The sequence below is a fragment of the Amblyraja radiata genome, chromosome 12, assembly GCF_010909765.2.
Source record: "Amblyraja radiata isolate CabotCenter1 chromosome 12, sAmbRad1.1.pri, whole genome shotgun sequence".
NCBI classification, from domain to species: Eukaryota; Metazoa; Chordata; class Chondrichthyes; order Rajiformes; family Rajidae; genus Amblyraja; species Amblyraja radiata.
This window is the reverse complement of record NC_045967.1, coordinates 10,535,717-10,603,890: the sequence shown is the minus strand read 5'-3', so window position 1 is coordinate 10,603,890 and position 68,174 is coordinate 10,535,717. Positions and strand designations below refer to the sequence as shown.

At 44.6% G+C, this 68,174-nt stretch overlaps 1 protein-coding gene across 2 annotated transcripts; it reads left to right on the top strand.

Moving 5' to 3' along the window:
- Positions 1-17,664: 17,664 nt before the first annotated feature.
- atp1b4 (ATPase Na+/K+ transporting family member beta 4) lies at positions 17,665-64,242 on the top strand. 2 transcript variants are annotated; one of them, XM_033030212.1, is made up of 9 exons: positions 17,665-17,987; positions 18,173-18,239; positions 36,134-36,302; positions 44,893-45,021; positions 45,321-45,425; positions 49,049-49,245; positions 52,974-53,030; positions 62,699-62,788; positions 63,783-64,242. In XM_033030212.1, exons 2-9 carry the CDS (start codon positions 18,177-18,179, stop codon positions 63,942-63,944), a joined length of 972 nt encoding a protein of 323 aa, XP_032886103.1. In that variant the 5' UTR covers positions 17,665-17,987; positions 18,173-18,176; the 3' UTR covers positions 63,945-64,242. The 2 variants fall into 2 exon arrangements, with proteins under 2 accessions (XP_032886103.1, XP_032886102.1); XM_033030211.1 differs by having other exon boundaries at positions 17,684-17,987; positions 18,173-18,245.
- Positions 64,243-68,174: the final 3,932 nt, after the last annotated feature.

Below are 68,174 nucleotides of genomic sequence, written 5' to 3'. Positions count from 1 at the left end.
TCCAACACTCTCCTTCTCTCCATAGATGCTGCCTGTCCCGCTGAGTTACTCCAGCATTGTGTGTCTATCTTCGGTTTAAACCAGCATCTGCAGTTCCTTCCGACACCCTCGCATTCTTCCAATGCTCCCTACACAAGCCACACTCTCCCGTCATCTACAAATACTTTGCACAATTAAAGTTCCTATTGGCAAGAGTGTTTTATTGTCATGAATGAAATTCTTACTTGCAGCAACACAACAGAATATGTAAACATGGTACTCTGTAAATAATATAATAAACTAGAAAAACATATACACACATAGACATACATATGTTTATATATTTATACACATACACACACACACATAAAAAACAAAGAAACAACAATAGTGCAAAAAGGCAGAATAAATGTCCCCGTCTATGTAGTTTAGAGGTTACTTGGAGTATTATGCCGTATTGTGTGTACAAACTGTCTTGGTTGCACCAGGGTCTTTTGTTTCTTTATTATATTATCTATTGAGCACTGTGTTTTCAAACTGCAAACAAGAAATACTTTGTTCCGCTTCAGTATATATGACTATAAAACACTCTTGATTGACCAATCTAACTTCTAGGTTGTAATGTGTTAATTTTAGCACGCATAACTCATTATTAGCAGACGCACACAATTCAATGGGAAACAAGTTTGCAATGGGTTGTTAAACGCGCGACACATAACATCGGAACTGCAGTCGTTCCTTGTTGTATAAAGGTTCCCTAACAACATGAGTAATTCAGAATGCATTTGCTTTGCTCAAAGTATCTTGAATGTTGGAATTGAATCCAGCGACCCTGAGATTTGTAAATCATTGACATTTTAGTCATGTTCAGGACTTCTGTGCGTTGTTTTCCTAGCTCACCGCGTGAGTAGGCAGTGGCCAGTTCTCCTCTCGCCCCTATGGTGCTCCCATCACGTACTAGTTGGGGAAGTCCTGGCTATTGACCGAGTTGAGATGAAGGTCTGCCTTTAAATCTGCGTCCAAGAGGGGAAGCCGGAGGTTGCAGAGTTTCCCCAGCAATGCTGCTCCGGACCTTGCCTGCGAACGCAGGGCGATGTGGTTTGATTGTAACCTTGGTGAGCTGCTGCTTCTGCTGCATCAGTGTTTCCCAGCAATGCAGTACAGCGCCTTCACTGGAACAGCGCCCCGTGCACCGACTATTATTGTTCGCAGTCCATTAGCGACTGATACTGTCTGAAGAAAGGCCTCGACCCAAAACGTTACCCATTCCTACTCTCCAGAGATGCTGCCTTTCCCGCTGAGTTACTCCATAGACATTTAATGTCTATCTATCTTCCATGAATTCTGGCCCGTCCTGCAATAAACGGGCTAACACTTCGCTGATCTGAACACCAAGTGTTTGAATACATGGATGGATCGGACAAGTTCCCTCTCTCCGTCCTTCCCCAACCCTAGCCATCCTGCTAGTTTCACTGTTCGTATCCCATATCACACCTTCCACAGCCAACATTGGACCATTGTGGGCTTCTTGGTCATCGGTGCCTACTCTGATTGCTTCTGTACCTTTTCATACCTCTAGTTTCCCTTCTCCCCTGACTCTCCATCCGAAACATCACATATTCCTTCTCTCCAGAGATGCTGCCTGACCCGCTGAGTTACTCCAGCATTTTGTGTCTATCTTTGGTACATGGAAGGGACAGGTTTGGAAGGATATGGACCAAACGCAGGCAGATGGAATTAGAGTAGATGGGACACGTTGGTTGTTGTGGTTTTCAATGCTCAAATTAATTCAGATCACGTGGAGAACTCTTCAAGAAGTTCAAACTTTATTTGCAAATAAAAGCTGGAGTCCTCCACATCATCAAACCGCATGGAGCTCTCTCCCGCGCTCTCTCCCAAGACAAAGGATCATCGCTTTTTATACCATTTTCAAATCAGCATGCTTACATTCCCTGTTACATTTCCATATCCAATCATTTGCTAACATTCCCTTATTACCAGCCAATCACTTGCTCCCACTTCCCAGCACATTTCCACATTTGCAACTGATGTAGGTGTCACACGACTCCTTGTGGCCCCTTCCCTTGCCATGTGCGTTTAACTCCTTTGTTCAGATTTCATTCCAACAAAGTGAAATTCACAAAAAAATAGACACTTCCCAGAACCCACTTCTCAAAATACCAAAGATAAAGTGATCACACAATTTATATATACAAGACATTGTTCCCATTAAACCTATACATCTTGGGAAATAATGTAACTTCTTAAACTACAGATCCAAAGACAAAGATCTAATGTAAAATGAAAATACCATATATATTTCCCTAATTAAAAGACCATATATATATATCCCAGATGATCTTCTTTATAAATCATATTTAAACTAACATTATCTTACGTTACACACTTTAAAATAGAAATTTACTCTGTCTTTACAAACTCACATCTCCTATTTCGCCAGTATAGCAAGGGTCATAAAAATGTCTAACTTGACTAATGATAATTGTCTCTTGGCTATCTTACACTCCCTCCCCCTTTCTTGTTATCTGTAGGGGATGGCATTCCAACTTCATCCTTGGGCCTCTTTATGACTTTGCCATCACACTGACAACATTATTCAAAGGATTTATAAACATAAGAAATCCAACATACAAAGGTCACATACCCCTCACCCAACCACACTTTTACAATACAATACCAATACAATACCTTTTATTTGTCATTTGAACCTCACACGAGGTTCAAACAAAATTTGGTTTCTGCAGCCATACAAAAAAAGAACCAAGACACACACCAACACAATTGAATTCACATAAACATCCATCACAGTGAGTCCTCCTCACTGTGATGGAAGGCAAAACTTAAACATATCTCTCCACTGCACTCCCCTCTCCCCCCCATGTCAGAGTCAAAGACAGAGTCAAAGCCCCCGGCGGGCGATGTTAAATGTCCCGCAGCCATTAAAGCCACGCCGGGTGATGCAAGGCCACGCACCGGGTCTTGGTGTTGGAGTCCCGGCGGGCTCTTGGTGTTGGAGCCCCGGCGGGCGCTCACAAAGTCCCGCGGCCATTCCAAGCCGCGCGGGGCGATGCTGTAAGGCCCCGCTCCAGGTAATCTTCAACCCCGCAACTCGGGCGGGAGAAGTCGCCGTTGCGGAAGCCCCGAAAAGCGGTCTCCCACCAGGGATCCGCGGGCTCCCGGTATTACTGTCCACAGACCTGCGGTAGGAGCTTCCGAATCTCCGGGTGTCGGGTCACAGTAGCGCTCCACCACAGCTCCACCCGCTCCGGACTCGGCCAGCTCCGTGATGGTGAGTAAATCCGCAGCTCCGCGACTGGAGCCCCAGGTCATTCCTGTTGGAGGCCGCTCCACGTTGCAGTCCCAACGAAAAGGTCGGGTCTCCCGTGCAGGGGAAAGACCTTAAAGTTCCCCCACCCCACCCCACCCCCCCACACATACCCCGACAAAAAAAACAATAAAAACTACATAGAACAAGACAGAAAACAATAAAAAGACAGACGGACTGCAGAGGCCACTGCTGACAAGAGTCGCGCCGCCCACTTAAGGCCCATCTCATCTAGACTTTTACCCATCTCTCAGACTAACTCACAGATCCTGAGACGCCTGCTATCTAAGACTAATATAAACAGTTGACAGTCGTAAACGCTGAGCCCTTTGTGTTACAGAAGAGCTGAGGAATGTGTCCTCATGAAAAAGCATGTGGTCTGTGACCAAATGGCCTGTAACCTGAGAATGGCCACACTACCAAACTACTTTTAAATACAGATTATATAAAATACATTTAATACAGAAAATAATATCTACTATATGGTCAGCGTGGGGAAGTTGGGCCGGTCAGGCAACATTTCAGGTCAGGACCCTTCTTCAGACTGTGAAACGTTGCCTGGCCATTCCCTTCACAGATGCTGCCTGACCCACTCAGTTCCTCCAGTACTTTGTGCTTTGCTCAAGATTCCACCGTCTGCAGTCTCTTCTGCCTAAGCGTGAATATTGAATCCATTGTCAAAGATATTAATCAATGGAATTCTGCCCTCATTTTATCGAGTGTTATTTGAATTCTTCAATTTCAAGTAATACCCTCCCTTCCCCACCCCAGTGCACCACCTTTACGCGCACCCATTTCTCCCACGATCTCGCCCCTGCCACCATCCCCTATCCCCTTCCACCTATATCCCTCCCTCTGGCATTTCATTTCACTCCACTTCTGATCATGTCATAGGGACAGAATTAGGCCATTCGGCAAATCGAATCTGTCCATCATTTGACTTAGGCTGATCTATTCTTCCCCCTCAACCCTATTCTCCTGCCTTCTCCCCATAACCTTTGATGCCTTTACTAATCCTGTCAGTCTCCACCTTAAAAATACCCATTGACAACCTCCACAGCCGTCCGTGGCAATGAATTCCACAGATTCACCATCCTCCGCCTAAAGAAATTCCTCCCCATCTCCATTCTAAAGATACATTCTTTTATTGTGAGGCTGTGCCCTCTGGTCCTAGATTCTCCTGCTGCTGGAAACAGCCTCTCTACATCCACTCCCTCTCGGCCTTTTATTATTTAGTAGGTTTCAATGGAGTCCCCCATCATTCTTCTAAATTCCAGAGAGTACAGAGCCCAGAGCCATCAAATGCTCTTCATACATTAACCCATGTGGTAATACTGTTATCTGACACCTTTTCAATCCTTTTCACCTCCAGCCTTTGACACTGACTGTTCCCATCTGCCAATCACCCCTCTCACCTATCATTTGTCAGGAAAAAAAGACACAAAGTGCTGGAGTAACTCAGTGGGTCAGGCAGCATCTCTGGAAAACATGGATAGGCAACGTTTTGGCTCAGGGCCCTTCTTCAGACTGCTAGGCTTTGTCATGCCCCACCTCTCTTTACCAGCTTTCCATCAGAATGAAGAAGGGTCCTGACCCAAAACATTGCCTTTCCATTCCCTCTACAGGTGCTGCCTGACCCACTGAGTTACTCCAGCACTTTCTGTTTTGCTCAATATTCCAGCATCCGCAGGCGCTGTCCTGTGCACGGCTGCCCAGCCAGCAGCTGTCTGTCTTTTCATCTTTTTATTTTAATTTTAAGTTAGTTAAGTGTTTTGTTTGGAGGTCTAGACTTTTTTATGTGGGAGGTGGGAGGTGGGAGGTGGGGGGGGGAGGGGGAAACTACCTTTCAGGGTCCCTATCTGGTCGGAGAGGCAGCTTTTCTCCGGGCTGCAGCTTCGACCCGTCCTCGCGGCCTACCAGCGGGCCTGGAGCGGCGTTTCCTGTCGGGGACCGCCCAGAACCTCGGCTTCGGCGGCGGCACAGCGCTGGAGCGCTATCGCAGAGCGGGCGATGCCTTGCCCGGGTCGCCGCGCTGGAGCTCCGGTGAGCTGAGGATCGCTGGGGAAAACATCGCGGAGCTGCGGGACTGTGGAGCGACCAGCTGCGGGCGGTGGCGCTGACTTTACACCGGGAGCCTGGGATCTCTAGATGAGATCGCCAGTTGTGGAGCTCCAACCGGCGCGGCTTTGTTGGCTTCGGAAGCCGCGGTCTCCAGTACGGAAGCGGCCGTTCCAGGGTTCCCAAGCCGCTGAGAGGACTCTCCCGACGCCGGAGCAACATCACCCGGCGAGAACGGCCTGGAACATCGGGCCTCCGTAGAGGCAACTGTGGAGGCCTCAATGGGCCCGACTATGGGTGAACTGGGGTTGGGGACTGGACTTTGTGCCTTCCCTCATAATGGGAACCATTGTGGGGGGATGTTCTGTATGTTTAAAACTCTTATTAATGTTATGTCTGTATTCCTTCTTTATGTGCTGCAAAATGGCAAGAAGCATTTCACTTCACTACACCTAGGTGTATGTGAATGTGACCAATAAAATACCTTTGATACCTTTGATAATTTAGTTGAATTTATTGTCACGTGTACCGAGGTACAGTCAAAAGCTATTTTGTTGCGTGCTGTCCAGTCAGCGAAAAGACTGCAGGTAGACACAAAGTGTCTGAGTAACTCAGCAGGTCAGGCTTCATCTCTGGAAAAAAAGAATTGGTGACATTTCTGACGAAGAGCCCCGATCCGAAATATCACCCTTTTTTTTCTCCGGAGATGCTGCCTGACCTGCTGAGTTACTCCAGCACTTTGTGTCAATCTTTGGTATAAACCAGCATCTACAGTCCTTGTTTCTACAGCGAAAAGACTATGTGTGATTCCTTGGCAAAGTTTGGTGATGGTGGAGAGATTGTGAGAGGTCAGAGGTGAATTATTTTCTCCACCTGCCTCTAGTCACCGGCACTGCAATGTACTTCAGTTCAGTGGAGTCTGAAAAAGAGTCTCGACCCGAAACGTCGTCCATTCCTTTTCTTCAGAGATGCTGCCTCACCCTTCAGAGATGCTGAGTTAGTCCAGCATTTTGTGTCTACATGCAGTTCAGTTCAGTTTAGTTTATTGTCACGTGTACTGAGGTGCAGTGAAAAGCTTTTTGTTGCGTGCTAACCATTCAGCAGAAAGACAATACATGATTACAATCGAGCCATTTACAGTGTATAGATACATGATAAGGGAATAACGTTTAGTGCAAGGTAAAGCCAGCAAAGCCCGGTCAAGGGTAGTCTGAGGGACATCAAAGAGGTAGATAGTAGTTCAGCACTGCTCACTGGATTGGGTAGGATGATTCAGTTGCCTGATAACAGCTGGGAAGAAACTGTTCCTGAATCTAGTGGTGGACATCATGACCTTCACATTGTTGACAGTGAAGACCTTTGGCAGAGAAAACGATGGGTGACTTTCCGTTGTTCCTTCTCTGACAGCTGCGATAATAATGACCACATTCCAATATTTATCAGGATTCATCATAGCATGGTTTGGGAACAGCTCCATCCAAGACCGCAAGAAATTGCAGAGAATTTTGGGCGCAGCCCAGACCATCACACAAACCAACCTCCCTTCCATTGAATCCATTTACACCTCACGATGCCTCGGCAAGGCCAGCAGCATAATCAAGAACGAGTCGCATTCCAGCCACTCGCTCTTCTCCCCTCTCACATCTGGCAAGAGGTGCAGAAGTACGGAAACGCACACCTCCAGATTCAGGGACAGTTTCTTCCCAGTTGTTATCAGGCAACTGAACCATCCCATCACAACTAGAGAGCGGTCCTGAACTACCATCTACCTTACTGGAGACCCTTGGACTATCTTTGAACGGACTTTACTGGCTTTATCAAGCACTAAACGTTATTCAAGTTATTCCCTTTATCGTGTATCTGTACACTGTGGACGGCTCGATTGTAATCATGTATTGTCTTTCTGATGACTGGTTATCAAAAGCCTTTCACTGTATCTCGGTACATGTGACAATAAACAATAAAATAAACTAAACTAAACTAATGTGTTCCAAAGGCTCAGAAAGGGTTGACATAAGTCCATTTTGTTTTCACTTCACTCCATCCATTGAATATATTTGCATTGTCCAATTTTGACTGTATGTTGACACAGGCTGCTTCACAAGTAAATCCATTGTCTATGCATTGAATTTGCAGTTCGACTAGTTAATAATAAGGCAATTAAAGATGACAAATTAGGGCTATTTCTGTGGCACTTTAGCACTGATGTGCTGGTTTCCTAGATTCTGGTGAGAGAAGATAGAACAGTACAGCAGGTCCTTCAGCCCACAATGTCTGTGCTGAACATGATACCAAGGCAAATTAATCTCATCATTTATCACGTAATTCATATCCCTCCATTCCCATGTGCTTATCTAAAAGCTTCTAAAAGCCACTCTCACATCTGCCTCCTCCACCACCTCTGGGAGTACGCTCCACTCTCAACGTAAAATACGTAGCTCGCCGGTCTCTTTTAAACTTTGCTCCTCTCACCTTAAGACTATGCCCTTTAGTCTTTGACAATTCCACCCTGGGAAAAAAGTTTTACCTGTCTACCTTATCTATGCCTCTCATTATTTTATATACCCCTATCAGGGGAGGAGGGGAGAATGTTCTACACAATCATAGAACCACTGTCATAAAGCCACACGTCACAAAACAGTCCCTTTGGTCCATGTACAGCACCCATTTTACATCAATCCTATCGCAGCCATTTTATTCTATCCGCTTCCCATCCTCTCTGAATGGCATAATTCTGCTCCTATGTCTTATGAACATGATCTAAGCAAAAGCCAAAAACGATAGTACTGATGTGTTAGTGGATGAGTTTTAGAGGTTTAGTAAGATGACTACGTTTAAGAAATATCTTGAACAGGCATTTAAGTAGGCAAGCGTATAAAGATACGTTCGTAATGGGCAAAAATGTCGGCATTGATGTGGAGGGTCGGAGGGTGCATTTCTGTGCTGTCTAATTTTATGATTCTATATTATTGGGCAGTAGAACAAATGATGTCATTCAAGGGTACATGGAATAATGATGGTAACAAAGGCAAAATAAGTGGCACAGCGGTAGAGTTGCTGCCTTACAGCGCCAGAGACCCGCGTTCCATCCTGACCACAGGTGCTGCCTGGATGGAGTTTGTACCTTCTCCCCGTGACCATGTATGCTCCACATTCCAAAGACATACACGTTTGTAGGTTGCGTACGAAGGAATTGCAGATGCTGGTTTAAACCAAAGATAGACAAAAAATGCTGGAGTGACTCAACGGGTCAGACAGCATCTCTGGAGTAAAGGAGTAAGTCACGTTTCGGGTCGAGACCCCTCTTCAGACTGAGAGTCAGGGGAAAGGGAAACTTAATTGGCTTTGGTAAAATTGTAAATTGGTCCTTGAATGTAGGATTGTACTGGTTCTCAGGGTGATCGCTGGTCAGTGCGGACTCAAAGGGGCAAAGGATCTGTTTTCACACTGTATCTCTAAAGTGTAAAGTTTAAAGTTGTGAAGATGAGCTCAAGCGATGACCTCATGACCTCAATAATATCAATGTCCTTTAGGATTCTTAAAACTCAACAAACGGGCGGCATGGTGGCACAGCGGTAGAGTTGCTGCCTTACAGCACCAGAGACCCGGGTTCGATCCTGACTATGGGTACTTGTCTATATGGAGTAACCCGTGACCTGCGTGGGTTTTCTCTGAGATCTTCCTCCCACACAACAAAGGGGTACAAGTTTGTAGATTAATTGGCTTGGTATAAATGTAAAATTGTCTTTGGTGTGTGTAGGGTAGTATTAATGTGTGGGGATCGCTGGTCGGTGCAGACTCAGTGGGAAGAGGGGCCTGTTTCCGCGCTGTATCTCTCAACTAAATTACAAGTAGTACAGAGAAAGTTGACGTTAAACATTCCTCTTTGCTTTCATCAAGTGTGTTCACCATTGAGAGATTCATGGGGAGGCTGACAGATGGTGAGCCGCAGGAGGCTTCCTTGATCTTACTCTGTCTTCAGCTATGAGACTTGCTGGGGTCCAGAGCTATAACAGTGGGCACCCAGGCCAATACATAGGAGGAAACTGCAGATGTTGGTTTACACCAAAGAATTGAAGATCAGATCCGAAGATTGGTATTGACCCGAACGTCATCCATTCTTTCTCTCCAGAAATGTTGCCTGTCCCGCTGAATTATTCCAGCATTTTGTGCCTATCTTCAGGCCAATACATAATCTGACAAGAGTGCTGGAGAAACTCAGCGGGTGCAGCAGCACCTATGGAGCGAAGGAAATAGGCAATGTTTCGGGCCGAAACCCTTCTTCAGATTGTCTAAAGAAGGGTTATGGCCCGAAACATTGCCTATTTCCTTCGCTCCATAGATGCTGCTGCACCCGCTGAGTTTCTCCAGCATTTTTGTCTACCTTCGATTTCCCAGCATCTGCAGTTCCTTCTTAAATACATAATCTGACAATGTACTAAAACCCCTCACATCATAGTGGTTTATCCTGTTAATTATGTAACAGACACAATTATGATGGTAGATGATAGAGTCTGGGATGTCGGCAGAGATGATAGTTCTGGCTACAACCCAAGTATTATTCCACGATGTAGAAACAAGGAGCAGCAGATACTTGTTTACAAAAAAGGATTCCAAGTGCTGGAGTAACGATGTGGGTCAGGCAGAACCATTGGAGAATATGGACATGTTCTCCAGGGATGCTGCCTGACCCACTGAGTTCTCCAGCACTTTGAGTCCTGCATTGTTCCACTATATTGGATACCAGCCACCAGATGATTGCAGTGCTGGTTTAGCAGAGTTGACTGGTTTGAAATTGCCCAAATCTTGCACCTGTGCAATTATTTCCTTATTTCTATTATCTCTGATGTTGAATATAACTGTGACACCAAAAGTCCCTGTGAACCAGAGTCATTTATATAACTTCACAACAGCTTTTCTTCCCAAACAATTTCAAAACAATTTTCTTCCCAAGCAATTTCAATAAAAAAACACAATCATGTTCTGTTTTTTAATTGAAATTGCTTGGGAAGAAAATTGAGTTAAAATCACAATCTTTACATTCCTCCTCCAGCGGCTTATCTGGCATCGACTGTTACCCACCAACAATCAGCCAGCAAGCTCTAAACTCAGCAGATGTGGTCCCACTATGTCACTGTTTAGTTTAGTAGAGTTATACAACGCGGAAATAGGCCCTTCGGCCAACCAACTCCACTCCGACCAGTGATCACCACATACACGAACACCATCCTACACACTAGGGACAATTTACAATCTTTGCCGAAGCCAATTAACCTACAAACCTGTACGTCTTTGGAGTGTGGGAGGAAACCAGAGCTCCCAGAGAAAACACATGCGGTCACAGGGAGAATGTGCAAACTCCGTACAGACAGCACCCATAGTCAGGGTCAAACTGGGTCTCTGGCGCTGTAAGGCAGCAGCTCTACCGCTGCGCCACCAACAACTTGCTGCTCCTCTATGCCGCAACTGCTGTTGCTGGATATTGACATGAACCCACAGGCAATACATTCAGTACTTAGCTTTCAGAAGGTAACTTTCCTCTATGCCATTCAAAGATAATGCTTCCTGAAATTTCTTACATTTTCTGATCAAACCCTCTGCGATGGGATGTAACTTACTCATCCAGTTAGTGTTTAATTGTATCAGTTTGAGTCAGGCTGTCTGTGTGCCCCTGATTGAAAGAATTGCAGCTTGCTTATGAACTAGGAAATAGAGGCAGGAATGGGCAAGTCTCATTTGCTCTCCCTCCCCACCCCCATCCACCCTGACAGTCAATAACACCTTTATCTCATTGCTGCTTTCCTGTCCTGACCTATACCCCTTGCTTCCCTTAATATCTCAACAAGGCGGGGGTATGGGCAGGGGGGGAGAGAGCTCGGAGAAAATACAGGGGTGTGGGGGGTGTTACGAGGGAGGGGGGCAGGAGCCAGCCAGGGGGACTAGAAGGAAAAGGGCTGGAGTGGACTTACGGCGGTCTCTGGTCGCTGTTTGCTGGTCGCTGGTCTGCAGATCAGATTCTCCGCTTTCCATTTGGCGACATTTCCCGTGCCAGGCCGGGCTTTTCCAGTCCCTCCGAAAATTGTGTCCGGTTGGAAACCTCCGCCGGCCATCCACCACTCCAGTAAAGACGCGATGGCGCAGGAAGGGGCGGACCATCCCACGGAGTGACAGGAGAAAAGACCAATCCACGTGGCGCTGAATGGCAGGAGAGGAGATTGATCTGCGCACACGCGTTTTTTAAGATTTTTAAATCTCACTAAAGTTTACATTAGACCACCGATCGGAATGATACTTGATGCAATCGAAGCGCAGGAGAACAGTGAGTAAGCTGTCGAAATATCATAGCGCTATCGTGTAACGTTTTTGCGCAAATGGAATGACCGCGCAACCGGAAGATAACAAGATCAGAGCTTTGGTTATGTACTAGATATCTTGTTTCTCTTATTTTTCCTGTTAAAAAAAGACAATTTTGCATTTTGCCACATTATGCTTCATTCGGTTGAACTCTGCCTACTCACTGAACGTGACTATATATTTTTGAAGCCTTCTCATTGCCTCTCTACAATTTGCTTTCTCACCTATCTCTGCATGTTCAGCAACTACACCTTTGGTGCCTTCGTCCATGATATTTAGAGTTGAGGCTCCAGCACCAGAACCTGTGGCACATCATTCATTGCGTCTTGCCAGTCAGAGAAAAACCCATTCAGACACATAGAATATAGATCAGAACAGCACAGGAACAGGTCCTTCGGCCCACAATGCTTATGCCGAACATGATATTACATGAGAGTAATCTTCTCTGCCTGTATGTGGCCCATATTCCTCCATTCCCTGCAATCCTCTTAAAGGCGACTATTGTATCTGCCTCCACCACCACCCACGTTCCAGGCACCCACCACTCTCGGTGTAAAAAACCTGCCCCGCTCATCTCCTTTAAACTTTACCCCTCTCATTTGAAAGCTAAACTTCTTATCAGGTCTTCCCTAAACCTTTGACCTTCCAGAGAAAAGAATCCAAGTTTTTCCAACCTCTCCTTATAGCTAGCACCCTCTAATCCAAGCAGCATTCTGGTAAACCTCTCTCCAGGCCCTCTCCAAATCCTTCCTGTAATGGGGCAACCGGAACAGCACACAATCATCCCTAGTCCCTATATCCAGTTAGCCAGTTAATCTTCTATCTACACCAATGTTACCCCCTGTACCAAGAGCTCTTATTTACTGCGCCATCCTCGATGTGGCAATTTATCAAATATCTTCTGGATGTCTAACTAAAGGGCGATCTCTGGTTCACCTTCTCCACAGCGCAGGTCCATTCTAATGCTAAAAGGAAACACAATGGTAAAATGGTAAAATAAAACAAAAATCTTGTTTTGATTTTCATTATAACTTATTAATACTGGACAATGTTTGGTTTTTCTGCCACTTTGAATTGAAATGCTAATCTGATTGTAACTCTCTTCATTATTTTTGACCTCTGCACTTCATTGTTCTCTATGTATATTTTACACTACCCATCTACTCGACTTATTTATCTGCCTGTCCCCAAATAATCACAAATAATAATGATGTGGGCGTTTACTTTGGAGTAATTGTTCGGTGTTCCCTCCCATTTGCAATGTATTGATCATTTACTGTATATTCTTCAACATCAAGCCTTCAATTTGACACCTTGTTTGTTTCCAGGAATTTTGCATGCAGCAAGTGGGTAGCACAATGGTAGAGTTGCAGCCTTACAGCGTCAGAGACCTGGGACCAATTCTGACTACGGGTGCTATCTGTAGGGTTTGCATGTTCTCCCTGCAAACCCTACTGACAGCACCCATAGTCAGGATTGGTCCCAGGTCTCTGACGCTGTAAGGCTGCAACTCTACCATTGAGCTATGGGTTTGCTCCGGGTGCTCCGGTTTCCTTCCACATTCCAAAGACGTACAGGTTTGTAGGTTAATTGGCTTCTGTAAAATTGTCCTAATATGTGTACGATATAACTAGTGTACGGGTGAGCGCTGGTCAGCTTGGTCTCAGTGGGCCAAAGGGCCTATTTCCATGCTATATCTCTAAACCAGACTAAGTGGGATCCGTTGGGTCCCATGTTCATACGGGAGGGCTGGTCCCCCAACGCAATATTCCACCTCTCTACCAATTCCAATATTGGTGGCCAGTGGGGGGGGGGGGGGCTTTCTGGAGCGCTAGTATGGGTGTTGTGGGCTGAAGGGACTGGTTTCCAGAGGGCTAGTATGGACATTGTGGGCCAAATGGATTCTTGGGGTGGCAGCTCAGTCACTCAAGCCTGATGTGTTGGCAGCTCACTCATGGCTTGTGGGCTGGCAGTTGACTCATGGCTATTCCTTGAAATTCCATTTCAAGCAGGGTGCAAGGCCACCAAATTCAAATGCAGTTTCCTACCATTTCAAGCAGGTTGCAAGGCCACCAAATTCAAGTGCAGTTTCTTACCACTTCAAGCAGGTTGCAAGGCCACCAAATTCAAGTGCAGTTTCTTACCACTTCTAGCAGGGTGCAAGTCCACCACATTCAAGTGCAGTGTCATACCACTTCAAGCAGGGTGAAACCACCATAAAACCACACAAAGCACCACATAAACACCACACTCACAGTTCAGTAGATATTCAGTGTGTTCAGTTGAATCACAGCTCAGACAGACTTGACCTCTCCCTCTCCCATCTTGCAGGGACTGAGCCACACCACACTTCCAGGTTTTGTAATCCCTTCCCCCTCCCACCGGAAGGGGCATGGCCTTCATGGCGTGATTGACAGGAGAGAGATTCTCAACATTTTTTAAACACTAATAACACTTTTATTTTTCATTGATGGGAAGAATCCTCGGCACCTGATGAGCGGAGGGGGACTGAGTAAGATGGCCAAAAATCACAGCCATAAGTAGTAACGTTTTATCTAAAATCAATATACAGTGCAAACAGGAAGTTGTCAAGTTTAGACTTTTAATCATTTGTTGTTTCAAGCCAACCACCACCAACCATTTGCTGTGCTCCGTTTCAAGCCAACCACCACCAACATGTGTTCAGTGTTATTCACCGCTTAGACTGAGAGACGTGACCCTCTTGCTCCCCATCTTGCAGAGACTGACTGAGGCACTCAACACTTCCGGGTTTTATAGTCCCTCTGGAAGGGGCGTGCCCTTCACGACAGAGAATCTCAACATTGTTTAAACACTAATAACTCTTTTATTTTTCATCGATGTGAAAATTCCTCTTGTCCTGCACAGCAGAGAGGGACTCTGAGTAAGATGGCCAAAAATCACAGCCGTAAGTGACAGCGTTTTTTCTAAAATCAATATACAGAACAACAGGAAGTGGTCATGATCAGACTTTTAGTAATATAGACTAGACCAAGTGAGACCCGTTGGGTCCCTGTCACATGGGAGGCCCAACACAACCCATTCCCCCAATGCAATATTTGACCACTCATCCTTAGCCCCCACAGGAGGCCTGGCCCCCAAAGCAACCCGTTCCCCAACGCAATATTCCACCACTCATCCGTTCCCCCAATGCAACCCATTCCCCCAATGCAATATTTCACCACTCAACCATAGCCCCCAACTGTGCAGGGGCTGCTCATTTCCCCCTATTCCCACTCCCTCATTTTAAACTTAATAAAAAATGCAGTTGCACTTGCTAGGGCTGGCAGGACTCAGTGTCCTGGGATTGCGACATTGTAGCAGGCAGGGCTACAATGCCATTGTGATGTCATAGCTGCTAAATGCCAGGCAGATGGAAGACATTTTTCTCAAAGGATTTTGTAAAGTTAAAAATGTGAATAACTTGTAAAATATAACATCAATCTGAACGAAACTTGATACAACACACCACAGGACAATGGTGAGTAAGGTGGTCCAAACATTGTAGCGCTATTGTGTATTGTTTTGGTGTAATTCAGGCCATGAATCTCACACACACAAGCACGCAAACAAACACGCACGCAGACAAGATGAGAGTCTCATCTTGTTTTTTTCTATGTGTGTGTGGATGTCTGTGTGTGTATGTGATCCTGAAATTATGCCAAAACAGTACACGATAGCATTACAATTTTTGGAACACTTTTTCTTGTGGTGTGTTTTTATCAAATTTCGTTCAAATTGATGTTATATTTTACAAGTTATTCACATTTTTAACTTTACAAAATCCAGTTTGAGAAAGAATTAATTGAACTTGCAGTGGCAGTTGCAATGGCAGTTTGCAGCTATGACATTATAACGGGATCTCATTTACATAAACTGCCCGTGAGCAGTGCTCCACCCAACAATGACATCACAATGGGATCTCATTTACATAAACTGCACATCAAGTGTTCTGCCCAGTGCAATGAGAGGAGTGGGGGAGGGGAGGAGGAGAAATGTCATTTAAACATTGTGTTTAGTGAGGGGGGGCGATAGGGGAGAGGTGAGGAGTGGGGGAGAAGATAGATAGAGGGAGAGGTGAGCAGGGAGATAGAGGGAGAGGATGGTGTAGAGAGGTGAGAGGGGTTATGGAGGAAGGGAGTGAGGGAGTGACTGAGGGTAGGGGAAAGGAGAGGGAGAGAGTGGAGGAGGAGAGGAGGAGAGGGAAGAGAAGAGGGAGGGTGAAGAAGAGGGGGAGGGAGTGTATGAGCCATGCCTCCACAGTTGGTGGAACGGGTGAGTGGTGGAATATTGCATTGGGGGAACGGGGCCCAATGGGTCAAGGTGTAGGGAGGGGAGAGGGGTTATGGAGGGAGTGACTGAGTGTAAGGAGTGACTGAGGGTAGGGGAGAGAAGAGGGAGAGGTGAGGGAGGGAGTGGGGAGGAGGAGATGGGAGAGAAGAGGGAGGGAGTGGAGGAGGAAAGGGGAGAGAAGAGGAGGGTGAAGAGGTGGGGGAGGGAATGTTGGGGGATGAGGGGAAATGAGCCGCACCTGCGCAGATGGGGGCTATGGGTGAGTGGTGGAATATTGCTTTGGGCGAACGGGTTGCATTGGGGGAACGGGTGAGTGGTGGAAATGGGTTACATTGGGGGAATGGGTGAGTGGTGGAATATTGCGTTAGGGGAACGGGGCCCAACGGGTCCCACTTGGTCTATCAGTAATATATAGATAGATAATCTGCAAGTGAGCCACATCTTTCTTGCAATGTATCCCAACACTATTGGTGAGAATATGAATGGTCTTAAGATTGACCTAAACTCGTTCATTCTTATTAAAGATTACATTACATTTTCTGGAAAAAAAAGCTTAAAGTAGGACAATCTGCATTTAAAGGGACTTTAAAAAACCCCCATGGAATACGGGGTAAAAAACATAGAACCAAACAGTCTTTTCAGGAAGCAGGTGGAGGTTTCAGCACAGCAATTTTCCAAACATTCAGCATTTAATTAAAGGACAAACTCCAGGGTTACTGACGAGAAGCATCCGACAAACAGTGCGAACAGTCTAGCGACACACAAACGAGATATGCTAAATTATATCAAACAACCATAGTGCTACTGCATATATCAAATATTAACAGAGGTATGGTTGAGAATAAGGTTACATTAAACTGTCAGAAACACTACAATATCTGTGTCAGAAACACTAGGCATCTTTTACTAACACTTTCAGCAGGGATCTGTGCTGGGACCTCTGTTGTTTGTGATATACAGTATATAAACCACTTGGACGTTAATGTAAGGTAGACACAAAACGCTGGAGTAACTCAAAGGGACAGGCAGCATCTCTGGGGAGATGGAATGGGTGATGTTTCGGGTCAAGACTCTTCTTCAGACTGTCATGGGAGAGGAAGATACATAGATAAGGAAGTGGATACATAGATAAGGAAGTGGATAGTGTGAAATCAGGACAAAGGGGATGAAGATCAAGGAAAATGTAGAACGGATCATTGTTAGCTGGGAGAAAGTAACAACAAAGGCACAGGAATATGCATGAAATTGGAGTGATATAGATCAAGTGCTGGCAGAGGAGATTAGTTCAACTTGGCTTCGTGTTTGGCATGTTTATTGTGGGCCAAAGGGCCTGTTCATGTGCTATGTTCTGTGTTAGAACTTGTCAGTGCTTTCTTGATCAGTAGAGTTTGACTCAATCCCTCTCTGAAAGTAAGTTATTGGCTTGGAACTCTCATCGCAAAGGCAACATGAAAATGGGCAAGTTAGGAACTTTTGATACTGTTGTTTATTTGGCCTTTTATAATTCTTGGAATGATTTGCTGAACTTTACTTCAAGGAAATTGACCCCACGTGCAGACCTCCTAAGCAGTATGTTAAATATAGATCCCCAAGCCATTAACATTTTGCTCTTGGGGACTGATTGACAGCAACACATTGACTTAAAGGGAACGATCTTAATCAGGAATCAGAAACGAGAGCGTTTTTATTTTCAAGTAACTGCTCAAAGAGTATTTACCACACAGGCAAAAGCCAATGTCATAAGGTTCTGGGAAATCTTGTGCCGTTCCAGATTCTGGGGAAATGTTAAAGGACAAGCAATGTAAGAGTGATTCCTGTTAACGACGTCACCCTTTTGATGGAAGATAGTTATTTTTTGACCCGTAAATTCAATCCCTCTCTTCGCAAGGTCATCGCCACAACACGGAATTGCCGGCCCGCCGCTGCAGGGAAAACTGAGGTATTTGATCTGATTTTCAATGGGATTTGCGTCCAGAATCCCAGCACTCATCCAGAGAAAACATACCGATTCTTCTGGGGTTGGGGTTGGCGGAGTTTTACTCAATGTTAGTTCTTTCTGCTCGACACTTGGTCGAGAAACTGCCAATACTTTTGTCATTAAAACAAACAAAATTCTTATTAAAGAGCCATGGCGATGAATTCTACACCTGGTGGTGAAGTTGGACGCCTTAGGAACGATGTGAAGTTGCCGGTAAGTGTGCCGACGTGCATTCGAGCAATTTTTAAATTATTTTTTATTGTGAGGCACTATGTTTCCAAGTCGTTGGTTTTCTAACTTGAAGTAGGAATCTTGAAGCTACATACAGGAGTGTTGTAATCTTAAAAGCACTAATGCCCGTTTCATGAGAACACGTCTTATAAAATAGTGAAAATCAGTCGCTTTTAAAATGGAAACATTGGCTGTTTTGCACGAAACTATTTTGAAGGGAGTTTGAGTAGGCGGGTCCCAAGATTAAAATGTTTCTTTATTTCTAACGGCCCTTTAAGCCAATTCACACACACACACACCTTCATCCACTTCTGTATCTCAGCCTTACCGGGGACAAGATTTTCAGGAAGAGGTTTACAAATGGTGTTGGCCAGTGTTGAGACCAATATTGCATGGGGGTAGAAATCAGGATAAACACAAAATGCTTGAGTAACTCAGCAGGACAGGCAGCATCTCTGGAGAATAAGAATGGGTGACGTTTCGGATCGAGATCCTTCTTCAGACTGAGAGTCAGGGCAGAGAGAGATGTTGAGATATGGAAGGGTAAGTTGTGAACACAATAGACAATAGGTGCAGGAGTAGGCCATTTGGCCCTTCGAGCCAGCACCACCATTCAATGTGATCATGGCTGATCATCCCCAATCAGTACCCCGTTCCTGCCTTCTCCCCATATCCCCTGACTCCGCTATCTTTAAGAGCCCTATCTAGCTCTCTAAAAGCATCCAGAGAACCGGCCTCCATCGCCCTCTGAGGCAGAGGATTCCACAGACTCACCACTCTCTGTGAGAAAAACACGAGAGATCAAAAGGGAGAAAGTTCAAGGGGAATGCAGAACGGATCATTTATAGCTGAGGGGAAGGTGACAACGAGGCATGCAATCAGTACAATTAAATCAAGAGGACAGTGAAACTAGTCGAAGCACTCAGGACATGGGAGTTGAAAAGGAGGAACAATGAACCTGGAGAGAGGAACATCATTAGAGTGTGAAACAATGCAGTATTACATGGGAGGGGATTAGGAGGGAATGTGAGCAGATTGGGGAGCTACACATTGTGTGTGTGTGTGTAAGGCATGGCGTGTGGTAAATAAGACTGGTGTTCTACAAACCCAAATGGTCATCAGCCATGATGAAATCATGGTAGTAAGAGACCTGTCTGAAATGAGGACAGGATTGGTACAAAAAATGTCTGGATCCAAAGTATTTTGGAAGGAGAGAGAACTGAAGAATTGAGGTGGTGACACAAGAAAAGCTCCCCCCACAAAGCTGGATGCTGGAGTAACTCATCAGGTCAGGCAGCATCTCTAGAGAACACGGATAGGTGATGTTTCTGGTTAATGGTGCTGGTATTTGTGAATGGTGGTTGGGGTGGAGATGGGATCTGATGAGTGGTGGCAATATTGATGAAGTGTAATAATGCTCTACTTGAGTGCAGCACAGTGCCGCAGCTGATAGTGCTGCTGCCTCGCAGAGCCAGAGACCCGGGTTCGATCCCAACCTCGGATGCTGTCTGTGTGGAGATTGCATGTCCTCCCTGTGATTGCGTGGGTTTCCTCTGGGTGCTCCAGTTTCCTCTCACATCCCAAAGTTGTGCGGGCTTGTAGGTTAATTGTCCCAAATGTGTAAGGAGTGGATGAGAAAGTAGGATAAGATAGAACTAGTGTAAATGGGTGATCGATGGTCAATGTTGATTCGATGGGCTGAAGTGCCTGTTTCCATACTGTATCTCTAAACTAAGCTAAACTAAACCAAAAAGCAGTTACACTCATGGTTGATTATTTGATATGAGGTTATTTTGATGACTGCGAGCCTGTAGCCAATGGTGTTTGTGATATACATTAACAATTTGGATGTGAATGCAGGAGATATGATTAGTAAGTTTTGAGCTTGAGTTAAGTTTATTGTCACGTGTACTCAGGTACAATGAAATGCTTTTGTTGTGTGCTAACCAGTCAGCGGAATGACAATACATGATAATTATCAATAATCCTTGATTATGCTGCTGTCCTTGCCGAGGCAGTCTGAGGTGTAAATGGAATCATTTCATTCAAATAATTTCATTAAAATGAGTAAACTGATGATACAACAATTGTTGATAATGATGAGTGAAGGCATGGGATGCACAAAGACAATAATTAGTCGGCAAGATGGGCTGAGCAATGGCAGATGGAATTTAATTCTGATGAATGCAAGATGATGTCGTTTGAGAGGACAAATAAGGATAGGACCCTAATTAGTATTGAGGTACAATGGGATTCTGATGCACATGTCCAAGAATGTTAAAATATTGCAGTGCAAGTAGTTACGATGGTGAAGAAGTTTAATTTAGTTTAGTTTAGAGATACAGCAGGGAAATGGCCCTTCAGCCCACTGAGTTCACGCTGACCAGCAACCACCCATACACTAGTTCTATCCCACACACTAAGGACAATTTACAGAAGCAAATTAATCTACAATCCTGCATATCTTTGGAATGTGGGAGGAAACTGGAGCACCCAAATAAAACCACACAGTCATAGGGAAAATGTATAAACTCCATGTAGACAGCACCCGTAGTCGGGATCGAACCCAGGTCTCTGGCGATGTAAGGCAGAAGCTCTACCACTGCGCCACAGTGCCACACGTGAGATACTTGTGGACAAAAGTCATGGTTAATACTGGTTGACACAAGAAGACGCAGAGTGCAGGAGTGACTCAGTCGGTCAGGCAGCATCCCTGGAAGACATGGATAAGCGACGTTTCGAATTGGGACCCATCTTCAGACTAATCATGTAAAGAAGGATCTCGACCCAAATCGTCGCCTATCCATGTCTGCCAGAGATGCTGCCTGATCCACTGAGTTACTCCTGCACTCTGTGTGGTGTTGGTGCCTTCATTAGCCAGGGCAAAGAATGCAAGGACAAGTTATGGTGCAACATTATAAACCATTTGCTTCGGCCACAGTTGGGCAACTGTATATAGTTCTTGTCACCACACTATTAGAATGGCAAGATTGCACTGGGGAGAGTACGGAATGATTCACCAGATGTTGTCAAAGATTAAGCATTTTGGATATAAAGAGAGACTGGATGGGCTGGGTTTGCTTAGGCTGGGAGAAAGCTGAAGTATGAACTGATAATGGTATACAGAATTTAAAAGGTAAAGTCAGAATTTTCCCCCCCATAGGTATTTAAAACGAGAGGAGACTGGTTTAAAGTATGGGTAGAGATTTAGAAAGGATTTTAAGAAGTATCGTATCACCTCAAGGTTATTTTGAGTCTAGAATACACTGTCTAAGAGACGGATGTACGTAGAAAATCTCATATTTAAGAAGTATCTTGATGAGCACTTGATCATCAAAGCAGAAAAGGCTACAATCCAAGTGCTGGTGGATTAAATATCTGTAATTCTCTGCCTTGAATATATTCAGACTCAAGCATCACCTCTCTCTGCGGTAATGAATCCCCAACCCACTGAGAGATGAAAGTCCTTATATCTGCCTTATTTTGAATCTATGACTTCAGAATTCCTCTTGCGAGCATAAACAACGAGAGCAAGAGAAGGTCAGTAGACCCCTTGAGCTTTTCAACTATCCGATAAGTTCATAGTTAATTTAATTTGGGCTCAGTACTACGTTCCAGCTCTCTGCCCATTCCTGTTGCCTCTCTTGCACTTTACATGGCAGTCACCGTCTGCCATGAATGGATTCAGTGACCCACCTCCACATTTTGACAGAAGACGTTCCTCCCTAACTCTGTCTGAAATGGGCAACTTCTTAGTCTGAATCTATGTCGCTAGTTCTGGGTCCTTCCAAGTGGTGAAAGTCAAAAGGACACAAAGTGCTGGAGTAAAGGGCCTGTCCCACTTGGGCGTCATTTGCTCGTCACGCAGGTGGCGCGCGAAGATTTTGTGAATCCCAAAATCCTGGGGCGCCGCGCACGATCGCGCGCCACTGCCTACGTCACCACGCACCGTGCGTGCATCACATGCGAGTCACGATGCGTGCGTCGTGCGTCGTGACGCGTAAATGATGTTGCGTAAAGGACGCGCAAATGACGCCCATGTGGGACAGGCCCTTTACTCAGCAGGTCAGGCAGCATCTCTGGAAAGCATGGATTGATGACGTTTTGGGTCGAGACCCTTCTTCAGACTGATTGTTGGGGGTGGGGGGGAAGTAGGAGGTGGGAATGGAAGGAAGATGGACAAAGCGAGAGGCAGGACAAAGCATGGCAGGTAATAGGTGGATGGAGGTGAGAGAGGTTTTGAAAGGTAGATGCCTGACCTGCTGAGTTACTCCAGCACTTTGTGTTCATTTGTGTACTAAACCAGCATCTGCAGTTCTTTGTTTTAACATGGAGAAAGTGTCACCTCAGCATCCACCTTGCCATGGCCCCACAGAACCTTGTGCGATTTAATTAGATCCCCTCTCATCTTTTATAGTCCAAAGAGTATAGGCCCGACCTGCTCAATCTTTCCAAGTACATCACCATCTTCATCCAAGGATGTTTTCCTGCATACCCTTCAGCCAAACACATCCTTCTTTAAATATGGAGACTGAAAACTGCAACCACACCCTGTAAAGTTGCATCAATACTTCTCTCCTTGTTTACTCGACTCACCTCAGCTTTCGAACTCTCTCTGATCATTATGTTCCAAAGAGTCAAACGTAAGCATGCTCCAAGAGCCTGAAAGTTCCGTAAAAGTGGCATCACAGGTACATAGGGTGGGCAAAAAGACCTTTGTCACATGGGCCTTCGTCAGTCAGAGTATTGAGTATAGAAGTTGGGAGGTTGTGTAGCAGTTGTATAAGATACTAGATCAAGTGGGACCCGTTGGGTCCCTGTCACACAGGAGGCTTGGTCCCCCAACGCAATATTCCACCACTCACCCATAGCCCCTAACTGCACAGGCGCAGCTCATTGCCCTCATTCCTAGCACTCTCCCCCTCCTCTTCACCCTCCCTCTTCTTTCCCCTCTCCTCCTCCCCTCCCAGGTCACTCCCTCACCTCACTCTCCCTCTCCTTTCCCCTACCTTCAGTCACTCCCTCCCTCCCTCCATAACTCCTCTCCCTCTATCCCCTCTCCTCCCCCACTCTCCCTCCACAGGATCTCAAGGTTGCCGCTCCTCTCCTTTCTTGCGTGCCCCGGAGGAGCATCAGCTGCCGGCTCCCTCAGAGCCAGGCCTGGATCGACCCGGAAGCACCAGCAGCTACCGCCGCATCGACGGGTGGGAGGGGGGAGGAGCCAGCGAGGGGGAATATTGCGCTCGGAGAAAAGACGGGGGAAGAGCCATGGGGGAGAGAGGGGGGTATCACGGGGAAGGGGGGAGTGGGGAGGGGGGAGGAGCCAGCGAGGGGGACCAGAGGCGAAGGGGCTGGAGCTGCGGGGCGTTGCGATGGCGGTGCGTTTGGGACTCACAGCAGGCGCTGGCCATTCTCCTCCGCAGGGATCAGATTCACCGCTTTCCGTTTGGCGACATCTGCCGCGCCGTTTCCGGTCCCTCCGAAAATTGTGTCTGGTTGGAGACCTCCGCCGGCCACCCACAGCGTCCCTCAGCTCCAGTAAAGATGCAATGGCACAGGAAGGGGCGGACTGTCCCGCAGAGTGACAGGGGAAGGGACTAATCCGCGGGGCACTGACTGGCAGGAGAGGAGATCGATCTGCGCACACGCGGTTTTTAAGATTTTTAAACCTCGCTAACCTTTACAATTTACCAACGATCGGAACGAAACTTGTTGCACTAGTGGCACAGGAGAACGGTGAATGAGCTGGCGAAAAATCATAACGTATCACGTACCGTTTTTGCGCAAATAGAAAAACTGCGCAAACCGGAAAAACTCAAGATAAGAGCTTTAGTTATGTTTAGATAGATATAGATAGATATAGATAGATATAGATAGATATAGATAGATATAGATAGATAGTGAGGCCACATTTACAGCATTGTGTTCAGTTTAGGTCAGCATGTTGCAGGAAATTTGTTGTCAAGCTGGAATGGGAGCAGAGAAGATTTACGAGGATGTTGCCAGGATTCGAGGGCCTGAGTTAAAGGGAGAGGTTGAGCAGGCTAGGACTCTATTTCTTAGAGCGCAGGATGATGAGGGGTGGATGGGAGATATGCAAAATCATGAGAGCAATAGATCAGGTAAGGTGAGGGGGGAAAGATTTATTAGGAATCTGAGTGGTAACTTTTTTACACAAAGGATGGTAGGTGTATGGAATGTGCTGCCAGAGGAGGTAGATGAGGCAGGTAATATCACAACGTTTAGGAAACATTGAGACAGGTACATGGATAGATAGGTTTAGAGAAGCATGGGCCAAACGCAGGCTGTGTTAGTGTAGATGAGACATGTTGGTCGGTGTGGGCAAGTTAGGCCGAAGGGCCTGCATCCACCGTATGGATCTATGTCTCTATGACTCTAAGTACGCTCGAAGAGCTGTTAAGTTCCACGTAGAAAGAGCAGAGGGGAGGCAAACAAAATGAGCACTGACTGAGGGGGAGGTCTGGAGCACACTGCTGGAAAGACTCGCAGAGGTAGAAACTCTCACTACTTGTGAATGTGTTAAAAAATCAACAAACATTGTAGGGCTTGTAAAATATTATCCAGAACAGCCATGCTTGGGGGTCAGAGAATAGATGGAAACACTCAGATTTGGTGGGTTTGTTGGGTGTGGGGAAGTTTAAATTGGATGTGTTGCTCGAAGGGCCGAATGGCCTACTCCTGCACCTATTTTCTATGTTTCTATGTGTTGTGAGAATGCTTACGTATTCTTGTTACACAGCTAAATGGTAAGAACAAATGCAAATGTCTAGTTCCAATGTTGACAAGTTATGTCACTGCCTATTCACATGTACGAGAGGACTAGAATACCAAAACAGGGATATACTGTAATGCTAAGGCTTTATAAGACTCTGGTCAGACTGCATTTGGAGTATTGCAAGCAATTATGGGCCCCTTATCTGAGGAAGGATGTGCTGGCATTGGAGTTCAAAGGAGGTTTCCGAGAAATATTCTAGGAATGAATGGGTCAGCATATGATGAGCGTTTGGTGGCACTGGGCCTCGACTCACTGGAGTTTAGAAGAATGAGGCTGGACCTCATTGAAACTTACCGAATAGTGAAAGGTGATAGTGGATGAGGAGATGGATGTTTCCACTAGTGGGAGGGTCTAGGACTAGAGGCCACAGCCTCAGAGTAAAAGGACATTCTTTTAGGAAGCAGATGAGGAGGAATTTATTTAGTCAGAGAGTGGTAAATCTGTGGAGTACATTGCCACACAAGGCTGTTGAGGCTGTCAATGGATATTTTCAAGGCAGAGATAGATAGATTTTGATTAGTATGGTTGTCAAGGACTCTGGGTAGAAGGCTGGAGAATGGGGTTAAGAGGGAGGGATAGATCAGCCATGATTGAATTGTGGAGCAGACTTGATGGACCGAATGGCCTAATTCTGCTCCTAACACTTATGAATGTATGAACTTATCAACATTCAGTATGCAACAGAATCCGTCTACTTCATTGAAAAGATGAGTTTATGTTTCACCATTAGCCTTCAGACTTTAGAGATACAGTGTGGAAACAGGCCCCTACGGCCCACCGAGTCCGGGCCGACCAATGATCACCCCGTACACTAGCACTATCCTATACACCAGGGACACTTTACAATTTTACCGAAGCCAATTAACCAACAAACCTGTGTAGAAAGGAACTGCAGATGCTGGTATATGGAGTATCTCAGCGGGTCGGGATGCATCTCTGGAGAAAAAGGATATGTTGACATTTCAGGTTAGGACCTTTCTTCAGACCAGAGAGCATAGCTTTAAGGAGAGAGGCGGAGAAAACCCACGTGGTCACAGGGAGAACATACCAATTCCATACAGACAGCTCCTGTAGTTGGGATCGAACCTGGGTCTTTGGAGCTGCAAGGCAGTAACTCAACCACTGCCCACTGTGCCGCCCCTAGCCATCCACATTTATTTGGCAGCATGATTACCCCATGCAGGCTGATCTCTTGACCTATATTAAACCATCAGATCAGGAGGGGAAAAAATTAATTGAAGACCAAAATTATGTCCAAACGTCTTTTAAACATAATAATTGCACAGCTACCCTTAACCACTTGTTCCATATACCCACCACCCTCTGTTTGAAAACGTTGCGCCACAGCTTACTTTTAAATGTTTCCCCTCTCGTATTAAATCTTGGGTGGACATGTCAAGGAGTAGAGGATATAGTTTTATGGTGAGAGGGGGAAAGTTTAAAAGAGATGTGCGGGGCAAGTTATTTACACAGAGGATAGTAGGTGCGCTGCCAGGGATGGTGGTGAAGGCACAAACAATAGTGGCAGTTAAGAGGTTTTTAGAAAGGCACATGGATATACAGGAATTGGATGGATATGGCAGAGGAGAATAGGTTAACTAGGCATCAGGTTCAGCATGGACATTGTAGGCCAAGGAGCATGTCCCTGCACTGTGCTGCTCGTTGTTCTATATTTGATATCCTGAGCTTTTCCAGTGTTACAGAGTGTTCAAATCTTCCCAAATGCTATGTTGCACAGAATCAAACGATGAGTCCAAGAGCATAAACATTATTCAGTACATTTATGGGAACAGCTTTTACTTGTTATTTACACTTGGACGTAAGGATGCAGTGGGATGGGATGGGTGTGAAGCCTGAAACTGACAGCTTCACGTGTAGAAAGGAACTGCAGATGCTGGTTTACACCAAAGATAGGCACAAAAAGCTGGAGTAACTCAGCAGGTCATTCAGCATCTCTGTAGAAAATGATCTGAAGAAGCGTCTCGACCCGAAACGTCACCGATTCCTTTTCTCCAGAAATGCTGTCTGATTCGTTGAGTTACGCCAGCTTTTTGTGTCTGAAGCCAGCTTTTTATATCAGGTATGGGTAATAATATTACAGTTCCAACATGAGTCGTTGGGGTTAAGGTTAATCAAATATGATCTAATTGAATGGCAGAATACATCAGACTGAATTGCCTTTGTGAGCTCCTATTTCTTTTGCTTCTGTATTTATGTTCAGGGAAATGTGAACATTCTTTTCTAATGACAAATTGTAAATGTATATGAATAATTTGCTGGTTGCTTCTATTTTATCTGTAGAGAAATGTAGAGTCTTTGGAATAGCCTGAGGTTAGAGTTGGAGCCATGGGATTGTTGATAGGGAGTATGGGGAGAAGGCAGGAACGGGGTACTGATTGGGGATGATCAGCCATGATCACATTGAATGGCAGTGTTGGCTCGAAGGCCTACTCCTGCACCTATTGTCTGTTGTTTATTGATCCAGGAAGCGTCACTACTTAGAGACCTCTATTCTGCCTTTTATTATTATCAAAGTTATGGCAATTAAGAAGTTTAGTTTAGAGATATAGCATGGAAACAGGCCCTTCAGCCCACCGACCATGCCACCATTCACACTGGTTCTATGTTATCCCACTTTCCCATCCACTCCCGACAAACTCAAGGTAATTTTACAGAGGGCCAATTAACCAATTAACCAACCAGCATGTTTTTGGGATGTGGGAGGAAACTGGAGCACCTGGAGGAATCCCACGTGGTCACAGGGAGAATGTGCAAACTCCACACAGACACCAGCCGAGGTCAGGATTGAACCCGGATCTCTGGCGCTGTGAGGCAGCAGCTCCACCAGCTGTGCCATCCTTAACTTGTTTGAGTGTTGACAATGGAGAAGGCCCAAGACAGAAAGGTCAATGTGGGCATGGGAAAAGGCGTTAAAATGATGACCAGCCTTGGCGGGCTGAGCGCAAATGTTCGATGAAAGTCAATGGAACTTTGGGGTGGACAATATTGAGACATGTTTTAGCACATGAGCAATGCATATGCCTATAATATATTCAGATACAAGTTTAACATTTCCACGTGCACGTTGAAGATTAAAACATTTAACTGTTTTTGTGTCTGTAACTTGAAAACCACCCACAATTTAGGATCGCCCTAGAGAACAAGAATAATGCTCAAAATGGGCACAAAATGCTGGAGTAACTCAGCGGGTCAGGCAGCATCTCTGGAGAGAAGGAATGGGTGACGCTTCAGGAGGAGGAGAGAGTGGACAAGAGAGTGGACAAGAATGGTGAGCAAGATGGGAAGATTGTAGACGAGGCTGTGCAAAATGGATGTGGGCGAGAGCACACGGAGACAAATATACTGACCATCTGACGCCAGACCATTCATGCTTTTTTCTCCATGATTTTAATTTAATTGTCCAGGGTTTCCCTAATCCTGTCCCTGCCTGGCCATAATGCAAGACACAAGTTAAGCAAAACTCTAAACAAAGTTAGCACGCAACAAAAGCTTTTCACTGTATGTCAGTACACGTGATCAATAAATTAAACTCATTATCACCAATGGTTAATGCAGCTAAAGAGACTAATGAGAACATAGAACAAAGAACAGGATTGGGCCCTTCGGCCCACAATGATTGTGTCGAACATGATGCCAAGTTAAACTGATCTCAAATCCTTCTATTCACTGCACTCCCATGTGTCTATCTAAAAGCCTCTTAAATGCCACTATTGTATCTGCCTCCACCACCACCCCTGGCAATGTGTTCCAGGCCCCCATCACTGCCTGTGTGAAAAAGACCTGCCCCGCACATCTCCATTAAACATTCCTCCCCTCACCTTATAGCTACGCCTTCTAGCATTGGGAATTTCCATCCTGGGATAAAGGATCTGACTGTCTACCCTATCTATGCCTCTTATAATTTTGATTACACCTTGTTGATCGCGTTATTAGTGCAATTAAATGATTCATTAAATGATTGAAACTTTGAGCAACAACCAGTGGACAAAGCAGCAAGAACAGGATTGGGTAACTCTGTCTTTGCGAGGATATTGACCCATTGTGTCATTGTGTTTGGGTTGCGACATAGAAAGGTTTCAAAACCCTGAGATGAGATACTTGCTGGAGTTTAGGATGAGGGGGGAGAGGGGGGGGGGGGGGGGGGGGGGGACTGGATTGAAATTTATCGAATGGTGAAAGGCCTGGATAGAGTGATGAGGAGGACCAGAAGCCATAGCCTCAGAATAAAAGGATGTACCTTTAGAAAAGAGATGAGGAGGAATTTCTGTTTTCAGAAGGTGGAGTATCTGTGGAATTCATTGCCACAGAAGGATGTGGAGACCAAATCAATTAATATTTTTTAAGATGGAGATTGACAGAATCTTGATTAGTAATGATGTAAGGGATTATTGGGGAGAAGGCAGGAGAATGGGGATGAGAGGGAAAAATAGATCACACATGACTGAAAGGTTGAATAGACTTGATCTGCTGAATGGCCTAATTCTGCTTCTATAACATATGATTAATGATCTTAGAAATAGGGAAGAACTCCAAAGTCAATCACAGGGCTTGCTGGTGAGCTGAGTATTATCTCCCAACACCGTAGCCTGAGCAATAGAGACTACTTAATTCAGCGCATGACATTTAGGTTGGCTGAACGTCACTGTTAAAAATGAATTAGCTGCTGTTACTGCACTGTGAGCTCTCAGGTTTCGTTAAGTATGGATGATTGGCGTGGGCATGGAATGAATAAGCACTCCCTGCAGTTGGTGTGAATGATTTGCCAGCAAAGGCCTAAAACGTGGTTGGACTGATTCTCAATGAGGGGGAACAAAGAACACACAAGAAATAACTTATAAAACTCATACTTCTGAATTTTCTTTGTAGGAAGGAACTGCAGATGCTGGTTTAAACCGAAGATAGACACGAAAAGCTGCAGTAACTCAGCGGGACAGGCATCATCTATGGAGAGAAGGAAAAAGATGCTGCCTGTCCCGCTGAGTTACTCCAGCTTTTTGTGTCTGTCGTCTGAATTTTCTTTGTTCTATTATTATTCCACATTGAGAAAATTCCACATTTTCTTTGGATCCTGAATGATATTAAGCAAAGCCACATGGTGTGAAATGGTGCAGGCATCCTACTGAATAAAATCGTTTCTGATTTATTTATTTATTTATTTTTCTGATTTATTTATTGCAAACTATTTTATCTACCTTGGCTTTAACTTTCCTGCAGTTCCCTTAATGAAATCTGTTTGACCAATAAATGGCTAATGTGATCATATTCTTTCGGAGAAGTGCCTAGAATTGACTACATATCTTATTTGCTATTATCGAGTAGCCAGGCTGAAGGACAAAATAATTATTTGAAGCAGACTTGAAAAGAGAGTCGGGGGTTGTTCATTAAATGGAAAATAGGTCTGGAGTGTGTGGTACACTTTATTAGGGTTGGCTCTTCATATGTAATGAGAACACTGTAGGAAGCCGTTGCTAGCATTGGTCACACTACTGCAGTTCACGTTTGGAGTCCATAGTTTAGTTTAGAGATGCAGCACGGAAACAGGCCCTTCAGCCCACCGAGCCCACACTGACCCGTTCATACTAGTTTAGACTTCTGACTTTAGAATTGAGACTTTAGAGATACAGGTCCGAAACAGGCCCTTCGGGCCACCGTCAATGCTGGCCAGCGATCACCCCGTACCCTTGCACTATCCTGCACATTAGGGACAAGTTACAAATTTACCGAAGCCAATTAGTCTACAAAATAGCATGTCTTTTGGATGTGGGAAGCAATTGGAGCACCTGAAGAAAACCCACGCGATCACGGGGAAGAACGTAAAACTCCGCATAGACAGCACCAGTAGTCAGGATCGAACCCTAAGAATCTTCTCCGTTAATTCAATGGTTCAATTCAATGATTCAATGATGATACAATTCAATGTGGTCTGTGATGGGGGTGGGGTATAACTTCCTGCGCCTTCATGGTCGGCTGCGGAGGCACCCCCCCCCCCGGGGCATGGAGACGGAAGTGCCAGAGAGGAAGAGAGGAGAGGGAGGGTTGCTGGGGGGGGGGGGGTTTGGCACTACCACTGACGTACTGTAAGGCTCACTGGCCTGTAATTCCCTAATTTGGCTCTACTGCTCTTTTGAAACAAAGGAATAAGATTTACTCTTCTACAGTCCTCTGTAAAGTCTGATTGCCCACTAATGTGGAATTATGTGGCCAGAAGAGAGATCATGGTTTTCTAAATATTATTTTTGGAAATTTTAAATTTGTGTTGTATTTGATGATTATGTGGTGTTTTCTATTTTCTAGCACTGCTACAATGTGATAACATTGTTGTCAATTATAAAGTAAAACTTTGGGGTAATTCTGCTTCTCCATTCCATCTCTAATCAAGTTGCACCTTCCCATAACAGGAAGAGTTCTTGTATATTTTGCAGAACCTCATTAGAGAAGTATCTATTGAGAATATTCCACGGAAATAAAGATAGATCTATTTAGGGCCATGAGGTGTTGGAAGGAACTGCAGAAGCTGGTTTGCACCGAAGAAAGACGCAAACTACTGGAGTAATGCAACGGGTCAGGCAGCATCGCTGGAGAAAAGGAATAGGTGACATTTTGAGTCGAGACCCTTCTTCAGACTGGAAATTCTTCTGGAAATTTAGGTCCATGATATTGCTTCACTTTGGGATCAGGAGAAATAAAGTCTGGGCAACCTGTTCTATTGTTAATTCGTGAAATTAAAATATCAATAAAAAAGACAGTGAATTTCAATTGGCTTTATCAAAAGTTCCCCATCTTCCTCCAACAGAAATATTAGTAGAAAAAAAAATCAAACGTCCAACAGAATAATTGATTCTCAATTGTGTCAAGAATTGATTATTCATATTTAGCATTAAATTCAATACTTAACAGTTCTGTAAAATTACAACTGTTCATAGAACATAGCACATAGAACATATAACATAGATCATAGAACATAGATCATAGGAATAGGAACAAGCCCTTTGGCCCACAATGTCTGTGCCAAACTTGATGCCAAGGTAAACTAACGCCTGTCCATGTAATTAAGTTATTCAAGGTACACTTTATTGATTGCCAAACAAAAACACTTTAATTTAGTTTTGCACATCCAGACACGGGCAGCTTTGATTAATATAGTTACGGTCGGTGTAATGCATCCATTTCGTAGATCAATCACTTGGTATTTCCTACTGACCACTGTTCTTTAATTCAATAGATTTCCAATATGATAGAAGTCATCTTTCGTTCTAAGCAGGTTCTTTAATAGGTTTAAGTTTGCACTTTTGACATCTGGTGGAAAATGTGGTTTAAACTGCATAGTAATGAGGAAATAAATTGTAATGACTTTCCAAAATTAAAAAAAAATACAATAAAATGGAATATAGATTTGAGAAAATCAATTCAAAAGAAAATGAAAATAGACTACAGAGTCAATAGCCAATTCAACACTTACTCCTAACCTCCAATATATACTTTGCTGCTACAACAGTTATTGGCATTTCTCACTCTTGCCTCTATTATTGATTCATGTTCATAAATTATAGGAGCAGAATTAGGCCATTCGGCCCATCATCTTCTCCGCCATTAATTCAGAATGATTGACTGGCATTTCATTCAAGAGCAAAGATTATATTGATATTTATTGATATATCTCAGTATTCCCAAATTGGTCATATGAGTTATTGTATAATCACTATGTATAGTCACTCAGCTTGTACTCGCTAGAATTTAGAAGATTGAGGGGGGATTTTATAGAAAGTTACAAAATTCTTAAGGGGTTGGACAGGCTAGATGCAGGAAGATTGTTCCCGATGTTGGGAAGTCCAGGACAAGGGGTCACAGTTTGAGGATAGAGGGGAAATCCTTTAGGACCGAGGTGAGAAAAACATTTTTCACACAGAGAGTGGTGAATCTCTGGAACTCTCTGCCACAGAAGGTAGTTGAGGCCTGTTCATTGGCTATATTTAAGAGGGAGTTAGATGTGGCCCTTGTGGCTAAAGGGATCAGGGGGTATGGAGAGAAGGCAGCTACAGGATACTGAGTTGGATGATCAGCCATGATCATATTGAATGGCGGTGCAGGCTCGAAGGGCCGAATGGCCTACTCCTGCACCTGTTTTCTATGTTTCTATGTGAGATTGGTGTTAAAGATTTGATTCTACTAGAAGGCCCAGATATTGGATCATGCCGCTCCACAATTTGTGCACTATGCAATTCAATTTCAATAAAATATCAACCCTCAAGGATAGTTGTGGGCTTTCTGCAGTTTGCTGAAATGCTGTGATTTTCTTTCCAAATCCTGATGCACTAATATGTAGAGTAGCTGAATGTCAGGCAGTGGGATAAACATAGAGGTGGACACCACCACTTCTGAGATTATTGGCCCAGGAACAGAGCAGGCCTTCAGGGAGAAGAAAGCCTTCACAACTCTTATGGAGGGCCTGTCTGAGTGGGCTTCAACGTACAGAACCTGCTGCTGAGAAAATGTCTTGGGTAGTTCCCGTTGAAGTGGTGTATTCGTGTCCCCGACTTAAGAGGACATCCCACTCCATCAGATTGTGATCCTTGTCTGGTCTGCTCCCAGAGATGTAGTTTAGTTTAGAGATATATAGCGAGGAAACGGGCCCTTTGGCCCACGGAGTCCACATCAACCATTGATCACCCATACACTAGTTCTATCCTACACACTTGAGGCAATTTCCAGAAGCCAATTAACCTACAAACCTGTATGTCTTTGGAATGTGGTGGAAAACCAGAGCACCCAGAGAAAACCCACGTGGTCACAGGGAGTGTGTGCAAAGTTCACTCAGACAGCATCCAGGGTCAGAATTAAACTCTGTGCAGCAGCAGCTCGACCGCTGTGCCACCCCATGTACTGAATTGTTTAGATGATCACCTCCCCACCTCGACAGATCAACAGATTTACTGACCCACCCATAGGATGACTGCTTCACCAACCACCCTCCTGCACATTCTGGCTCACTCCCAGTTCCCCAATACAGACCCAGAACACCCCCAAATACTGACCATTCATTCCCCTGACCTCCGACCCTCTGCCCAACCAACCCTACTCCATTCCATGCTCCGCTCCCTTGATCTCCTGGGCTGATTTCCACTCCTTGCAGCTTACCCAGCCCAACCCTGGTCCTGGAACCCCCCCCCCCCCCCCCTGCTATCCCTGCGTCCCACTCCACTTCTGACCCTCTTTCCCTGTGAGTGCCCCTCGCCTCCAATCTCCCCTCACACTCCCCTCCCACTGCCATCCTCTCTACGCAAAGTTTGGGAAAACAACAGGCCCATCAGACCACCAAGTCCGTGTCGACCGGCAATCACCCGATCCTGCACACTCGGGACAATTTTACAATTTTACCAAAGCCACATTAACCCACAAACCTGTATGTCTTTGGAGTGTGGGAAGAAGCCAGAGAAAACCCGCAGGGTCACAGGGAGAACGTACAAAATCCGTGGAGACAACACCCGTAGTCAGATTGAACCCAGGCCTCTGGCGCTGTAAGACAGCAGCTCTACTGCGGCGCCACTGTGCCGCCCTACGTGTGCCACATGGACGCTGAAGACAGTCAGAACCTTTTTCCTGAGGTGGAAATATCAAATACTAGAGAGTATAGTTTACAAGTTTAGAGGGACAAAGTTTAAAAGAGATGTGTGGGGCAGGATTTTTACACAGAGGATGGTGAATGTCCGGGACACGCTGCCAATGGTGCTTGTGGGGGCAGATCGTCTTTTTAAACAACGGACAACCCGCTGACGTATGCATCTCAGGGCCAATGGAGGTTGGATGCACTGATATTAATGCCCACTGGCTAATCACAGTGCGATTGTATCACTTGGGGGTGGGAGAAGGCTAAACAGTATAGCCCACAGTAGGTGTACCTAGTGACAGTCCTATGCTGAACTATCTTACACTCTTCTGCTGAACACAAAGTGCTGGTGGAATTCAGCGGTTTAGGCAGCATCTGCGGAAGGAATGGACAGAAGACATTTTGGTTCAGAACCCTTCTACTCTGACTAAAGAGTCTTACACTATTCAGATTGCTTTTCAATGAACACAACAAACTACATACGGCATGATATGAAGAGAATGTTCCACTATGAGTTTAACAATATTTTCTAATTTCCACTAAAACACAATAAATCAATTTGTTGTTTAAAAAGATAATATGTTTATTATCTTATGATGATGAGAAATGTTAAATTCACATTGGACTGTTTCTCAGTTCATGTCCATAAGTGACGAGCAGAAATAGGCCATTCAGCCCATCAAGTCTACTCCACCATTCAATCATGGCTGATCTATCTTTCCCTCTCAACCCCATTCTCCTGCCTTCCCCCCCCATAGCCCCTGACATGCATACTGAGCAAGAATCTATCTATCTCTGCCGTAAAAATATCCATTGACTTGACCTCCACAGCCTTCTGTGGCAATGAATTCCACAGATTCACCACACTCTGACAAAATAAATTCCTCCTCATCTCCTTCCTGAGGGTACGTCCTTTTTTTTCTGAGTTATTCTCAGTTAATCACATTGTAGTCGCCTGGTTATGATCTTCACGTAGTCTACACTTGTGCCTGGCACTATTTCGCTAATGCTGGTTTTTGCTGAGCTGCCCCTCTGCTGTAGTAACAAGGATTAACGGACCAGACAACGTCAAAGAATTCCGGCAGGGAATGGTTCACTCAAGTCAAGTCAAGTTTATTCGTCACATACACATACGAGATGTGCAGTGAAATGAAAAGTGGCAATGCTCGCGGACTTTGTGCAAAAAGACAACCAAACAAACTACAAACAGAATGTAACAGAATCACATATTCTTTTTCATATTAAATATTGTAGGCGGAAGGAAAAAGGGAAAAAAACAGCAATTAAAAAAAAAAAGCAGTAGGGTGGTACAGTAAGGTTAGTCCCTGGTGAGATAGGAGTTTACAGTCCTAACGGCCTAAGACGCTCCTGAATGTTTGTGGCCTGTTTTAACATAACAACCTTCTTCCATGCAAACTAAACTTCCTGCTGGTATTGTACCTCTCACTGATTCAGATAGACATGCCGAGAGACAAGGGGGAAGGCAAAGCAGAAGCGGAGGGAGTGACGAATGTGGCTGGTGGCAAACGTGGAAAAAAATCGGATGAAAGAATGCGCCAGTTTAAAACTTTCCTGTGGAACCCGGAAAAGAAAGAATTCATGGGAAGAACGTCGAAGAGTTGGTGTGAGTAGTTCTACATGCATCCTTCATGCTGACTTACAGCTGGAGAGGTGCAGAGAAAATGCCGTCAATCTCAGGCTGGGTCGTATCAGGTACCAGCGGCTCCTGCCTGGATGCTTGGCAATGCTCAGGTCATTTCACAGCATGTAAATTTTGATTCAAAAGACGAAGATAATGATTTGGTCAATGTGAGGTAAAATAAGGGTGGCATAATAAAGGAGTGTACTAATCATAAATAAAATGTCAAATGATTTACATTTCACTCTTCAAAAGCAACTGGTTGTAAACTAATGAATAGAATAAGGTTTTGTCAACAATACTGCAGATAATGCAGATCAGGTCACCATACTAGGACGATGATGTAATTCTGGGTCTGTGTGTGCATGTAGATGTGCAACCTCTGTGTGCATGCACATGCATTACTGTACAGAAATTGTTCTTGTGACTTGGTATAATCATCACAAATTCTTAATCCTAAGGTAATATAAAAAAAAGCACATTTAGGAAATGATTATCTCTGAGTTTCTCCAGCATTTTTGTCTACCTATTACTTTAGTGGATATTGTTTTTATTCTTGTGATATAAATCTGTTGAATTCATAAAACTTGATCAAAACATTGGTCATTGGAAGTTATCTATTTTGTGTTATATAATTGCATTTTTAATACTTGGTTTCGAAAATTGTATTTGCATTCCAACACGTAAATTCCTTTGGTAAGAAAATAATTTGTTTCTTGTAAAGTTCCAAAGCTGTATATTTCAGAACTTTCAAGTTCTATTTTAAATGAATTAAGCAACAGTACAGTTTCACTAACTTTTTCAAGACTCTGACCGAGCAAAAAGTTGCAGTGGCATTTTTGATAAGAGGAGTGAGAGTGACTACCAGATACATGAATTGATTTAAAAAAAAACTCAGTTAAAGAAAAGTTCAAATGAAATCTTCATCACAAATTCACTATCAGCATAAGGTTTTATGTTAAGGCATGTGCTTTAATGGCATAGGTTTAATTTATTTTAAAAGCCTAATATAAGCTTCAATAATGTTTTTGTCTGGTACTTTTGGTGGGAAACAAATCAATAAGACAAATGTACACAAACTGGCATACAGCATAAACAGATTCTATTCCCTGACTACTGAAGGACTTGCAGGAAGGATGTGGTAAACTGAGGTAAACTGTGGCATCTTGGGTGGAGATTTAGTCATCGAGTCATACAGCACGGAAACAGGTCCTTTGGCCCAACTTATCCACATTTATTTTGGCATTACCAACAATTTATCCAAAAGTGAACTGGTGTTTCTTCACCGTCGTTTATGGAATGTGTGTGTGGCTGGCAAGCTTGGCATTTATTGCCTAAATGTAATCATCATTGAGATGATGATGATGGTGAGGATCCATCTTGGACCACTGCAACTCCAATGGTGAAGGTGTTCCCACAGTGAAGTTGGGTAATGAGTTACAGGATTTAAAGTCAGCAATGGTAAGGAGCCAAAATTATATTCTCAAGTCACAACAGTGTCCAACTTGGAGAGGAATTCACATGAGGTGCTACCTTCGTCATAGATAGAGTCATATAGTCATACAGCATGAAACAGGCCCTTCAGCCCAACTAACCTGATTGATTGATTGATTCTTTAATATCACATGTGACACGTCACAGTCATTTTTTGTGTTTTGCATACCATACACAAAGTATGCAAAGATTCGCCATGTATAGATACATAGATACATACTTTGATCTCTCGGTGGCGCATCCTAGACCCTCCAGCACCCACCCCGGGTCTGTCTGATTCCTGACGCTCTCAATGCCCGTCCGACCTCCGGAACTCTCTGCGGACCTGTCCTCTGCTGACCACCTCCAGGTCCGCTCTTGGACGGCTCCGCGACGCTTGCCAGGAGATTCCGACGGCCTTCCTCACTCTCAGACAACCTTCCGAAGCTAGTCCCATTCGCCCATGTTTGCCCATATCCTTCTAAAAGGGATACAGGACAAATGCGGGCAAATTGTTCTGCTTTGGTAGCATCTCGCAAATGCATGACCTCAAAATCCGAGAAGAACCATATCCCTCTAAAATAGGGATATCAAGGGATTTGGTCTGATGTAGAAAATACTGAAAATTACAGTATAAGAAAAAAATTGTGATTTGTAATATTTGCAACAAGAGCTTATGTACTGGGAAAGCACTATGGGGGAAAATGGCAACCTATTGAATAGGAAGTTAGGAGAGGCGATAAATAGATTTATCAGGTGTAAATCTACATTGAATGGGACAGAGCTATCCTTTATTGCACCCATTTGTTAGGTAAATGCAGGAATAATTTTCCATTGACAAAGAACTGGAGGTTGAGCGTTGATCAATGGTAAATTGTTTCAAATATGTAAAATCCACATGCAACCATTGTGTTGAGACTTTAGACTTTATGATACAGCTCAGAAATAGACCTTTCGGCCCACCAAGTCTGCGCTAACCAGAGATCCCGGTGCATTTACACTATCCTACCCACTAGGGACAATTTTACAATTTTTACCTAAGCCAATTGACCTACAAATCTGTACATCAGGGATGTCGTACAATCTCCGTACAGACAGTCCCCGTAGTCAGGATCGAACCTGGGTCTCTGGCGCTGTAAGTCAGAAACTTCACCGCTGCACCACTGTGCCGCCTAGTGTTGTGGGAATATAAAAATACTGTAGGTGCAACAAATCTTTGAAACACTTTGGGTTCTCTCAGAGTGTTTCTCAGTGTATGCACTGTTAAGGCCTTGAATAAACCGACTTGTTTGTGAAACTCATCACTGCTCCACGAGATGTTCTTGTGTTCTTCTCCGTTCCTATCTGTGCCGTAAATAAAAGTGCAGCCAGATTCAGGGTGCAGGTTAAATCCAACATTCCCTCCGACATGGTCCTTCTTGGTTTTCGAGGTTATACATTTGTGAGATGCTACTGGTGCAGAACAATTGTCATTACTTTGGTGTTGAGATGTAATTTGTCTTAATAAAAAAAATTACAATTTCATCAACAGGTAATAGGTTAGGTGCGACTGGAATCATGCATAGGGTCTGTGCCCATTATGCTGAATGGACAGTTTCAATGTCATCATTTCTATGACTTTCCACTGTAATTAATTTCCCACATTTTATGTAAGATTGCGAAAACATTTTGCATCTAATTCACTCCATCCACACATTCCCTAGCGCTGTTTCTGTTCAATTTGGGCAGATGTTAAATGGAATAGGAAAGGGTTAGAGGGAAGGGATAAGGTCAAATGTGGGCAGGTAGGAGGACTTGCATCTTGATCGGAGTAGACAAGTTGGGCAGAAGGGCCAGATTCCTTGCTGAATGCAGCCATACATAGAAACATATAAACATAGAAATAGGAGCAGGAATAGGCCATTCGGCCCTTCAAGCCAGCACCACCATTCAATATGATCATGGCTGATCATCTAAAATCAGTAACCCATTCCTGCTTTCTCCCCATATCCATTGATTCCTTTAGCCCTAAGAGCTATATCTTATTCTCTCTTGAAAATATCCAATGAATTGGCCTCCACTGCCTTCTGTGGCAGAGAATTGCACAGATTCTCAACTCTCTGGGTGAAAAGGTTTTTCCTCATCTCAGTCCCAAATGGCCTACTCCTTATTCTTACACTGTGACCCCCTGGTTCTGGACTCTCCCAACATTGGGAACATTTTTCCTGCATCTAGCCTGTCCAATCCCTTAAGAATTTTATGTTTCTGTAAGATAGCCTTTCATCCTTCTGAAATTTCAGTGAATATTCAGGAGATTCAAGATTCAAGAGAGTTTATTGTCATGTGTCCCAGATAAGACAATGACATTCTTGCTTTGCTTCAGCACAACAGAAGCCCAGTCGACCCATTCTTTCATCATATGCCAGTCCCGCCATCCCGGGAATTAACCTGGTGAACCTACGCTGCACTCACTCAATAGCATGACTCTCTGTTCCATTTTACACCAAACACTGGGAATTTCACCACACTTTCAGTGAAGAAGCACTAATGGAAGAGCCCCTAATGAAGAATTTCCCTGGGTTAAGACATATTTAAACCAAAGGGAATGTTCAGCTCTGTTTTAAGTGTACACAATACATACACAATTTTTATAAAGCTGTAAACATATATCCCTTAGAAATTTTTATGTTCATGTTTTCTAATGCACTATAGATAGAACTGAATGGAAATTGAACCACTTAAGTCCATGACCCTACTGTATGAGGTTGCACTTCTTGCTTTTACATTTCCAAGGGTATTCAAGAACATTATTGAGAGGCAGTATGTTCTTTATTGATTTGCCACATCAATTACTGAAATACCTCATGACTTGACATTACGCTTTGAGAGCATTAAATGGAAGTAACGTCACCATTAAAGTAACAGACTGTCAGAACTGAACGAGGAGGAGGACACAAATGCAGGCTCAGACACAGGGCAGATCAGTCTTCGGCGTTTAATCGGTCCAAGTCAGTACACAGGTAGGCAAAACAGAGGCAACAGTACCATATAGGAGCAGGCAAGAAACAGTGGTCGAAAATACAGGCAAAGGTCGAGATCACAAGGTCACAAGATTTCGAGAGCAGGAACGAGGTGATACCAAGTAGCATACACAACGAACTGGCAATGGGAACTAAAACACAAAAGGCTTAAATACAGACTAGCAGGGGATAACGAGACACAGGTGAAACACATCAGGACGTGGCCAACAGACTAGCAGGGGATAACGAGACACAGGTGAAACACATCAGGGCGTGGCCAACAATCACATGAGGGTAAACGACCTGACAGGAAATGGGACCTGAAACAAGAGGAGATGTGAGACACCAAAATAAAACAAGAATGCAAACTCTAATACTAAAAACCAATAAGAAACAGAAACTAGATCAAACGCGAGACCTGACAGTACCCCCCCCTCCACGGCCGGCTCCATCTTCAGGATGTTGGCGCCGATAGTCCCTGATAAGTTCCGGGTCGCATATGTTGCGAGCTGGCACCCAAGACCGCTCCTCAGGTCCATACCCCTCCCAATCCACAAGATACTGACAACCACGACCACGCCGGCGCATCCCCAGCAACCGGCTGACCGTAAACACTGGACCCCCATCAAGGAACCGAGGGGGCGGAGGGGGTGTGGAGGCAGGGACCAGAGGACTTTCCTTAAATGGCTTCAGACGGGAGACATGGAAAGTAGGGTGGACCCTCATGGCACGGGGGAGTTTGAGACGAACCGCCACAGGATTGATGACCTTCGATATGGGGAAAGGACCAACAAAACGAGGAGCCAGCTTCCGGGATTCCACCCTCAGCGGTAAGTCTCGAGTGGAGAGCCACACCCTTTGACCAGGCGAGTATACTGGAGCCGGCGTTCTTCCACGGTCAGCCATCCTCTTGTAACGCGCAGAACTGCGCAACAGCATCTGACGAGCCCCATTCCAAACCTTGCGACAGCGACGGACGAGAGCCTGAGCGGAGGGCACACTGGACTCCTTCTCCACAGCAGGGAACAGTGGCGGTTGATAACCATAGGCACACTGGAATGGAGAGAGACCAGAGGATGAGCAAGGAAGTGTGTTGTGTGCATACTCCACCCAAATAAGGTGTTTGCTCCAAGTTGAAGGGTTCTGTGCCACCAAGCACCGCAGTCCTGTCTCCAATTCCTGGTTAAGGCGTTCAGTCTGTCCATTGGATTCCGGGTGATAACCAGATGTAAGGCTGACCGTGGCGTCCAACAGAGAACAAAACTCCTTCCAAAACCTGGACACGAACTGAGGCCCCCGGTCAGACACAATGTCTCTGGGAAATCCATGAATGCGAAAAACATGAGACAGCATGACCTCTGCCGTCTTCTTGGCGGAGGGAAGCTTGTGCAACGCAATGAAATGGACCATCTTCGAAAATCTGTCCACTACAGTCATGACTGAGGTGTTACCTTCAGAAGAGGGCAAGCCCGTGACAAAGTCCATGGAGATGTCTGACCAGGGGCGTGAGGGGACAGGCAGCGGATTCAGGAGGCCAAAGGCGGCCCGACGGGAGGTCTTGTTCTGAGCACAAATACTGCAGGCGGCGACGTACTCCTTAATCCCCCTCTCCATGGAAGGCCACCAAAACCAGAGGATGAAGAGGACAGTCGAGGAGATGAAAACTGATGGTCTCAAGGTGATTACCTGCCACGATGAGTTGAACAGGTTGAGTTCGGTGAATTACCCTGTACAGTAGGCGCCCATCCAGTGCACTAGCCTCCATAGGATCTTGAAGCTGTTCACGTTCCAGCTTCAATTCATCAGCCAAGCGAATGTCCATGAAGTTCTCATCTGCCCCAGAATCAACCAAAGCCTGCAGGGAGTGCCACTGGGAATGCACCAACAATTGTACCGTCGACAATGGACGAGAGGAACGGCTCATAGGAGCGGTACATCTCACCAATGTCCTCTCTTTCATTGGTGAGCTTTGTCTTTTACTGAACAGCTGTTCAACAAATGTCCCAGTTCACCACAGTAAAAACACCTAATTTCCCTTAGGCGGTGCTGCCGTTCCTCCGGACTGAGTTTGGCTCGTCCCACCTGCATGGGCTCCTCCGAAGATGCAGGTGGCGCTGTAGGCTGACTGGACCGGCCGAGAGGGAAGAAGTCCCGACTGGAAGGTGAAGGGCGACGCTGCCGCCACTGCTGGGAGGAGGACCGAACTGCAGCCGATCTCCTCTCTCGATCTCTTTCTCTGAGCCTAGCGTCAATTTGGATAGCCAGGGAAATCATAGACTCGACGTCGGAAGGCAGGGTTAGAGGAGCCAATTGATCTTTGATAGCTTCAGACAATCCATTGCGAAAAGCATCCAACAAAGCAGCCTCATTCCATCCATCCTTAGCAGCAACAGTTCGAAAGTCAATAGCAAAATCCATAACAGAGCGATTACCTTGTTTCATGGAGACCAGGTTCTGTGAAGCCTCTCGGCCAGGATTGGAGTGATCAAACGTGCGGGACAGAGCTTCCATGAACAGGGCCGATGTCTGGCAAACAGGAGAATTCCGAGACCACTCCGCCGTGGCCCAAGCCCCCGCCCTACCCGACAGGTGCGTGATGATAAAGGCTACCCTTGAGCGTTCTGATGAAAAGGAAGCCGCTTGAAGTTCGAAATGCAGTCCACACTGAATCAAAAAAGGTCTACATTTCTCCGATTCCCCCGAAAAGTGTTCCGGTCTTGCCAGGTGGACGAATGGAGATGCTGCAGCAGCCGCAGCCATCGGAGCTCCTGGAGACACAGACAAGGAAACAGACTCGGCAGGCACGGGAGCAGCAGCAGGAAACAAAGAATTCAGCCGAGTAACCAGGTCTTCAAACCGAGAACTTAAAGTGTTCACCTGTGAACCGATGTCTGCCTGGAACCGCTGCTGACGCTCGCCGAGATCCCGGAACCCGGCGACGATCGAGGAGAGTTGACCCTCGTAATGCGAGATGCGCTCCTCTTGCTTCTGGAGCGCTGCACGAAAAGGATCAGAGCCCGCTGAGTCCATTGTTGGCCAGTTCGTAATGTCAGAACTGAACGAGGAGGAGGACACAAATGCAGGCTCAGACACAGGGCAGATCAGTCTTCGGCGTTTAATCGGTCCAAGTCAGTACACAGGTAGGCAAAACAGAGGCAACAGTACCATATAGGAGCAGGCAAGAAACAGTGGTCGAAAATACAGGCAAAGGTCGAGATCACAAGGTCACAAGATTTCGAGAGCAGGAACGAGGTGATACCAAGTAGCATACACAACGAACTGGCAATGGGAACTAAAACACAAAAGGCTTAAATACAGACTAGCAGGGGATAACGAGACACAGGTGAAACACATCAGGACGTGGCCAACAGACTAGCAGGGGATAACGAGACACAGGTGAAACACATCAGGGCGTGGCCAACAATCACATGAGGGTAAACGACCTGACAGGAAATGGGACCTGAAACAAGAGGAGATGTGAGACACCAAAATAAAACAAGAATGCAAACTCTAATACTAAAAACCAATAAGAAACAGAAACTAGATCAAACGCGAGACCTGACACAGACCCAGAATTGTTTTACACTCATGTTAGTGTTCAGCATTAACCTTTGACCACGATCTAAGTTTCCAAGCAATGCAGTTTTTTTTCAGTTAATTGAACTTGTGAAACTGTTTTTTAATATTAGTAACTTTGCATCAACAATTGCTACTGTAGCCCATCATCCATGTTTTGGCTTCTGAGGGCAATGATTTTTAATTTCTGCCTTTTGCAACAGTAACCTGTCCCAGGTCTTCAGTTGTACTCCACTAAATCAGGTGATATTTTGTTTTTGAACAAAATGGCATGGAAACAGGCCCTTTGGCCCACCGAGTCCATGCCGGCCCTTGATCACCCATTCACGCTAGTTCTATGTAATCCCACATTTTGTCCACTAACTACAACCTGCTCAATGCGTTGAGCACAGCATGGTCATAAGAGGGATAGAGAGAAAGGGAGAAATATGGTGGCAAATTTTGGTCAATGATGCATTATATCTTCAAACGATTGAATTTTGTGCCAGCACATGTTTCTGACAAGCTTCTCGATGCTTATTTTGCAGCTCTTATTCTACTGTTCTATGTCTGTTTATATTCCTTACTGGCTGGAATGTTTTCTCTGTGCGTGTATGGGATGCTATCAACATTGAGTCCGTATACACCAACATACCGTGACCGTGTCAACAATCCAGGTACTTAGCCCTGTGACTGTACATACAGAGACTGTACTGAGAAGATAGAGAGCAGAAACATTATTCTTCATTATCCAATTATTGGCAGATCTAAAGCAATTATTTTCATCCCTGTAACAGGATAATCTTAATTACATGTACAAATTGAATCCTAAATAATTGTATTCATGATTAATTAAACAGCAACTAGGTACTATACATTGCTGTCAGAAATAGATGTAGACTGCTTGTTTGATCTTACCTAGATATCCATTGCAGTTGGAAGTCAGAATTGTCAATGATCTTTTCCATTTTCCCAGGGATGATGATAAGACCATATCTCGGTGGAGTTTCAATCAGGTTCAAACCAACAGTTGAGGCCACGTGGTCACAGTATGTGCAAAACCTGCAAGATTTCCTTGCACGTAAGTTTTCTTATTGCTTATTCAGGAAGGAATACCATAACCTACCATTTGAAATTAAAAAATGTCAACACAAGAACTCCGAATCATGGTTTAGTTCAATAAACCATTTAGAAACAGGAATCAAAAAATACCAACTTTGCAGTATGAATACGAAGGCTGAATAGTAAAGGGTCTGTCCCACTTTCATGACGTAATTCATGACCGCTGCCGAGTTTGCCCTTGACTCAAACTCGCAGCATGGTCGTCACGAGGTCGCAGGAGGTCGTAGGTAGGTCGTAGCAGGCCGTGATGCTAGTCGTAGGTACACGTGGTATCAAGTAGGTCGGGGAGTTTTTTCTAGCCTGATGAAAAATGTCCACGAGTAAAAAGGTTGTGAATTAGGTTGTGAAAGTGGGACAGGCCCTTTACACTTTTTACTTACACAACGATGCAGGTTGATTATCATCATCTTTGGAAGTTCTTTATAACTAATGTTCATAAATAGTTACCATTCACTTATTGTATAGGCAATGTAATGGGTCAGGACTCTTCTTCAGTCTGAAACGTAGCCTACTCGTATTCTTTAGAGATGTTGCGTGACCCACTGGGTTTTTTCAGAACTGTGTGTCTTCTTTGGTAAACCTGCATTACCTAACTCAATGGGTCAGGTAACATCTCTGGAGAACATGGATAAGCAATGTTTCAGATCGGGACCCTTCTTCAGTCCAAATCAGTAATAACCAATCGATGTCTTCAAAGATGCTACCTGACCCACTGAGTTACTCCAGCGCCTCGTGTCTTTTATGGTAAACCAGCATCTGCAGTTTCTCCTTTCTACATGTTACTGCTCTGGTGCAGTCTGAAGAAGGGTCCCAATATGAAACGTTGCCTTTCCATGTTCTCCAGAGATGCTGCCTGACCTGTAGAATTACTCCAGCACTTTTTCACTCTGTTTTGCTAAACCAACATCTCCAGTTCCTTGTGTCACCGTTCATTTAATAACATGTATAAATTGTTTTCCCTTTCTTGCCCAATATTTGTCTTTCCTTTGAGCTTCTCTCTCAGATGCTAACGACTCATTACCCTATACTAAAACACCTACCCAAGTCATACATGTTCTCAGAAAACATTTGGAGGTTAAATACGTTCCCTCAATGAACAGTGATGTAGTACAAAGGTAGACTGGAAAAATGCTGGAGAAACTCATCGAGTGAGGCAACATCTATGGAGCAAAGGAATAGGTGACGTTTATATGTATGAATACAATGACGCTGATATAAATGCATACAATATATAACAATGTAGTACATATAACCAAAACTATTTGCTCATCTTTTTGTCTGTACCAATTTAAAATAAATTATTCTGCCCTTTAGAAATAATCCAGGATGTCACAGCCAACCTGTATTTAGTAAGGGACTAGACTAAGTGGGACCCCGTTGGGTCCCAGTCACACGGGAGGCCTGGTCCCCCAATGCAATATTCCACCACTCACCTGTTCCCCCAACGCAATGGCGGGAGCATTCTGTAGCCGGGGGACGGGGACGGATTCAGGTGGAAAGCGTCCTGCAGCCAGGGGAGGGGGACAGCTTCAGGCGGAGTCTGTCGGGGGCTGGTGGGGGGGGGGGGGGGAGAGGGGGGGGGGGGTGGGGGAGGAAGGCATGTGGGGGAGGGTGTGTGTGTGGGGGAGGGTGTGTATGGGGGGAGGTGTGTTGTGGGGGAGGGTGTTGTGTTGGGGGGTGTGTGGGGGTGGTGGGGTGTGTGGGGGGGGGGTGTGGGGTGGGGGAGGTGTGGGGGGGGGGGGTGGGGGATGGGTTGTTTGTGGGGGGGGTTGTGGGGGGGGGTGTGGGGGCTGTGGTTGTGGGGCGGGGGGTGTGGGGAGGGTCTGTGGGGGAGGGGGTGTGGTGGACGTGGGTGTGTGTGGAGGGGGTGTGGGGGAGGGGTCTGTGGGGGAAGGAGGGTGTGGGAGTGCGGTGTGTGGGCTCACCAGTTCCTAGTCCCGGCTCCAACCGCACTCCTGGCTCCAGGACCCAGCTTCGGACTCACTCAGCTGCTCCCGTCCCCAGCGCCTATCGTGCTCACAGCCCCCACCCGCGAACACAGCTCACACTCCGCTGCTTCAGCTTTATTCTGGACGGCTTCTGGATGGGCGGCTTCTGGATGTGCTCACGGACTCAGTCCCGCCTCCGGGGCTTTATGCTCCAGTGGGTGCCGGAAGGGGCGTTACCTTCATGGTGACCGACAGGCAAGAAGTCCAATCTGCTGATCTCACGATTTTTTAAACCTTCATAACTTTTGTAATCTCCACCAATCGGAACAAAACTTGGTGTGCTTGGAGCAGAGGAGAATGGTGAGTAAGGTGGCGAAAAAATCCTAGCGATATAGGGTAGCGTTTTTGCACACATTTAAGAACAACGCAGACCGGAAGTGGTCAAGATGAGAGTTTTAGTAATAGTATCGATGGAAGATAGATAGAAAATGTCACATTGTTTCTCGATCTATTTACACATTTGCTCTCTATGCTTAATGTGAAATGGAAAACAATTATTAAAATACTTTAAATTCATGGAATATCAGAGCATAGAAATGGGCCAACTTCATGTATGGTGTTTCATACAATGAAAGCTTCTGCCTTTCCATCATTCCTTTGAACATTTCATTTTATTTAACCAAGCATTTCCCAATTCAATAAAAGCATAAAATGCTGGAAATGTTCAGTAGGTCAGGCAGCACCCATGGAAAGAGAAATAGATGATTTGCATTGAAGATTCATTGTCAGATTTTGATTTTCAATATCCCCAGTTATATCAGCATTCAGAGACTTCTTCAAAGCAGTTGTGGCCAAAGATTATAGAGCAGAGCAAGATGTGCCACTCTGCGAAAAAAGCGTAGTGTGACATGACGCCATTTTATTGAGCAGCAATTTACAATAATAATAACTAAATATGTGAAGTGATCCTTTTTCCTTCGCTCCATAGATGCTGCTGCACTCGCTGAGTTTCTCCAGCTTTTTTGTGTACCTTCGATTTTCCAGCATCTGCAGTTCCTTCTTAAACTCTATATAATACACTGTTCCCTACAACACTGATTACACCAAAGATGATAGAGCAGATCAATCTTTGGAACAGATTACACCAAAGATACTAGAGGAGCATTGCCCGCAGCTTGAGGCTCTCCCGCCGGGCAGAGAGCCTGGTGCCGGCCGCCTTCATCTGGTATCGGGGGGACCGAGAATCAGTCCTGGATCAACTCAGGAAACGTCCTCTTCCCCCAAAGATACTAGAGGAGCCTCTAGTATCTTTGCTTTTCCCTGTGACCTGATGTAAGAGCAGATTATATAACCGTCCCCGCTACCAAAGATGTCGCGTTTGGCATAAACAAATGGCGGCCGTGATGTTCCGTTACGTACTGCACGTCAGACCATTGGATTTCGGAGGAGTGGTCTATCTTGCTCTGCTCTATAATCTTTGGTTGTGGCACTCAATTATAATCGCCTCTTGGGTTATAATCAACTCTACACATTTTTGTAATCACTTCCTTCATTGTTTTTTGCAATTACATGTTACAGTTTGATGGACCAGTGAAATTAATCTGTTACTACAGTGTGCTTGCAGTTTTTATGCCTTAGTTTTCTCTATTTGCAGCTTATAACGATAGTATCCAGGCTATGAAGAACATTCCATGTTCCCCCAGGGAATACTTCATGCAAGATGGTGATGAAAGTGAAGAAAGACTGGCTTGTCAGTTTAATCGGGCTACGCTGAAAAACTGCTCTGGAATTGAAGACCCAACTTTTGGATATTCTATAGGAAAGCCCTGCATTCTTCTGAAGATGAACAAAGTATGTTAGTGTTGTTGAAAGATGCAGGGAGCCATCATTTCTTTCTTATCAACTGGTAACAAAATATCATAACAGTAACACAAAATGGGCTGTGGGTGATAGGATACTCTGTCGACACATTCAATGATACTTTATTGTCACAGGTACCTCGAGAACAGCACCTGATATTTTGCTTGGGCAGCTTACAACCCAGCGCTATGCGTATTGATTTCTCTAACTTCAAGTAACACTTGCTTTCCCTCTCTCTCCACTTCTCCCCCACCCTAGTTCTCCCACTAGTTTCACTGTCCTCCTGATTACCTTTACTGTTTGTATGCCTCGTTCTTCCCTCAACCGACAATGAACCATCCTTGATCGTCGCCATTACATCCTTTTCGCACCTTACATGGTCTTTGTGAAAAAGCTACTTTTCTTAACAACTAAACCAGGTTCGCTTCTTAATAAACAGACACCACACAAACTGTTTGGTAGACCAGTTCAAAACTTTACTTAACATCGGCCGATGGAAGGGAGGGAGAACTCCAGTCAAGTGACCATTACAGACACTTGACCGTCCTCCGTCCACCTCCTCTGAACAACAGAATTACATTGCCTTAAATAGTTTTTTTTTGTCCCCTTAGCACATTTCACAGATTAGTCATGGTCAGAGGTACAGGAAAAGGTTTCCACAGAATGCACCACATTAAAGGCATTTTGTTTACATAGTACAAGATAACATTGGCCATTTGGTTTACGACATTTTATCTTTCTACTTCCCTGGTTCCTCTCTCATCACTTCGTCCTTCATAAACATTGGCCATTTGGTTTATGCCATTTTATCTTCACAGAGATCACCCTAGCTCTTTCGCTGATTCCTCTCTATCATTTGGTCCCTCATAAACATTGGCCATTTGGTTTACGGCATCTTATCTCAAAGAGATCTCTCTAGCTTCTCCTCTCTGCTTGTCACTTGGGAGACAATGTTATAGGATTTATTATCTCACACACCCCAACCTGAGGCAAGCCTAATTTGAGACTAAATATAAGCTGTAAGCTAGCCCAGAAGCCAATTTAATATCTTCTTATATTTTTAACTAAAATTCGGCTTCATCATTTGTACCTTTACATATCTCTAGTTTCCCTCTCCCCTGACTCTCAGTCTGAAGAAGGGTCTCGACCAGAAACGTCACCCATTCCTTCTTGCCGGAGATGCAGCCTGTCCCGCTGAGTTAATCCAGCATTTTGTGTGCATCTTTAGTGAAATTCTTTTGTTTTGCATACCATATGCAACGTATGCAAAGGGCTGCCACGTATAGGGCGGCGACAAAGTTACTAAACCCCCGCTGGGCCCGCCTGTTTTATTTTGCGCCAAATGTCCAAAATGGCGCACTTTAATCTAAGCTTGATCCTATAGAAGAAATGTATCTGAGTCATTGCTTTGTGTGACTGATGTGTTTGCATTCATTGTATGAGGCATTACGCAGGATACATTTGTCCATTTTCAGTGGAGAGGATGACAACTGGCGGCGATATTCTTGCATGTGTTTCCTGTCAGCAACCAAATATGAGTTCCCCCCCTAGGTTTAACAATGTGCCTTTGAGGAAGACAATCTTATATACATGACTCTGGAACCAATGTTGTTGGCTGCTCCAGTTACGGATGTAAGGACCAGATGTAGTTTAACACATTTTTATTTTCCAGGATATCAGAGAAGTCATGTTACGTGACTGAGTCTTACTTCTGCAGCTTATTCTGTGCAGGACATTGAGAGCAAGAGATGACTAAAATAGATCACTGTCCTGCCTCCTGTGCATTTATGATACAGTCATAAATGCTGCATACTCTGGGGCTTACTGGCAATGTTAATGTTAATGTTAGTGGAACTAAGAATGTCTATAAGCACTCCGGAGAGGGATCTCTGGCATTTTGTTTCACCTTAAACAGTGCATCTGACTCAGTTAATTCACCAGCACAACGTTCAATGGTACAATGCTTCTTTATTGTCACGTATGCATTGTACGGTGAAATTCTTGCGCCCATCACTATATTTCGGCACCATTTAGTTGAGTTTAGTTTTAGAGATACAGCATGGAAACAAGCCCTTCGGCCCACCGAGTCCGCATCGAAAAGCGATCCCTACACATCAACACTATCCCACACGAGGGACAATTTTTGCATTAATACCAAACCAATTAACCTACAAACCTGTACGTCTTTGGAGTGTTTGGAAACCAAAGTTCTCGGAGAAAATCCACGCATGTCACGGGGAGAACGTACAAATATCTGTACAGACAGGCTTGAACCCAGGTCATTGGCGCTGTAAGGCAGCAACTCTTATCGTTTGCCGAATCGTGTAGCCCGTTTACAAAAGAAAAAGTCCAAAGTCCTGTCCACATGCTGGATGTACTGGAGCCCTCACAATCCATGTAAACCCGGGTAAACACAGGCTGCTGCAGGGCGTCCTCCATCACCCTCGACCGGCTCAGCCCGCCAACCGACAACCCTCTCCTCTCCCGCCCACATCTGCACAAAGATCTCAGTAGCAAATCAGCCATGACTGGGCCAGAGGCAACAAAGTAACGTTGTTTACTTTCATCAACATAACAACGGCCTCTGCCCCAATCATAGCCAATTTTCCTCTGAGATCTTAGTGCATGCCTTTTCCAACTTCATCACATTTGTACATTTTCCGGCTGGATGTCCATCCTTCATGGACCAGCTGACCCAAAGCCCCCATATCTGAACCTAATCCTGAAATGAGCCCTGCTTCATCATCATCCCTCTCTTACCGAGTTATATTCACTCATGAACATTCACTATCTCTGTAACCACCCCCAGTCCTTTTATTTGTGTGTTGACATCTCATTCTTCATTGCTGGCAATGTCTTCAACCAACCAGCCTTGCATTCTGCTATCCTCTCAGTATATTCCCTCCATCACTCCTCCTTATCTCTCTTTCTTTGCCTTGACAGTTTTGTTCTCCACAAAGCTGCTTGGGATTTAAAGGCGCTACATAATGCAAATGCATTAGTCCGTCTCACGTAGTCTGACATTTCTTGGCTGGCTTTTCGTCCTGTTGCTGTTTATCTCTACGTGTCGATAAATCTGAGTACATTAGTGGATGTTGTGATTTCTTGGCATCTGCTAAGGAAGTCAGGGAAAGTAATGGCTTGGGGCCTGTCCCACTGTACGAGCTAATTCAAGAGCTCTCCCCAGTTTAAAAAAAAAATCAAACTCGTGGGAGGCACGTAGAATGTATGTAGCGGGTACGTCGGAGCTCGGGACGTCTCTTAGCGGCTCGTAACGCTAACGGCAGGTACTCGGAAAACGCGTTAAGCTCGTGAAGACTCGTGAAGATTTTTCAACATTTTGAAAAATGTCCACGAGAGCCCCGAGTACCTACGAGCGGCTATTACAGTAATGCTCCGAGTTCGAATCAGGGGAAACTCGGGAGAACTCTTGAATTAGCTCGTACAGGGGGACAGGCCTTTTAGGTCTGCAACACAAACCCTATTGATTAAATGAAGAGAGAAGGAGGAACATATGGAGCCTTTCATATCGTAAGCATTTCCCAAAGACCCTTGTGGTCACAGTATGTTATCCTGACACACAGACGGTTCACTATGAGCTGTAAAATCTGACTCATGTAAGGGTTTACGGAACGTGACTTTGGCATAGGTCAGGGAGTGTCAGTAATTATTGAAGAACATGGTTAATAATTCCATTGATATTTGCTTCTGTTTCTCAGATCATTGGTTATTTGCCGGGCCTGGGAACGACTCCGTACGTGACCTGTGAAATCCTGGTGAGTGATCTCTGGTCAACGCCCAAACTAAATCTTACATTGAGTCTCAGAACCAGGAGGCGGCCATTCAGCCCATCGCGACCGTGCCAATGACCGAGTGAAGCTTAATCAGAGTGCGTGAAAATAAAAATCAAACGCAGATGCCGTAAATCTGACACCAAAATTGAACATGCTGTCAATTGCCAGCAGGTCAGGCAGCATCTATGGGTAAAGAAATAGACTTCATGTTTCAGGTCAAAGATTAGAACATGGAAGATAGAACATAGAGCAGTACAGAACAAGAACAAGCCCTTCGGCCCACAATGTCTGTGCCGAACATGATAACAAGTGCATCTCTTGTCGGCCTGCACATAATCCATATCTCTCCATTCCCTATATATCCATGTTCCTATCCAAAAGTCTCTTAAATGCTACTATCATATCTGCCTCAACCAAAACCCCCAGAAGCGTGTTCCACGCACCTATCACTCTCTCTGTAAAAAACTTGGTCCACACCATCATCTTTCAACTTTGCCCCGCTCACATAAAGATGTGCCCTCTAGTATTTGATTTTTACATCCTGGGGAAAAAAGGTTCTATCTGCCAAGATTCTTTGTCAAGCCTTCCAGAGTTTCCTCAGAATTGTATTTCCATTAATTTACTTGAAGGGCTTGTCCCACTTGGGCGTCATTTGCACGTCACGCAGGTGGCGCGCGAAGATTTTGTGAATCCCAAAAACGTGGGGCGCCGCGCGTGGCCGCGCATCATTGCCTACGTCACCATGCACATGAGATAAAGCATGGAAAGAGGCCATTCGGCCCACCAAGTTGACGCTGACCACCAATTACCCGTTCACATCAGTTCTATCTTATGCCACTTTCTCATCCACTCCCTACACACTTGGGGGCAATTTACAGAGGCCCTTGCCTCTGTCTTTGGGATGTGGAAAGATACTGGAGCACCCGGAGGAAAACCATGCGGTCACAGGGAGAACATGCAAACTCCACACAGACAGCATCCAAGGTCAGGATCGAACCTAGATCTCTGGCGCTGTGAGGCTGCAGGTCTACCCGCTGCGCAACTGTGCCGTCCTTTTCAATAAATAGGAAGTTTAAACAGTGCTATCCGAAAGCAAAAGTCGGGAATGTAGGAATTCGTGAGCAAATGATATGAGTCTGAAAGACTGGTCACACGGAAATATCTTCACCTCGAGCTGGAATAAGAAGGGCCCTTTGTTAGCAAAGCAATGAGAATCTTTTACCTCCTTGCTCAGAACTTATTCAACAGACATCTCTCTAACCACTGGCTTAACTAATACAAGGGACATCTTATAGAAGTTGATTCATCTTAGGTGTGTTACCATAGTGAATTAAAGTACATGTAATCAAAGTTATGTTATCAATACCAGTAACTTGTACAGAGCTTGCTGGAGTTATTTCTCTCCGATCAGAATAGTCCATGGAATGATTATAACACTACCCATTCATAAATAACCTGATATGTGATCACACTTAAAATGATCAGGTCAGGAAATCAAACTAGCTGTCGATAGCTCATTTGTCGCCCAAACATAAATCCCTTCTTAAGGAGATGTTTCAAGTGAGCACTTTCTTGACTTTCTTAAAAAGAGAAAATGGTTAACCGTTCAGAGGTGAACCATACCATAAGAATTCTCAGTCTTATATTAATATTGTTTTTACTTAAAGAATGACGATCAGATTTTTTAATTATGCCTGGCAAAAGGGCTCTCGGACTCACATGCTAGTAGTTAGTTAAGGGCCTGTCCCACTTTCACAACTAAATTCACGACCTTTTTTACTCGTGGACGTTTTTCATCATGTTGAAAAAACGCCCCGACCTACTTGATGCCACGAATACCTACGACTAGCATCACGACCTACCTACGACCGCCTACGACCTCGTGACGACCATGCTGCGAGGATGAGTCAAGGGAAAACTCAGCAGAGGTCATGAATTAGGTCGTGAAAGTGGGACAGGCCCATTAAAGCCCAAAATACAGGATATTCTTATTTTTAAAGCTTCAACTTGGGAAAAGTATGGCCCACTGGCCTGCATGTGACTTCTAGTGCATTGAAACATTCATAAATGTTGAATATTGTGCTGTCTCTCTTTTATTGTTGCTTTGGTTGAACAGGACTATTTCTTTTTCGCTTTCATATTTATTCATATTTTGCTTGGGCAATAAAACCAGCGGTGTGAACACTGATCTCTCTAATTTCAAGAAACTCCTGCATTCCCTCCCCCCTCTTCCCCGCCGTAGTTATCCGACTAATTCCACTGTTTGCATCCTTATCCCCCTCATTGGCACCTTTCCCAGCCAACAATGGGCCCTGATGGACTCCAGCCTTCCTAAGGTAATCTGTTGCCAGCTCTGATTTCATCTTTTAGTCTAAAACGGGTCTCCGACCTGAAACATCACCTATTCCTTTCCTCCAGAGATGCTGACTGATCACTGAGTTACTCCTGCATTTTGTGTCTGTTTTTTAGGTGTAAAGGGCCTGTCCCACTGTACGAGTTTACCCAAGAGCTTTCCCGAGTTTAAAAAAAATCAAACTCGTGGTAAGTACGTAGAATGTACGTAGCGGCTACGTCGGAGCTCGTGGATGTCTCTTAGAGGCTCGTAACGCTAACGGCAAGTACTCGGGAACTGCGGTAACTCGTGAAGTTTTTTCAACACTGTGAAAAATGTCCACGAGAGCCCCGAGTACCTACGAACGGCTATTACCGTAATTCTCCGAGTTCGAATCAGGGGAAACTCGGGAGAACTCTTGAATTACCTTGTACGGTGGGACAGGCCCTTAAACCAGCCTCTGCAGTTTCTTCCGACACAAGACTATTTCTTTCTTTTGTCCTGAGGGTTTAGGTAATGCAGTAGATTAGCAAACTCTCCCCAAGTAGCTGGCAGTAATTTGAATGCAACAAAGGACAAGGGATGAAAACTTCATCTACGCCACTTCTGTGAGAAATGAGTTTGGGCACACATTCAATCCATGGTCTCACAACTCATTTCAATGAGTAAACAACATGAGAAAGCATGTGTGCCATGTGTAGCAAAGTATGATCTTTGATTAAAGCACATTGTTAGAGCACATCAGGGTCAAACGCTCAAGGCCTGTGTGGACCATCTGGCTGGAGCATTCAAGAGCATCTCCAACCAACAGGGCGGCACAGTGGCGCAGTGGTAGAGTTGCTGCCTTACAATGCCACAGACCAGGGTTCAATCCTAACTACAGGTGCTGTCTGTACAGAGTTTGTAAATTCTCCCTGTGATCACGTGGATTTTCTCCGGGTGTTCCGGTTTCCTCCCACATTCCAAAGGCGTACAGGCTTGAAGGTTAATTGGCATTGGTAAAAAAGTAAAATTTTCCCTGGTGTGTAGGGTAGTGCAAGTGTACGGGGATCGCTGGTCGGCATGGACACGGTGAGCCGCAGGGTCTGTTTCTGCACTGTGGCTCTAAACTAAACTAAGCCTCTTACTTTTGCGGTCTGAGGTTCCCACCTGCTTCAAAATTGCATCTACCGTACTGGTGCCTAAGAAGAGCTTGGTGACCTGTCTCAATGACTACCATCCGGTAACACTTACATCCAGACTAACGGAGGGCTTTTTTTAAGAAGGAACTGCAGATGCTGGAAAATTGAAGGTAGACAAAAATGCTGGGGAAACTCAGCGGGTGAGGCAGCATCTATGTAGCGAAGGATTTCTTCGGGGGGGAGGAGAAGAACTTCTGAAGGGTTTCGGCCCGAAACGTTGCCTATTTCCTTCACCCGCGGAGTTTCTCCAGCATTTTTGTCTAACTAACGAAGGGCTTTGCTAGGTTGGTGACAGCATGAATCAACTCCTGCCTCACAAATGACCTGTGTCTGCCTCAGCTTGCCCATAGCCACAACGGGTCAGGAGCAGATGCGGTCTCACTGCCTCTACACTCTGCTCTCCGTCAACAGGAGTACATACGTCAGGCTCTGTCCATCCACTACAGCTCAGGGTTTAACACAATTATCCCCTCCAGACTCCTCACCAAACTCCAAGACCTGGGCTTCTGCACCTCCCCTTGCGACCAGATCCTTGACTTCCTCATCGGCAGCCCTCAATCAGACCTCAATCAGTGCAGATCAGAAACAACATCTCTTCACTAACCATCAACATGGGTGCACCACAGCTTAACTCCCTGTGCTACTCCCTACACCTATGACTGTGTGGCTAAGTACTGATCCAATGCCATCTACAAATTCACAGACAACATCATTGTTGTTGGTTGAATCGCGGGTGGTGATGAGTCTTTAGACTTTACTTTAGACTTTAGAGATACAGAAAAGGCAATAGGCCCTTCGGCCCACCGAGTCCACGCCAACCAGCGATCCTTGTATACTGGCACTATCCGACACATTAGGGGCAATTTACATTTACCAAAATCATCTAACCTACAAACGCGCATGTCTTTGTAGTGTGGGAGGAAACTGGAGGACCTGGAGAAAACCCACGCAGTCACAGGTAGAACGTACAAACTCCATACAAACAGCACCCGTAGTCAGAATTAAACCCGGGTCTCTGGCTGTGTAAGGCAGTAACTCTACCGCTGTGCCACCCTCAAATCATTCAATTTAGTCAATTTAGAGGAGAGAGATACAAGTTGTGTGGTGCCCATGATGTTTATACAAGCAAGATTTCCTTTATACCTGTAACTCACTTACTTGCACATATGACTTGACCTGATCTGCTCTGATGTTATTAACTGGTGGAACAGGCTCAAGGCCTACTTCTGCTTCTGATTCCTCAACAAAACCAAGGAACTGATTGCTGACTTCTTAAAGGGGAAGTCGGGAGACCACGTGCCAATTTATATTGGCAGATTATCAGTAGAGAGAGTTAGCAGCCTGAAATTCTGGCATCTTAGATAAACTGTCCTGGGCCTACTACATGCATGTAATCATGACAAAGGCATGCCAGTAGCTTTACTTTCTTAGAAGTCTAAAAAGATCCAGCACGTCATGGAAGACTTTAACAAACTTCTACAGAAATACTCCCAAAACTATCCCGACTGGTTGGGTCATGGCCTGGTATGGCATTTCCAATGCGCAGGAATGCAAAGGCTGCACGGAGTGGTGAACCCAACCATTCCTTCTCTCCAGAGATGCTGCCTGTCCACCATCACACTATTGCTCGCCCTCATGTTGGCCAGTCTAATCATCTGTTGGTCCTGTTCCTGATGGCTTATAGACTGAGACTGAAACGCAAGGTGCCAATGGTAAAGCGTAATGCAGGACGGATCTGTGCAGGTTGAGGGTTTACTACAGGTTTGCCTTGAGTTGGTAGACGGGACCATGTTCAACACTACTTCACCCAGCCTGAATGAGTACAAGTCAGACGTCACTGGCTTCATCAAGAAATGAGTTGAGGAGCGTGTTCTGGCAATGACAATTAGAGTCTATCCTAACCAGAAATCTTGGATGAATGGGAAGACTCACTCTCTGCTAAAGTTCAGATCCGAAGCTTTCAAGGAGGATGAACAAGGAGGATACTGTTCAAGGTGGCAGAGTATGATATCCATCAGGCTAAGAGTGAATTCCAGTACCAGTCACAGAGGCTCATTTCAGCAATGCAGATGCTCAGCAACTGTGGCAGGGCTTGAATACAATCACAGGCTACAAACCAACTTGAGGGCGATCTGTGGCAACAATGCAGCTCGACTGGACGACCTCAATGTCTTTTATGCCCCTTTTAAACAGGCACACAAAGTACCACCAAATGCATCCCCATTCTCCGCTGGCTCCCACCTGTACATCTCGGTGGCAGAAGACTGCGTTCCCGAGGCAAATGCTTGGAAAGTAGCTGGAGCTGCCGTGGATACACCACGCAACTGGCCACAGTCTTCACTGACATCTTCAACCTCTCACTTCAACAATCTTTTGTCCCCAAATGCGTCAAGGAAACCTCCCATCATTATAGTCCCCAAGATCAGTAATGTGTCCTGTCACAATGATCAGTACCTCTAACAACAACCCTATTGAAGTGTGCTGGATGTTCAGTTACAGATCTGGGCCATCATTAGTCTTCTGGATAAAATAACCTGCTTGCAATTTGCCTGGAGAAAAATAGATCTCCAGAGAACTCCATCGTCCTTGCGCTACATTCAGGTCTGGATCACCTTGATAATGAGAATACCTACAGTACGTCAGGATGTTGTTCATTGACTACAGCTCAGTCTTCAACACCATAGAAACAAATAAAGTCATCTCTATAATCTACTGTACCTTGGCCTTGGGGCATCCATCTGTACCTGTCTTCTGGACTTCCTAAAGGGCCTGTCCCACGTACGCGACATTTACAGGCCCCTAGGAGACCTTGAAGCTTGTTCAATAAACCCAACACCCTTTGTGTGAAAAAGCTACCCCTCAGGTTCCTATTAAATCTTTCCGCCTTTCAGCTTAAACCTGTGCCCTTTGGTTCTCGATTCCCCTACTCCGGGCAAAAGACTCTGTGCATCTACACGGCCATAGGAGACCTCTCACGACCATACAGGCGACCCCTGGCGACATGTCGCGGGTGACCTCTCACGACCATAGGAGAGAGGTCTCCAAAGAGTCGTAGCGTCTTTCTGGTCGCCGCTGAATTTTCAACATGTTGAAAATTTCGGCGACCTATCACGGGTGCCGGCAGTCGCCTGTAAATGTCGCGTAAGTGGGACAGGCCCTTTAAGCAACCGACCCATCAGTTAGAATTGGTCTCAACATTTCATCCACCCTGATCCTCATCACTAGTGCTGCTCAAGGTTGCGTACTCAGTCCCCTGCTCTACTCACTGTTCACCCACGAGTGTGTGGCCAAGTACAGTGCCAGCTCAATCTTGACGTTTGTTGATACCATTCCTGTTGGCCAGATCAACAACAAAAGAAACGGAGTAGAGGAAAGAGATCGGCAACTTTGCACCTTAACGATAGCAAGGTGAAAGAGTTGGTTGGTGCCCGAGTGAAGCAAGGGGTGAACACACTTTGTCCTTATTAATTGAGCTGTTAGAGATGTGGTTGACAAGGTCCAAGGCATCCATATGGACTGGTCCAGTCACACTGATGCAATGATCAACAAAGCACTTCACTGTGTTTACATTTTAGGCCTCTGAGAAGATTCAGCATGTCCATAAGGATTCTCTCAAACTTAGAGTCATGGGGTCGTACAGGGTGGAAACAGCCAACTTGCCTTCACCAAACAACATGTCCCACCTAGACTAGTCCTACCTGCATGTATTTGGCCCATATCCCTCTAGACCTGTCCTTTCCATGTACCGGTCTAATTGCTTCTTAAACGTTGTGATAGTCCTTGCCACAACTACCTCCTCTGGCAGCTCGTTCAATACACCCAACACCCTTTGTGTGAAAAAGTTACTCCTCAGGTTCCTATTAAATCTTTCCGCCTTTCAGCTTAAACCTGTGCCCGTTGGTTCTCGATTCCCCTACTATGGGCAAAAGACTCTGTGCATCTACCCGATCTATTCCTCTCATGATTTTACACCCCTCTGCAGATGCTCTGTAGATGTATTGCTCTGGGTCTTGTGTGGCAACTGCTCTGCTCCTGACTGTCTGAACCTGCAGAGAGAGGGGAACGCAGGCCGGTCCATCGCAGGTTCTTCTTTTCCTTTCATCCAGACCATCATTACGGTACGTTGCATCGGGAAGACTGGAACTATCTTCAAGGATGCCTGCCACCCTGGACATCGCATTCTCCCTTCTACCTTCTGGGAGAAGATTGTGGAGCTCTGGAATGCCAGAGTTTGCTGGGAGACATGATAGAGGCATATAAAGTTATGAGAGACAGAGACAGGATGGACAGTCAGAATCATTTTACGAGGATGGAAAAATCAAATACTAGAGGGCATAGATTTAAAGTGACAGGGGCAAAGTTTAAAGGAGACGTGCGGGGCAATCTTTTTACACAGAGGGTGTTTTTACATTGAGCCTGGAATTTGCTGCCGTGGGTGCTAGTTGAAGCAGGTAGGTTTGTGTCATTCAAAGGACTTCTGGATAGGCACATGGACATGCTGGGAATGGAGGGATATGGGTTATATGAAGGCAGATAAGTGATGGTGTTGGCATCATGTTCGGCACAGACATTGTGGGCCACAGGGCCTGTTCTTGTACTGTACTGTTCTATGTTTTATGACTTTGAAAGCCTAGAGATCCAGACTTAACAACAGCTTCAGACATCCAGACCAGAACAGCTTCTTCTCCCCCTGCTATCACTCCTAAACCAATTACCTCTTCTCAGAGGTGCTGCCATGTATTCTTACTTTTAATTCTGCCTCACTTGGTTAGTCTTTAGTATCTTTGTGCGCTACTGTTCATATCAACATGGAATGAAACATGAAACATGTACCCTGTTGTATCTGACAATAAAATAATGTGAAACTGAACTAAGAAACCTCATGCTTTCTCACTTATTAAAGGGTGGTCAGCATAGAATAATATACCTCTGCATCCCTGCATTCCTTGAAAGGGCTTTATGCTGGAATATCAGTCTAATGAAGCTATCTCTTAAATCCCATAACCCATACACTACTAAATCTAACCGTAATGCAGCACTTTGGTTCATTGGTTGAAGTGTAGCTACTTTCAAAAAATACTCTTCACTTGCACATGTCATTGTAGCGATTTTAAGCAACAGGAATTTTTTACAAGCTACAGTAAAACCCATGAGGATTTTAGCCATTTAATATTTTGTAAGCTGTCTATAATAAAGCATTGAAATTGTAGATATACTCAACAGGTGGGGTGGCACAGTGGCGCGTAGGTAGAGTTGCTCCCTTACAGATCCAGAGACCTGGCTTCAATCCTGACTCGAGGTGCTGTCTGTATGGAGTTTGTACCTTCTTCCTGTGACCGTATGGGTTTTCTCCAAGTGCTCCAGTTTCATTCTCCAATGATGTACAGGTTTGTAGGTTAAACGGCTTAAGTACGTTGTCAAATTGTCCCTAGTGTGTGTAGGTTAGTGAACGGAATGATTGCTGGTCAGCATGGACTCGGTGGGCTGAAGGGCCTGTTTCTATGCTGTTTCTCTGAAGCGTAAAGTCTAAAGAGTACAGCATCTGTCGGAAAGAAATAGAGTTAATGTTTCAGGTTGGTGCCTTTCATCAGAACTTGACAAAGAGAACAAAAGTTCTGGATGAAGTTTAGATTCCAGCCAACCTGAAATGTTAACTCTGCTTCTCCCTCCACAGGTGCTGCCTGATCTGCTGAGGATGTCCACCATTTTCTGATTTTATATTAAATCTCCAAATTCTGCAGTATTTAATTTACCAGGCAAATCTCGCATCCTTGAATTATCTAGTTTTGCGGTGAGAGCTCTAGAAATGAAATGACTGAAAGAAAGAGTAAGCAGGAAGCCAAGTTTCAATCCCCTCCCATTTGTTCCAACATTCAGTTAGATTTGGACTTGTCTAAGCGAGAGCAAAGATTGATCAGCAATTCAGAAAAATAACAGAACTACTAGTTTGGATTTCTTCAAAGATTCTCACATTCAGTATTATTAAAGAGAATTCATATATTAGGTCCAGAGTGCTTTATCATTTTAAGGTAACTAATACTAATGTTCTAATGTGGACAACATTTTTTTTTTTTTAATCCATTATTAGAGGCTTTAAGAATAATTACAGAAGTTAAATATGCTCTTACTCTTTTCAGAAAGTAGAGAGCAATGCAACATTTCACTTCTACCCAGATGATGGAGCCTTTGATCTCATGTACTATCCCTATTATGGCAAACTGACACATGTAAGTGGGTTAAAATTCTTCTATTTCACTAGCAACATTTGAATATAATTTGAAATGAAGGTTTATTATTTATTAATTGTCGTTTTTCCACTTCCACTCCATATTAGCATTTACAACTTTGGCAAAAGATTAATTTTAATTGCAGATACAAAAATATTATAGATTTAGATTAAGTTTACATTTGTGTTATCAAAATAGCTACCCAAAAACTATAGCAATTGGCAGCAACTAGACGTCCTATGTATGTACAGTAGCAGCTACCTTAAAAAATAGCCAAATGAAACAAAAACGTGATGTTATAGGTTATTTCTGCACTTTTGTTGTAACACTGAAGAGTAATATGTGAATAGTTGGATGCTCATTATTGAGAAACTTAAATAAAATATATAGACAATGTTAATTAAATCAACTGGTGGATATCTGAATTGTTATTAGTTAATTTACCAAACATTTTAAACCAATTCCCAGTGAGATGGACTATTGGTATTCGTGAAAGCAATCTTATATCATATTCATTAGGTCATAAGTTATAGGAGCAGAATTAGGCCATTCAGCCCATTAAGTCTACCATTTATTTTCCCTACATATGTTATAGAATTGGAGATGAACAAAAGTATTCCTACTGCATATACTTTATGGAATTGGAACAGTGAAAGTGTTTAAAATGGAAACCACTATACCTATATCACAGGAGGTTGGATCAATATCACATGGGCAACTCCATTTAACCGAATGGGGAAATTATACAACTTTATATTAATTAAATTTATATCTAAATTTGTGTTATGTAATTCCCTGTTTTAATAATCCATTAACGCAGGACTTATTCTTTTGTAATTAAGCTCAGGATAATTAATAGGATTCAATATTGTATGTTAGTTATATTTAGCAAGAACATTTTTCAAGATGTTCTATGTTAGTTGTGGTAAGCATATGACATATCAAAGCTAGATCTTATAAAGGAGGTGAAACATTGATTATGTTTGAATTTTAGGTGAATTATTCAACCCCACTGGTGGCGGTGCAGTGTGAAAATATGGAGCAGAATTTGAAAGTGAACATTCAATGCAAAATACATGGGCCTGGCATAAAAAACGACATCTTTCAAGACAAATATTCCGGCAGAGTTTCCTTCAATCTTAATATTGATGAATAATGCAAGATATGGGTTTCTACTGGAGAGATATAGACAAGGGCATGGTGCCGATCACTTGGTTTGGTAGCCAGGTTTCTGAACAATCTTTGTTGTCAGCATAACCATTCTATTGCTAAGATACAGAAACTTAGCAGACTAATCTCAACTGCTCTGAATTTATTGCTAGAAGTTTTATTTGAAGTTAGAATTTATGTTAGTTTTGGTACAACAATGAGAAACCATATTTCTGTAAAGTTTCAACTATATTAAAATTATAACTCTTTGGTTATAAATGACATAAACTATGGATGAGATTATAGTTATTCCTCTAATTGAATAGCTATTTGTTTGAAATTTCTACATTTGCATGCCTCGGTTTCCTTCTTCTTCTTCTTGCGTATGGCGTGCACAGCCTAAAGTTGTAGGACAACTTGTTCTATTTGATCTTATTTGACTGTGCACACCGGGTTGATTGCATTTGTCAAAACAGGGCGGACCACGTGAAGGTTGCAATCTCCCACCCCGCCTCGGTTTCCTGATAGACATAAATGTTTTGTATTGACATTGTGGGCAGTGGGCAGGTGCTATAGACCTGCACGGGAAGGTAGACGCTCCCGCCCGCAAGAGTCTCGGGCAGATGGGGCTCGTCAGCCTGGGAAGGCAGTCCATCTAGGAGAGGGAAAACTCTGATTTAAAACCTCCACTGCCTTGTGGCCATATCCAGTCATGGAAAAGGCTCCAGGAGTAAACCTCAAGAAAATCCAGTCGGAGCCCCTAAGGCAGTTCGTCGTTGTCTACAACCTCGCTCTGGCAGCTCCTGCTACGACGCTGGTGTCAAACTGTAACGGCCCTGCTGTTCCTTTGGATCGATCAGCGACGTGGCGAGGGGGGGACGTGCTGCATGGGCAACAGCCTGTCCTCCATATGACATCGCCCAGGCTTGCATCCAACCAGGATGCATCACCCATGGTCAGTCATGACTGAGAGGGGCCTACTAGATTGAAATTAGTTTTTTTTTAAAACAAGTGTTTGCGTAATGAACTATGCACAGAGAATTGCCAAAGATTTTAGTTCCTCATTAGACCCAGTAGTCTGGGTACAACGTGCAAAATATCAGGTTAATTTCACCAAGTGTTCCATAAAAGGCTCATGTAGTTCTACACTGAAGGTGATCTTAAGTCATTCGCCCTGTTAATGTTATGCAGCTGGTTGTGTTTTCCGTGGCACACAAATCGAAGCCTATTCGTCATACATCAAAGATACAGGACCTTTGCTGCACCTCATTGATGCCACCCTTTGGGTACTCATCTATACTAAAAACCAGCACATGCCTTAGTGACTGAAGTGTGCTTCTGGATACTTAGTTGCCTCCACCACCCACCACTCATTGCATTCCAGATTCCAACCACCGTCTGGGTGAAAGAGTTCTTCCGCAGATCCTCTTTAAAACCTTTACCCTGAAGCTTAAGCTATGCCCTCTAGTTTTTTGACACCTCTGCTATGGGGAAAACTTTCCTCCTTTCTACCCTTAAATTTATTTGAAATTTCTACCTTGAGCGCCTCAGTTTTCTGACAGGAATAAATATTTTGTATTGAAATTGTTTATTTTACATAATTTCTATTAGTCTATCAGTCTCTCCCTCAATCTCCACTATCTGAGGAAAAAATACGGCCTTTCCAATCTCTCTCCATATCTGAAAGATATCAAGCAAAATCCTAGTGAATTTCTTCACCATCCTCTTCAGTGTACCTATGTTCTTCCACTAGCGAGGCGACCAGAACTGCACACAGTTCTCCAGCTGCGACATAACTAATGTTTTAGAAAGTTGTACTATAATCTTCCTGGTTTTATATGCTGTGCCTCAGCTAATAATCCCATTTGACTTCTTCACCACCTTATCTACTTGTGCTGCCATCTTCATGGATCTTTGGTCTTGTACACCAAGTTCCTTCTGTTCTTCATTACTCTCTGGACCCCTACCATCCATTATCCATGTTCTAATTTTGTTAGTGCTCTCAATGTGTATTACCTCATATTTGTGAGGAGATAATTTCATCCGCCATTGTTTTGCCAATTTTGCTAATTGATCAATATCACTACCCTCTTCTTCTGCAACACCACCAATTGCAAACTAACTAATCATACCTCCTATATTCATATCCAAATTGTCAATGTATATAACAAATGTTAGTCCCAGATAGATAGATAGAGCTCTTAAAGATAGTGGAGTCAAGGGGTATGGGGAGAAGGCAGGAATGGGGTACTGATTGTGGATGAGCAGCCGTGATCACAGTGAATGGTGGTACTGGCTCGAAGGGCCGAATGGCCTACTCCTGCACCTGTTGTCCATTGTCTATCGTGACACACCTCTGGTCACAGGTTCCCAATCACAATTAACAACCCTCCACCATCTCTCACTTCCTACTATTGCTAGGCTAATGGCCACCTTGGCTCAGATCCCATGGAATCTATCATTTTGTACCCGTTTTCCATGTAGGACCACGTCAAACTCCTTACCCAAGTCATTGTAGACTACACCACTCCTTCACAAATATATTTTGCAAACATTAAAAAAAATATCAATTTGGTCAAACAGTGGCCTAATTAGGTCATGCTGACCATCTCTAGACAATTTCTGCTCTTCCATGTGTAGATTAATATTGGTCCTCAGAAATGTTTTCTAATACTTACTGACATTAGGCTGAAGAGTGTGATCATCTGACATCCCTTTGCCCAGTTTGAATAAAGTTATCATATTTCATATCATACTCCATTCATCTATCGGAACCCCAGTAATCTCCTCTTTATTACCATAGCAGCCTAGAATAGATCCAGGCATACCGATGTCCACTACAAACCCACCGACTCCCAATTGCCTGGACTACACGTCCTCCTTCCCTGTCTCTTGCAAAGATGCTATCCCTTACTCTCAATTTCTGTCTCCACCACATCTGCTCCCCTGATGAAGCTTTCCATTCTCGGACATCTGAGATTTTCTCTTTCTTTAGTAAACATAGATCCCCCACCCCCACTGCTGTCACAGATGGATCTCTCAACCGTGCCTGCTCTATGTGTCATAAGTCTTCTCATGTTCACCCTCGCCAAGATGGAACAAGGATAGAGTTCCCCTCGTCCTCACCTCTCACCCCTCCTCATCTAACACATAATTATTTGATATTTCCATCACTTTCAACGTGATCTCAACTCTAGTCACATCTTCCTATCGTCACCCATTTTTGCCTTCTGCAGGAACCTCTCCCTCCACAACGCCTCAGTTCACTCATCTCTTCCCATCCAAATTATCCCCATCGCCAGGTACTTTCCCCAATAACTGCAGGAGATGTAAAACCAGTCCCTGAATCTCCTCCCTCATATCCATCCAGGGACCCCAGCAGTCCTTCCAGGTGATATAGAGTGTACCTTCTCTAATTGCTTTTGGTGTTCCTGATGTGCCCCCTTGACATCAACGAGACTAAGTGTAGGCTTGGTGACCATTTTGTAGAACACTTGCACTCGGTCCGCCAAGGCCTGCTGGATCTCCCGGTTACTAACTATTCTAACTCCCCTTCCTGTTCCCACACCGATCTTTCTATCCTGCACCTCCTCCTTTGCCAGAGGGAGGCCACATGCAACCTGAAGGAACATCACCTCATATTCTTCTCTTGTTCACCTGCTTGATTAACTTACAACCTAAGGGTAAGCACATTGAATTCTCCAGTATTATGTAACAAACAAACCCATTTCTTTATTTATTAATTTCCCCCCCTTCACTTCCCGTGCCTCACCTGGACTCAAACCCATATATTCTATTCCTCTATTCCTTCCTCTGGTTCTACAGTTTGAACCTCTTCTATCCTCATCACACACTATTTGTCTTTCTATCTCTGGCCTTGGTCCAACCAACTGCCTGTCAAAAACCCTCACCTGTATCCACCTATCACTCGCCAGGCTTTGTCCTGCCCAATCCCTCTTCCAGCATTCTCGACCCCACCCACAATCAGTCCGAAGAAGGGTCTTGGCCCGAAACGTCACCTATCCATGTTCTTCACAGGTGCTGCCTGACCTGCTGAGTTATTCCAGCACTTTGTGTCTTTTTTTGTAAACCAGCATCTGCAGTTCTTTGTTTCTCCTGGAATCCATCTTGTTGGGCTCTGGGAGTTCCTCACTTTAAGAGCACTAAAACACCCAATAGCACATTGTTAATGGCCAGGTTTAGTTGAGTTTTGTCATTTCCTTTCTTAAATTCTCGT

Excerpts from the sequence above, each read along its gene's own strand:
- atp1b4 (XM_033030211.1), top strand. The coding sequence starts at position 18,177 with ATGGCGATGAATTCTACACCTGGTGGTGAAGTTGGACGCCTTAGGAAC. Across the intron at positions 53,031-62,698 it reads ACGTGACCTGTGAAATCCTG|AAAGTAGAGAGCAATGCAAC; the intron begins GTGAGTGATCTC and ends TACTCTTTTCAG. Across the intron at positions 62,789-63,782 it reads ATTATGGCAAACTGACACAT|GTGAATTATTCAACCCCACT; the intron begins GTAAGTGGGTTA and ends TTTGAATTTTAG.